The sequence below is a fragment of the Struthio camelus genome, chromosome 2 (genome assembly GCF_040807025.1).
Source record: "Struthio camelus isolate bStrCam1 chromosome 2, bStrCam1.hap1, whole genome shotgun sequence".
Taxonomy (NCBI): domain Eukaryota; kingdom Metazoa; phylum Chordata; class Aves; order Struthioniformes; family Struthionidae; genus Struthio; species Struthio camelus.
This window is the reverse complement of record NC_090943.1, coordinates 157,547,708-157,619,796: the sequence shown is the minus strand read 5'-3', so window position 1 is coordinate 157,619,796 and position 72,089 is coordinate 157,547,708. Positions and strand designations below refer to the sequence as shown.

The 72,089-nt window shown below is 41.0% G+C and overlaps 1 protein-coding gene across 1 annotated transcript; it reads right to left on the bottom strand.

The window, feature by feature from the left end:
* Positions 1-35,876: 35,876 nt before the first annotated feature.
* SLC30A8 (solute carrier family 30 member 8) lies at positions 35,877-55,829 on the bottom strand. Its single transcript, XM_068933844.1, has 8 exons — positions 55,647-55,829; positions 46,941-47,164; positions 43,490-43,636; positions 40,651-40,804; positions 39,891-40,080; positions 39,400-39,505; positions 37,053-37,187; positions 35,877-36,022 (listed from the first exon to the last, which is right to left on the bottom strand). The coding sequence occupies exons 1-8, from the start codon at positions 55,724-55,726 to the stop codon at positions 35,877-35,879; spliced, it is 1,182 nt and encodes a 393-aa protein (XP_068789945.1). The 5' UTR covers positions 55,727-55,829.
* Positions 55,830-72,089: the final 16,260 nt, after the last annotated feature.

The following is a 72,089-nucleotide window of genomic DNA, read 5'->3' as shown; positions in this document are numbered from 1 at the left end:
TTTTATAGTATGAATTAGATACCTGTGTAGATACCTATGTGCCTATGAAAGCTGGCCGTGGCAACAATGTGTGAAATATGCTAGATTCACTGTTACTCAGACAAGACAATTTGAAATTTGAAATTTTTGAAATTTATCTATCTGCCGAAGGTCTGACCTCTTCCCCTGCCTTGCCCCCAGCTGGTAGAAACAAACTATCTATCTTTTTAATGAGAGGCAGATGCAGAGTGAACAGTGTGGTGCATCTTCCCCTTTCCTCATCTCAGTGGAGTGTTAGGAAATCCGGGGTCTTATTTTTCTTTTAGTATGTTTTTACTGTAACATTTAGGAATTTGGAATTTCACCATTAGGAATTTCAGGCAAAGCCTCAGACAACAAGTGTAACTGTTAGAAGAGTGTACATGCCCTATTTTCATGTTAGCTTATTCACGAGTGCTATATTAAAGGTGTTATATCTGAAATCCATTTGGACTCTTGAGTTTAATTGCAGAGACAGAGACAAGCAGAAAAGAGTCCACAGTGTGGCTCAATCTAGTCTCTGTCAAGAAGGGGCTGTGCCGGAGATGTGCTAGTTTCATTTTATTAAAGTTCCCTAGTTATGAAATAACAGAAGTTAGAGATGAAAGAGGTCTTGCTTCTCATCTCTGTCCTTGGACAAATGCAGAGTGTTTATCATACATTTCCTGAGTCTTGTCCTCTCTAATTTTATGTATAGCTTGATTGGCAGCTAAGCGTTGCCACTTGTCACATTTTTGAGAGTTGTTAGGGGCAACGCAATTACATAGAGGAACTGCAGTTTTAGAAACCTGGGAGTAATGCTTGTTTTGGGCTCCAGTAGACTTTGTCCCCTAAAGGAGATAGAACAGGTTGGCAGCATGGAAGAACAGTTGCAAAGCTGGAAGAAGGTGGAGAAAGATCCAGATTTGTTCTTGTAAAACTTGTCAGTTCAAGAGATTGATATTTCCTTTCAAGACAGGCTTCACAAAGCTGTGAGTGGAGTTGTCTTTTTTATAGCATACCCATTTGCACTTGAGAAAGAAAGTGAACCCATGAACCAGAGAACGTAGTTAAAGACTTATACACACTCCAACACAACGGCATGGTTTAGCTTACACAGTCCATTGCTCTGCTTAAAGGGAAGACCTCAAAACTGTGTTAATCCATCTAAAAGAGTAGCCTTTGTACATCAAACTTTAAAAGCTAAATAGTGCAGTAGTTTATCTCAGTGAAAACACTTCCATGGACAGGAACAGCACATTCTTAAATCTTCAGACAATGTGATTTTTCTTGAAGTGCAGTCACATGATCACATGCCCCTTTACCGTGTATGATTTTCTAAGAAATAGAGGGCAAGCACAACGAAACACCGGTGACTCTGTGAGGAATTCTGATCCAGGGCTGTGCACAGGCATTTTAGAAAATGAGGCCCTGAATGCTCCTAGTGTTGTGATCCCCTTCTGGGACCTAAAATAGCTCCTGCATTTTGTAACCAAACCACACGCATCCTCTGTCCTCTCACAGACTCTTGTCTGACTCTAACATCCGCAAATTGCCTGACTGATTAGCTTACACGGTTAGTGCTCAAGGCTGTGTTCAGATTTACGTTCTGATATGTGCTGGGTTTCTCGTACACTCACCGTTCAGAAGACATCTCCTGGAGTGTGTGAGATGAGACAATGGATGTGGGTGACTTTTCCCTTGAGCATCAGAACCTCATTAGGGCCTGCCTAGACATGGGAAGAATATGTGGTTGCAGTAATAGAGACGCAGCCTCAGATACTAGTTCCTCTGGGTGCTCTAAGCACCTGCTCGGTTCTAGGGGTTAAAGTAGAACTGTCCTTGGCTTAGAGTTAAGCATGTGCTGATGATTGCTCTTCATGCATAGAGAGAGTGTTTAGCTCTCTGTAGCACTGAGACCTAAAGCAGCAAGCAATTTTAGCACATAAGTCCAAATTACTTCAAGGAAACCATCCATATGATTAAAGGTAGGTACATGCTGAAGCACTTTGCTGAATGAGGGCATTTTTGAACTGCTTTTTCATAACTCTCACACTTGAAAAATCATAGACATAACTGAGAAGGCCAAGAAATAAAAAGAAAAAAAGAAAAAACTGAAATACGTAGGGCCATTTGGAATTCTGGAGATAAAATATCTGCAGCACCTATTTTATGCAGGCTTGCCAATTCATGTGTGTATTAAATAGGGTTTTTTATTTTATTTTATGAATTGGCTGTGGACTATGTAATACAAGTGGGACATAAAAGAATAATGAAAAGAGCAAGACATGACTGACTAAGTCTTTTAAAAATTTTTTATGGCCTTTGCCACGAGAATGTATCCTCCGCCCCTTGCTTTCTAACTCTCATTGCCTTCACATAAAGATATAGTGTTAGAACAAAATCTGTTTTATGAAAGTCTTTGAATTCCATCCCTAAAACAACAAAAATATTAGAATCAGTCTCAAAATTAATATAATAATGTTAATTAAAAGCAACATGAACAGGCTATTCATTCTGATGGCTAAAATAGGAAGCTGAAAGGGTAAAAAATTAATCCTTTTCCATGATTCTTGTGCAAGTGTAATCTTGAACTTTATTAGCATTTTACTATATATTGGACGATCCTGTAAAGATGCAAAGGTAAGTGGTTGAAGCATGCTGGCTGTGGAATAGACAAAGAGCTAATGTTCTGAGATGTTTGCAACTTTGTGAGAGTTTTGCTAATTTGTCAATTACTTGACCTAATGTGGCATTTGTAAAGAAGACTATTTGGCAGAAAAAGCTCATCTTTGCCACAAAGCCATTTTAACTTTGCCACATACAGGAGGACATCAATGATTTGTATGATATAGTTAGAAAACTCTGTGATAAAAAATGAGGTATTGATTCAAGGAGATTTTAATTTAGATTAGTTAACTTAAAACAAGTAATAAATTGAAATGAACTCTCCAGAGCTCACGTGCAAAAAGGATGATCTTGCCACTTTATTGAAGTGTTAGGCAAGGAATAATTCTAGCTGTGGTCCGAACCCAAATCACTAATTTTAAGTAAGACCCATACAGATAATTTGGACAAGAGAATAATATGTGATATGACTGAGTTACTGATTTATAAATGAATTCTAGGGAAAGGAAGGAGAGAAGAAGAAGAAAAAGAAGAAATTGTTTTCATAAAACAAATCGAGAGGAAAGCCATAAGTAATTTCAATATCATGTTTCAAGATTAACAACTCCCTGTGTGTCAAATGGTGTGCTAACGTTTGACAGAATCTTGCAGACTGATATGAGTGTTTCTTTCCAAGAACCCTACTCTTTCCTCCTGTCTTTTTGAGTAGGATCTTTAATGAATTATTTCTATACTAAAGTCTTGCACAATATTGGACAGTTCTATTTACTAATATGATCTGCAGTGATTTAACCTATTTTTGCTTTACATATTGTTTTTCCATGCATGTTTACAGTAAGCATACTCGCCACCCACACTCAAACTGTTCATGTATATAAGCATGCATATACACACTTCATTATATGATTTCCTCTTGTCTAATTTTTCTCACCTCCAGTTCCTTGCCTGTTTCTTTAACACTCTTCTTTAAGATTTATTTTCTTCAATATACCCATTTCTCTGACTATTGTTGAATTCATGCTCTGCAACATGTTAAATTGAGAATACAAGTTCTCAAATAGATAACAGAATAGAACAAAAAGTGGTTATGTTTTGCTTCTACTTTTTCTATGATAACAGCTTGCTATTTAATCTCTGCCTTAGTTCTTTACTGGGATTTGGGGTTTTGTTGGCATTTTATAATAAAAGGTTTCCATCTTAGAGCGGAGGCTCTTTGTTCAAGACTTAGCTTGACAGGTATTCTGGGGATGCTTTCAGGCATATAAACTCAGTGATTTTCCTTTTTTTTCCAAGTGAGTATGAGGTGTCTGGAGAAGATAGCTTGCTTACAATGAGTAGGTTTTCCAGATTTATCACAAGATAAAGTGCCTATTGAATGACAGCATTCATACTCAACCTTCCAAAACAAGGGTATGCAAACATTTGTCTCTTTAAGTGCAGCAGAATATCTCACATACCAGGTACTCTTTGCGTATCTCATAACCTAGCCATCATCCACAGCAAAGCCTAGCATTCCTATTTAGATATGCAAAGTTAATATTAACATGTATATTTCCATTGTCCACGCTACTACTACGTAGGACTTTGAGAAATCTGTGAGTTAATATTTTTCATTTTGTTCATGTTCCTACTGTCTTCATTCCACGGTGACCCACATGTGTCCTTATCAACCCCAGTCACCTCAGCTCTGCCACTGTAGCATCTATTTAAGCCAACATAGTAAAAGAATAAGGACCCTGATCCTGTAAGTTTCTCTAAATGTCCTGAGTCTTGAATTTTTTCAAGGATTTCACCTACAATGTTGCGTAGTCAGAGGTAAGAGTAGTTCGTCTGGCATTCCTGGGGTAATCAGCCACTTCTGTTCACTTGGAAGACGCAGCTGATGGGAGTAAAACTTTGGAGAACAATTGCATGAGTGAGTTACAATAGATCGCAAACAAAGGAGATAGATAGATAGGATATCATGACTAAAAAAATAGTCTATTTGGGTCTACATCATTTAGGAGATGGATCAAAAGAAGTTTTAAAGAGATAGTACAGAGAGTCTTTTATAAGGCTGCAGGTCAGATTTGGATAAAAATGGAGATTTCTGTAATATTGTCAGACAGGTAAGTATTGAGTCTAAAGGATTATAACTTTTAACCTTGAAGAATGTATCTATTGGTACTTGTGCAGTCTACTTGAAGTTTTTACGATCTGACTGGATCTGCCTTAAGCAACCTCATAGCTGACCTTGCTCTGAGCAGGAGGCTGGACTAGAGACCTCCTGATGTCCCTTCCAGCCTGAGTTTTCCTATGATCTTATTCATATTCCCATTCCCTTGACAAATTTTAGGGCAGAATTGGTCTTGCATATGAAAGCTGAGACAATTTGTGATCAAAGAGTTTCCAAATCACCAGAGTGATGTAATGGGAGAGATGCACCATGCAGTCATTCTGTTTTAAGTTTAAGAGGACCATAAAAAGTAAATCTTTAGTTGAATTTCTTCACTGGTCGATACCTATGTAACTATATGCTACATAAATGATGTGCATATAGTAACCATACCATAGCAACGTAGTAAACATAAGAAGAGGAAAAGTTAATCTTGGTGACTACTGGCTAACACTAGTCCTCAGAGTTGTATCAGGCTTTTGAACAAATCATAAAGAAAAGAGTACTTAATACCTAGGAAAAAGTGCAACATAAGTTTATCAAGGGTGGATTGTATATAATTATTACTGTAATCTAATAGAGGTTGTTTTATATATCCATTATAAATGACTTTGTAAAAAAATGCAAAGCAGCAAATTTCAGCTACTTGGAACTTCACTGAGTCGTTGGATATGATACCATAAAAGAAATTCTTAGTAAAGATAGAAAGGCTGGAGATTAGTAGCAGTACGGTGCAGTGAGTGAGGGAAGATTTCAGTAAGCAGAAAATTTTGTAAGGGTGGGTAGCAGGCTGGAGAGGGATGCTCTAAGTATCCATTGAGGGCCTCTTTATTATAGTAGTTTTAGTAAAGATCTTGGCATGAAAAATGAGGAATCTGGCAGATGACGCAAAGTACTGAGGCATCATCAGTAGAAAGAAAGTTATGATGCACAGATGGGGATATCACACTGAAAGGACAGGAGAGCATTGAATATGGGAGTGACAGAAAGGGAATTAAACTCCAGAAAATAATTAGCAGTATTTTCCACCTGAGTACTGAAAATCTTCACTCGTCAGCTAAGAACTTCAATGAGAAGCAGTAGAGGAGGTACTCTCATTGTCTGGAGAACCTCATGTGTCAGAATCTGTATGCATTACCTCTTCTTTCAAACTAAATTTATGACCTTGTGCTGTGAAGAGATGGGCAGCACGATGAGTGCTCTCTGAAAGATTTGTGGATAGGCTTTGATGAGGTTTGGCTTTTGAAGGTTCATTACAAAGCTGATGAAGCCAACATCTTCTGAGCTATGCCAGACAACAGAACGAAAGGCAATGACCGTGAGTTGCAGGCACATGTTGGATGTGCGGAGGGTTGTGCCGCACTGCAGCAAGCTGGTTGCCCAGAGAAGACTGGGGCTGCTGGTGGTGGAGGGTGTTTGATTTGCCTCTACAAAGCCATGGCTGGCCTGCACTCCCATTGGGTGTCATGTTCCTCTGAGGAGGTTAGACTAGAGACCTCCAGAGGTCCCTTCCAACCAACTTTTCTACAATTCAATAGTATGACCAGAAGAGAGCACTTCTGAGGTCTCCTTTCCTCTGAGCTTAGGGAAAGCAACACAGGAGATAAAGTTGCAACACTGCAGCAACAATGCAGCAAAACTCAGTGTGGGACCTTGCAGGAGGAGAAAGTGATCTATTTTAAAACAAAACCAGTTTTATTCCTTCACGCTCACACTTTCATACCCACAAGCCCACAACATGTATATCCAGGCAGTCTCTCCAGCATGCAGGGACCAGGATAGTTGGATGCAGGTGATGTGTCCAGGATTCCTGGTGCAGGACAAGGACATCAGCTATGGAGTCCTCCTCTTGTCTCCCGGACTCTTCTTAGATTGGGAGCCATGTGCTGATTTTTGGATATTCCTTTCTGTCCTCTTTATACTCTGAAAAGGAGTAGTCTTTCCACCCTGTCCCACCTCCGTGAGCTGTCCGGGTTTACTCACTCTCCTTTACCTCTGATCTGGGTGCCCCAAGAAACTGCATGTAGCTGCATGCTAGGATCTTGATGAGCTGCTGATCTAGGTGCCTTCAACACATGGTCTTTCTCCTGCCACTCTTCCTCCGGTGCTTCCTTATGCAGAGATTTCCATTTATTCCCCATTTATACCAGTCTGAACATTCCTATTACATTTTCCTACACATTCTGCACAGATTTTTTATGCACTGGATATTTCCAGTGGTGGATAGATCTAAAAATGTATGAAGTTGCCCCTTGTCTTTTCACAGGAATAAATCAAATGGTTCTAGTAAATTTAAAATACTTTTTTTAAAAGAAAAGATGCATTTCCAGAAGCAGAGAGAAAGGGGAAATTAAGGAATTTTCTCTATGTCATAAAATAATTTCAGGTCTAGACTTGAAAATGATTGTGCTTGGCACCAGGAAAATAATTGTCTTTACTGTTTGATCCAAAGTCTATTAGGTGAAAGAAACAAGGATTTTAGGATGCTGGAAATGTAATTATCCATGGAAAACAGGAGCTTTGGAAAGAACAGCATTTGGAAAAATATGGACATTCATCTTCAGCAAGGTTTAAAATTGGAAATGGATATAGCTCTGGCCTTTCTATCACCCTTATGTGTCTGTTAGTAGTTTCTCCAATAAGTGAGAAGATTCTAACCGTGCTTATTGCCATTTTCCTGCTGGAAATATTCCAGTAGATTAAATTTACAATTTATGGTCTTTTTTCTGGAGAGAACCATGTGTCTCTGCGCAGTTTATGGATATATAGGTAAATTTTAAAAGTCCGGGACTGTTTGCTGGCAGCGCTGCCAATTGGTAAGCAAGAGCCTGCATCCATTAATCCCAAAACAGATTAGCCATGTGCAGACTGGTAATGGGAGTGTCTGCTTGCCCATGCTAACTTTTAACCCTTCTCTAGGAAATATATAGAAGGAAACTAATTGACATGAGGCAAAATCGTGCCTCAGATTGTTCTAAGACTGATTCTAAGGAAAAAAGGCCTTCTTTTACCTGGGGCAGGGGAAAGTTAATCTGTTTTGGTTTCTTTTCTTTCATTTTTTTGCTATCTTTTGTTCATTTTTCCTTTTTAAGGCTCTACTTTCAAATCACAAATTGGAGACAATACTGGACTTACTCATCCTTCTGTCTCCAAGTACCTAGATCAGTTCGCACATGTGCTTCTCAAATAAATCTTTGTATTGCAGTAGTTTTCCTCCAAGATTCACAGCATCAAGAAGCAATATGTGAAATGCTTGCAAATTGCAAGGTTACCATCAGTGAAGGGAGTAATAGGATGCACATATGTGGCAATTAGAACCGCACTAGAAAATGAGATTAGTTATAGAAAAGAAAATCTGTTCAGCCTCTTAACATGCAGGCAGTGTGTGCTGCCAAATATAAAATAACTAATGCAGTTGCCAAGTTACCAGGATCAGGTCATGATTCATGCAGCAGACAGCCAAATTAGTAAATACCTTTAAAAATAACTAATCTGAAGGAGGACTTTTTTTATCTAGACTTTAATAACAAAACAACAGATTTACTTGTTATTTATCCTGAATGATTTGCTAAAAACTGCAGCTTTCTATCAGAATCAAGCAGAATGAAATATTAAGGTGATATATATATACATATATATACACACACACAGTCAATGCATGAAAGCTTTCAGGAGATGAAAGATTGACATCCCAAAAAGAGACTCAGGTGTCTGGATAATTTTAGTGGAATTCAGCACCTTTCTATTGTTTCTTCTACAGGTGATAAGATTTTTTACATGGATCTGAATATCCAACATAGCCTATGTTGTGTCTGAAGACTGAGATTCATTTGTGCAAGTAGTACAAGAAAAAAATAATGAGCCTCTGTGATCATCCTAAAATAAAATATACATGTCATTGCTCAAGGATTTATGAAAAATATGCTAATTCAGTGGGTAGCGGGAAGTGGATCCCCAGCTGCAGGTAAAGATCTGCTCAGCAACTTCTTGTGTAAGTTTTGAATTAACTAGCTTCAACTCCTGCTGCACCAAGGGCAGGGATTAATGCCCTCTTAGCCTGGTTTCTTGCGCTGGTACGCTGCAGGATCGGTGATGGATACGGTGCCTACCCTGCAGGCAGTGCAATAGCAGGGCCTGTGACACACTTATATTCTGAGCTAGCTGACATAGTAGCTGTTCAAACTTTCTGAAAGCACCTTTTCATCTGACTGAAACCTGCATGGAAAGTGCCTGGTGAGAAGCTGCTGAGCATGGATGAGAATCATCACAGCTAACGGCAGCATTTAAAAGTTAGGCATTTAGCCTAGGCAACTTACCCATGTTTTTCCCATGGCTCGCGGATAGAGAGGGCACCTCGTGAGGATGATCTATCTCATGTGGCTTGGGCTCCTGTTTTAGGAGGGGAGGACTGAGACACAGCCCCTGGGTGCGGGAGTCCCACAGCCCTCAGGGCTGCTGAGTTTTGGGCAGTACTTGGGGAAGTCTGATCACTTGCCTGAACTGTAGCTATACTGGGCACCTGACGTACACCTCTTCTGCAGATACAATACAAGACCAGGTGGTCTGTTCACCTCTCCCCATTCTTATACTTTTGTTTACGTATTAACTGCTTCTGAGATGTCTATCTTTTTCTATTGATTATATATGGCACTGAAGTTAGACTGGAGGCTTTAGTTTTAAACAGACAAAAATCAAATTGTATCCTTCCTTCAACTGTTAATATTTCTACCTTGGGAAAAGCAAACATACAAAAAGTTCTCACTCCTTATTCTGCAAGTAAATCTATAACATCATTGGAACTCAGTATGCGTTTAAAGGTTCATTAGTGCCTGCATAACTGAAATGACACTGAGCCATTTTGGCAATTATGATAACACAACTGTGCATGAATAGAATATTTTTTACCGCACTATGGTATAAGCTACAACATGCTTGCAGAGTAAGCCTGCAAATTCTTGCTGTTTAGCCTTCCTTGTCTCTGTAATTCTTAATGAATTCAATCAAGGACTTTTCTATTTACTTGAACTGGCTTTGATTTGAACACTAGTTAAGATAGTATTATGCAAATTAATGGCAGATGTGCAGAATATGATTTTACAGTTGTTAATAATTTTGTCCAATCACAAGCAATTTTCTCTGTCTTCCTAGAAAGCGCTTCTACAAAAGACCTATTCCTTTTATTACCTTTCCTTTCCCAAATCTTTAGATAATTTTGTAAAGAGTAAGAGGATTTGCCTTTAGCTAGGGAAATAATTTCCTCTTGTCTACCCTTCAAAAACACCTGAAATGCTGTTCCTTCAACTTCCTTAAAAAAAAATTGCCCTGAGATGGAGGCCTCCTTCTCAAGATTTCATCTATAAAAGTAGAAACTCTTGCAAAATGATTGACCTCGAATGTTTCTGTAGTTACAACAGTGGTGTTGCAAAGTAAAAATGAATGTCATTTCCATTTAGAGGTAGAATGAAATGTCAGAAATTCAGGTCTAAATCTGGATCTAGTAATCAGAGAGACTTGATCACAAACTCCTTCATATGGTTAGTTTAAGCACATAGTCTTCATGGTTTTATATGCATAATATGCTCACACTAGCCTGTGAATGTTTTCGGTCAATGGCAATTAATGCTTAACTATTACTGTTACTGGATACCTTTGCTCTTTAGCTAGTTTTTAAATCAATTCCCATATGTCCGGGTAATGAAATGTCATTCTGCCAACTAAAGCTATTGGGATACTGCAATGCAGTGAAGGGAAAACATGCCTTGCTGGTATAAGGAAAATTTGTCTCGCTTTACCTTCTCTTCCCTCCAAGTTTTGAATAAACTGTGCAACACTTCCAGTACAATTGCAAGGCTGTAATGTAGATACAATATCTCTAAAGATGTTTTCATTCTGGCACTATAAGTATTAATACCTGTGGAGTACTTGGAAATCCTGGAAAAGGAAAAAAACATTGAGCATGAATGTGAACTTACTTTGCTTCTTTTGGACCTCTCCTTTGTGCAAAACCTGATGTATGTTTTTATCAAGTTATTTCTTTATACCCTACAGAAAAAGCCTCTACTGGGCAAACACTTTTTTTCCTGGCCTATTTTTTGTGAAGGTCCTAGGGAGTTTCATTTTGTTGTTTCTTTTTTTCCTTCTTTAACAAAAAGGAGCTTTCTAGTACAACAGAAACATTTGCGCAAAACATCTGCTTTCCCTCAAAGCTTGTTTTTTGTCAGGAAATAAAATCCCTACTCAAAAACCCTTTAATCCAGAAATTCAAAGTTCATCTGATTTATGCTGTCATTTATTTACTCAAAGCTTATATATGCAGGCTTAAGACACTACATAAACACTCAGTATTAATTTGTTCCATGGAACACCACCCTCATTCCTGTTTAGTCATGACACATGGGAAGCAGGCATCTTTACTTCTGCAGCTTCTGTCATTGTAAACCTCAGTTACTGCTTTCTGCCATATCTTCTTGTTATTTTCTTGCTGTCATCTGTAGTCAACAGTCCATCCATCACTGTCCCTTTGATGACTGCCAGAGTCCCGGCATCAGGACCACACTGTCAGCTTGACATCTTGCATGTGGAATAATAAGTCAAGGTTCACCTTTCCTCTGCAGTAGGGATTTCTAGCAGCTCAAGTGCTATGGGGAGAGGGTATTGCTTGAGCTCAGAAGCAAACAGATGAAAAAAGCTCTTATCTTTCCTGTTTTGCTTTTTTTTTTTTTGATCGTTCCTTTTTGATTTGTCCATCTGGTTATTCTGATTTCTAGCCTGTTCTTGCCTTACCAGTTTGACAGAATCTCTTCTGAAGGAATACGTTTTGAAAGAACTGAACATGATTTTATTTACCCCAATTGACCACAGTTAGCAGGAAGGCATTATGTCATCTGTATTAGGTCAAATTTCTCCGTATATAGCAGCAAAATGGTGCTGTGAATACTAACTGTGCCGAGTTTTCCTTAGTATCAAAACAGTTTTAAAACAATATACTTTAAACAGGAAAGCAGTATGCTTGTTTTCATCTTTTGCCATGTGTGCAAAAACACTCACACACACACCTCCTGTGTATATAAAACTATGCAGTTATACAACATGTGTTTATATTATATATTATATAACTGCAGAACACTTCATATATATAAAAATTCTGGGCAGAAGCTAGTGTCAAACAAAAGGAAATGAACTTATGAAGAATATATATCATCATCAAAGACAAAAATCTATTGTGTATGTTAAAAAAGAGGTATTACAGCTGCTTGGATTAGCTCTGCACCGTACCCGTTCAGGTGTGGGTGTGGTGCTCGCCTATGAAGCAGGTGAAGCTTAGCGGACTGGGAACTGGATCTGCAGCTATCACATGATCCGTTTGGAAACAATACAGCGCACCATTGCCTAGATCTGCTATGTGTTTTTCTTCTCTAAAGGGATAAGGTAGGGCAGATTCATGGCATGAGCAGATCTAATGCGGAGGGATATCCCAAAGCATGGGATCCCGCAAAGGATCTGGTTCAAGAACACCTTCCCTTGTTGCACATTTTTTGCATTTCTCACTGATGCGGTTCAGGGTTGCTAAACCCAAGAAGTGATCCTGTTGTAATGTTTGGGGAATGGTGTTACCAGAAAGCATTTGTATATTCCCCACTGCAGTGGTGGTTTTTCTGACTGTAGTTAGCATGATACATATGCAACACCTACGAGACAACTGATTATCTTTGTTCAGAAGAATCAGCTAACACGTGTGTAAAGGGAGGGAACAAACATCTAACCAGAGATTGTAACAGTGATATGTAGTTAAGGTTTTGCTTTCCACTTTCCATTCTCAAAAAACACTATATTTTTCACAAGAAATCAGGAGGCAGCCACCTTCCTCATAGTTGCAGTTAATGGTCAGCACCATGACTAATAAATCAGATAGTTACCCACACAGTTTATAGTATTCCAGGTAGAGCTGCAAAGAAAAAGGCAAAGTTTTCCAAGTAATATGAAGTGTTAAAGAAAACTAATGAGCAGCTTCTGTACGATCTTAAAGAAAGCATTTGACACAAGATAAAGATGAAAACGTCTCCAGGATTGAAGAGAAAGAATTTTGGAAAAGAGCTTCAATACAAAAGTTGAAAGACACTGTGTTATGCGAAGTGCTAATGAATATAATTTGATGTAACCATCAGAAAGCAATATTACATTTAATATCTCCGCTGCAGAAAGTGCACCAGAAAATAAAGGAAAAACCACACTTCATTACTGGAAAAATGAACAAGTATCATTTCCTGAACGCAATCAATTTCCTGAACTGCCAGTAAGTGGTCTGCCTGTTCCCATGGTGTGCATGAATGTCAAGAATCCATCAGTAAGTTCATGACTAACTCCAACATTACTTTGTCAGATAAATTCCAATTTCTGTAAATATATGTCATTCGAACATATGAAACTGACAAAAAAAATTAAAAGCAGCAATAAGTTTCAACGTGAATATCCAAAATCCTAGCTGTCAACTTTCAGAAAAGGTAAATGTCAAACTTTCCCAATCCTAATTATAAACCAGCGTATCTATTATTAGGTAAATCCTGTCGTGTTTTGTGAGGAGCGTTCCAAAAATAGTTTAGATGCTTTTTTTAAAGGCACGCACTCGTGAAAGGAAAGTGTTACACAGCTCTGGAGCATGGATCTACACAGATGAAAGACGTGGGAGCAGGGAGAGAAGTAATGAGATTAAGCCAACCCCCTCCATCACAGCAGAAGTAAAGATTTATGCAAGTCTGGCTTTGTGTGTAGGCAGAGCTATGTCAGTACCAAAAGAAGGAAACTGCAAGAGAACAGGAGAGGTGAAATGAGAAGAAAGAAAATGGGTATCTCCTGTGCAATTGCCTGGAGTTTCCTGATAGTCTTTAATGTAATTGTTGCATTAAATGCTTCATGGGCCAAGAGTAGGCTGCCAAGCTTGGATGAGAAATTGTTCTCAGAAGAACTGAAAAGAAAGAAGGGCACCATACTTTGTCAAAGAAAGCATGAAGATTTTATTATTGCATATTCGCAGGCATTCAAAGGTCATGCTAAAATGCCAAACAGTATGAGATTGGCTTGAAGCTCACAAGATTGAATGAAAGGTTAGATTTATTGTATTTACTACCTGATTCCTGGGCCTGGTAGTAAGGAGGCATTTGTGACATATTTTAAAACTTCCTGATGACCGCAAGGGTTGGGCCTTGTGGCTGCCCTTTTTTATTTAAAAAAAAGCTGTTGAGATTGGCACCAAGTCACTTATTTCCAGAGGTAAATTTCCAGAGCTATGGGCTGTTGCAAGAATCAATGAAATACTAACAGTTGTCAACACCACATATACTAAAAAGTGGCAGGAATCTGATTTCAGCTCTGCAGAAATAAATAATAAAATGTGCGATTTCAAAGGAAGCGGGACTGGGAGCAAGAAAGACTTCTGTCAGGTTCGTGTTCTCATTTCCTGATGGCTCTTTCCCACTACCTAGATGGCTTGTTTACCAACAAGTTTTTCTTCCCACATTCTTCTGTGGGAAGTGGGAAGAACTTTAGCAACCTGAAATTTTCTCTGTGTATACAAAAAATTTTCTTATGGAGGAAGATGTTTTGTTAACATAAATACTACCAAGCCATATAAATGTAGACCTAATTAGGTATCTAGCAATCCAGGAACAATGACGTTTCACAGCCTCTTGGGCAGGAAATTGCCTTGATATAGTAATACCTTTTTTCATTTCCATTATTTGTTAAATATGGGCCAAGGCCTGCTTTCAGTGATAGTGATCTGAGTCAGAAATAGTTTTGCTGAAGTGAAATGCAGTGATGCACTGGGGTCAATAAAGGAAGACAGCTCAACTCACTTCCTTTTCTATTAATCTCTTATTTTTACATTGCTATGTTGTATTCTTTTTGGAGGACTTGTCATTTACGATGCACCAGTAAACATGACCTGTAGCCCTCACACAGTCCTGCCTGTGCACTGTAGCCTCCGTTTTATCTGAATTGTCATTCTGCATTTTGGAGCCTGGGTGAAGCACTGAGGTGCACATGCCAGGCAGCCAGCCTGACAGCAGACTCTGCAAGCCTGATTTCCCCTCTGCCAGGCTGCCGCTGAAGGGTCAGTTAAAGGGCAGGGCAAAGACAAAAGGTTTATTAAAGTTTAAATGTCCCAGCTGCAATGAGGATATCTTTTATTTGTTCTGACATCTTCACTGTCAGCAAGAATGACAAAGAGTTCATCACTCACTTGCTTTCCCTAGGGCTGAGGGAAATGGAAATAAGCATGAGTTTAGCTGGGGGCATCTGATCAAGACGAGCCACAGGGCTGGCTGGTGTTAGGGTGAATGTTAATGAACAGGCAGGGGCTAAGGTTGCAAAGACACTCCACACCTCCATTCGTTAACGATGTCCCCGAGGAGCCTCCCCAAAGGAAACCTTGCAGCACGCTATGAGGGTCTCCAAGGGCAGACTTGTTTTGGATCATTGGAGGGAATGAGCTCTCCAAAAGGCAGCAAAGTCCCTAATTCTTGTTAAAATCTGTGGCTCTGAAGATCAAGGCCTGAATTCCCAGCACAAGGAGAACTTGCAAAAGACTGCCTGCCACTATGACAGGACAAAACAATGTTGTTTTTGTCATCTCCCTTCTGTACTTCCTAAAATTCTTTGTTTTCCCAGTGTCATCCAGTCCTTCACCAGAAGATTACCTGAGGTGCTCAATACATTCTTCAAGCTTTGTGAGGTACAAATATAGAGTTGAAAGTCATCAGGATGCCCTTTAGGCCGTGTTTCCTCCGAACTAAATTGAGCATTTGTATAAGAGAAATGAATCTTGCTTTCATTCAAGGTTTGGCGGCATGAGAGCAACTGTCCTGCATTACCCGCAGTCTTTTTCTCTTGCAGGGTTTGCAAGTCTGTAAGAATCGCAGCACTACTAGCCCCAAAAGTTTCTGACAGATCAAAACAAGGACATTAAAGGAATAGTACCAAGAGGTTCCTGTCTCTAGCAAGAGATGCTTCTCCCTCTCAACCACACAAAGGACTGGCCAAAACATGTGGCTTCTGCAACTGGCCATCCAAATGTGGACGTCAGAGACTGGGACTTATAAGGCAGAGGTCATAGTTATGGGTTGCTTTTGTCATTCCTCATGAAGTACCAAGAATGAAACAACAACCTGAAGTCAAGTGATATTTTGTCATCACCTTCAGGAAAATAAAGATTTCACCCACAGAGACGGAGACTTCTCTGCTAATGTGTCCAGAGAGGGCATGGGTAAACTTCCTGAGGAACCTAGCTTTCCAGTACGAAAGAACCTCATTTTATGAAGTTAAATTTAGTCTCCTGTTTGGTATTCCGCTCAAGCGACAAACAAAGCACTGATTGGTATCTGTTTAGTGTTGCTAGTTTAGAAATGAAATAATTTTTGTTAGAAGTAAGTAAATTTAGGCAAGGATTTTTATAGTGAGAACAGAGAACATACTTGTTATTTGGGATGTGTTACAAGTAGATTGGAGAAAGTCAGGATAATCTTGGTTCCTGACCCTTGATATTTGGTACTGTAAGAGTTAAGGACTGTAAGACCTTTTTATTATTATTCTATTCTAACAAATAGCTAATATTTTTAATTGCATTGCAGTTACTGTATTAGTATTGCAAATAACCTTTTATCTCTCTTAGTTAAGACACTGGTCATATTTGACTGTATCTTACTAAGATCAATAAATGCTTAAAGTGTTAAAGTCTGTCTAATTTTATGTGACAGCCTGCTGAGCTAGCAAAAGAAATGGAGGACAGATTGGGATATACAGTTATATGAGAGAGGCATTTATATACAATAGCTATGGTTTTGTGCCATATCTGCCAGTATTATAAAACTATTTTCACATCAGTGAGTCCTCTACCTGTCCATATAATGAAGAAAGGGTCATCTTGCAGTTCAAATGCAGAAGTTGGTTTCAATAGATCAGGATTCAGTTCCTATCCATTTTGACTGTAACCTTGGGCAAATTACTTATTTTCTATGCCTCTCACTTCTCCATAAGCTGAAATAGGGATAATAACTCCTTACAGCTGACAATGAATATGTCAACATTCACGTGGAACTCACATTGTTATTGAGCTCGGGGATCCTATGCCTGCCTCCAACCAAGATGAAGCTGATCAAATTGTCACCAATAGTTTATTCCAGAGTGAATTTCTTGCTCTTTTATTGTTTAGACATGGTCATAGATGGTGACTGAACTGAAACCGTTCCTAAAATGGTCAGCCTATACCCTGATAAATTTCAGAGATATAGGGACTAAACAATCAGCAAAACAGGGCTTAAGTAGGGGTACCTCAAGCATTTGCATGCAGTGCCTACAAGACAAAACTATGGGGAAACCTCTTGCTCCCATCCTTGGAAATCAGCATGGTTGGATGCCTCTCTGAAGTGCCTGTGCACAAATGCATGCAGCATAGGGAATAAAAAGGATGAATTAGATATCTGTGTGCAGCTGCAGGGCTATGATCTTACTGCCATTACGGAGACGTGGTGGGATAGCTGTCATGACTATAATGGTGCAATGGATAGATGCAAGCTCTTCAGAAAGGACAGGCCAGGAGGGTGAGGAGAGGGAGTCAACCTTCACTTGAGAGAGTAGCAGGAATGTATGGAGCTATGCCTAGGGGTGAATGATGGCCTGGCTGAGAGCTTTTGGGTAAGGATTAATGGGCAGACTAACATGAGTGACATTGTTATGGGTGTTTGCTACAGGCCAACAGATCACGAAGAAGTAGATAAGGCCTTCTACAGACAGCTGGAAGTAGCCTAATGTTTGCAGGCCCTGGTCCTCATGGGAGACTTTAACCAATCCGATGTCTGCTGGAGGGACAACACAGCAAGGCACAGGCAATCCAGGAAGTTCCCAGAGAGCATCGATGACAGCTTCTTGATACAGGTGATAGATAGAGGAGCCAACGAGGAGAGGTTCTCTGCTGGACCTTATACTTATAAACAATGAAGGGCTGGTTGCAGATATGAAGGTTAGGGACAACGCTGGCTGTGGTGACCATGAGATGGTGGAGTTTGGGATCCTGAAAGGAGGGAGCAAAGCAAAGAGTGCGATCACAGCTCTGGACTTCAGGAGAGGTGACTTTGACCTCTTCAGGGACCTGCTTGGAAGAATCCCATGGGGTCGGGGCCTAGAAGGAAGAAGGGTTCCAAGATAGCTGGTTGATATTCAAAGATCACCTCCTCCAAGCTCAAGAATGATCCATCCGAATGAGCAAGAAGTGAAACAGAGGGGGCAGAAGACCTGCATGGATGAACAAGGAACTCCTGGCAAAACTCAAACATAGGCAGGAAGTATACAGAAGGCGGAAGAAGAGACAGGTAACCTGGGAGGAATATAAGGATGTTGTCCAGGTGTGCAGGGATGGGACTAGGTGGCCAAGGCCCATCTGGAGTTTAACCCGGCTAGGGATGTCAAGAACAACAAGAAGGGCTTCTCTAAATACATCAATAACAAGAGGAAAGCTAAGGGAAATATGGGGCCACTGCAAATTGCAGCAGGGTTCCTGGCAACAAAAGATACAGAAAAGGCCAAAGTACTGAGCAACTTCTTTGCCTCAATCTTTCCTGCTAACACCAGACCCCAGGAATCCCAGGCCCTGGAGACCAGGGAGAAACTCTGGAGAAAGGAAGACTTTCCCTTCGTAAAGGAGGATTGGGATAGGCATCGTTTAAGCAAATTGGACATATACAGGTCGATTAACCTTGATGAGATGCACCTGCAGGTGCTGAGGAAGCTGGTGGACTTCATTGCTAGGCCATTCTCAGTCATCTTTGAAAGGTCACGGAGAACAGGAGAGGTGCCTGAGGCCTGGAAGAAAGCCAGTGTCACGCCAGTCTTCAAAAAAGGCAAGAAGGAGGAGCCAGGAAACTACAGGCCTGTCAGCCTCACCTTGGTTCCTGGGAAGGTGATGGAACAGCTCCTCCTGGATGCCATCTCTAAGCTTGTGGAGGACAAGAAGATGATCAGGAGTAGTCAGCACGGATTCGCCAAAGGGGAAATCATGCTTAACTGGCCTTCTCTGATGGAATGAATGCCTGGGTAGATGAGGGGAGAGCAGTGGATGTTGTCTCCCTGGACTTCCGCAAGGCTTTTGGCACTGTCTCCCATCACATCCTCCTAGGTAAGCTCAGGAAGTGTGGGCTAGATGAGTGGACAGTGAGGTGGCTTGAGAACTGGCTGGATGGCCGAGCTCAGAGGGTTGTGGTGAATGGCGCAGAGTCTAGTTGGAGGCCTGTAGCTGGTGGTGTCCCCCAGGGGTCAACACTGGGTCCAGTCTTGTTCAACTTATCCATCAATGACCTGGAGGAAGGGACAGAGTGCACCCTCAGCAAGTTTACTGATGACACTAAACTGTGAGGGAGTGGCTGATACCCCAGAAAGCGGTGCTGCCATTCAGGGGGCCCTGGGCAGGCTGGAGAGGTGGGCGGAGAGGAACCTCATGAAGTTCAACAAAGGCAAGTGCAGGGTCCTGCACCTAGGCAGGAATAACCACATGCACCAGGACAGGCTGGGGGCTAACCAGCCCTGCAGAGAAGGACCCGAGAGTCCTGGTGGACAACAAGTTAAGCCTGAGCCAGCAGTGTGCCCTTGTGGCCAAGAAGGCCAATCTTATCCTGGGGTGCATGAGGAAGAGTGTTGCCAGCAGGTGGAGGGAGGTGATCCTGCCCCTCTGCTCAGCCCTGGGGAGGCCTCACCTGGAGTCCTGTGTCCAGTTCTGGGCTCCCCAGTACAAGAGAGACACGGCGCTACTGGAGAGAGTCCAGGGCAGGGCTATGAAGGTGATGAAGAGACTGGAGCATCTCTCGTCTGAGGAAAGGCTGAGAGAGCTGGGCCTGTTCAGCCTGGAGAAGAGAAGACTGAGAGGCAATCTGACCACTGTGTATAAGTATCTGAATGGAGAGTATCAAGAGGATGGGGCCAGACTCTTCTCCGTGGTGCCTAACGACAGGACAAGAGGCAACGGGCACAAACTGACTGAACCACAGGCAGTTCCATCTGAACGTGAGGAAAAACTTCTTTCCTGTGAGGGTGACAGAGCACTGGCAGAGGTTGCCCCGAGAGCTGGTGGAGTCTCCTTCTCTGGAGATGTTCAAAAGCTGTCTAGACACAATCCTGGGTAATGTGCTCTAGGTGTCCCTGCATGAGCTAGATGACCTCCAGAGGTCCCTTCCAATCTCCACCAATCTGTGATTCTCTAAACATCTATTCTTTCACCTTCAACTGAGAGTTTCTTCTCCTCCCAAAAGCATGAAAATGAGATTCTACCTTGACTCAACTCATTTAAGAAGCAGAAAACCTCTTGGGTACCCAGTATTGCCACTTAACCAGTAGCAGAATGCGAGTTCATCAGTGCCGTTCATAAGTCCCAATAGTTGGAAAACAGCTCATACACTTTGCTCCTATCTACTTTCCGGACGTACATTTCCCATTTTGGGTAGAATCAGCAAGATTTCTGCATGGTGCAGGAGTCCTAAACCCTTGCTATATGATAGCTCCACTGTACAAGCCACAGCAAAGTCCTACATTTGCCATACGCCATTGACTATCAGTGATGGTTAGATGCTGTGATAAAGCAAACAATATTATGCTAAAGCATTCTGCATTTAAAGTCCTAGAAAGCACACAACACAGCAGTAAACATGCTGCTCTGATCCTGTGAACAAAGTAATTGCCATCTCCTCCTGATCACAAATGCCAAAACCACTCTGGTTACCCATTGGTTCAGCTCTCACACTACCTGAGGTGCTTGCAATTAAAATCACCACCCTCCGAACCGAAGTGAGGTTGCCAGAAAAAAACAAAACAAAGCAGAACAAAAAAATTAGAAGTCATACTGAATGCTCAGTCCATCCTTTAAACACAAACACACTGAAAATTCCCAAGAATCATGGGATCAGATCAGTGAACAGAGCAACACTGGAACTGCTGAATATAGCTGGCAAACTATAAAACAGGAAAATAGGAACCAGCCCTGTGTGTGTTATCTCAGATGAAACATCTTTTCTACTGAAGAAACAAACTAGGTTAAAGTAGAAACAAAGATAAAAAAAGATATATTGAGGAAGAAATATTCACCATTCTTTTAATTTCTGTCAAGCATACTTCATCCTGAAATAGGAATCATGATGGATAATTGTTTGTTATCTGCAACTTGAGTTTTTAAATTAGAACAAAAATCCTATTTTGTTGGATTCATAAAAGGAAGTAAAGTGCTTTGAGCTGTCCTGACTCACTGCTCTAGTCTACACTGCCTCAGGGCAAGTCCCGAAAAAGCCCTTAAAATTCAATAGAAAAATACTTCCACGAAGAGCTTTTTTCACATAGAAGGGGACAAAGGGCATGCTGAAACTGTTCAAATTTACAGAATGCAGCATAAAAGAAAAGGTCATGAAAACCAAATATTAACTAACATGCACAGCTGACAGTGATGAACGAGATGTTCAGTCAGCTAGTGTGACAGGACTCTCAGAGAGGCAATCCCTACATCCTTTTGATTTGTGAAGCTGGAACACAGAAAAATGACATTGTTACTTGCACATATTGGTGCATTGGTGAACTTATTAGTGGTATTAATGAGAAAAGTAAGAACAGCAACTTCAGAACAGGTACCCTTTGTAATTAGTCTTTGCCTTATAAAAGCAGACACAGCATTGATTTAAATAGTGCAAGCATGCATGCTGCATCAGGCCCCTTCTAGTCCCTTCAGTAAATTTTTGACTGGAAAACACTATGACTTCATCTGTGAATAGGATGTCTCAGTCAAGCTTGGAAGAGTAGAGATAATGAAGCTCTGAGTGCATGCTGAGTCCCTTGAGGGTGAAGGGCTGGTTCACATAAGAGGATTATAGCAACAGCTTCAGTGAAATGATGTGGGTTACTATTCATCTTTATATTAAACTTTATGCTAAGGCCCTCACTTCAGCTCTCAATGAGAAGTCATAAAGAAGAGTGGTGTTTTTTGGAATTCTCTACTCCAGTGACAAACATTTGTTTTAACCTGTCAAAATCTAAGTGCTAAGATTGGTATTTCCTGACATAAGACTAAAGAAAATTGTGTTAAGGGCCCCTAAAGTCCCTGCTGAAGTGACATTATTCTTTACCAACTGATTCCTTTAGTGAAGGATTGTGATTATGATTTTGGGCTCCACAGTATAAGAAAGACTTTGACAAACTGGACTGAGTCCCACTGAGGCCACCAAGATGATCAGGGAGCTGGAGGGCATGGCATACGAGGACCTGCTGAGCGAACTGGGTTTAGAAACAGCTCAGGTGATCTTACTGCTGTCTACAACCACCCGAGTGCAGGGTGCAGAGAAGACAGAGCCAATCTCTTCTCAGAGGTGTGAAGGGACAGGACAAGAGGCAACAGACATGATATGAAAAATACAAAATTCCTGTTCAATATAAGGAAAACTTCTTTTACCATGAGTGATGTCAAATAGTGGAATAATTTGCCTAGAGAGTTTGTGGGAACCTCTGTCCTTGAAGATAACTAAAAGTCAAACAGAAAATACACTGAGCAACCTGCTCTAATTGGACCTGCATTGAGCAGAAGGTTGGAATAAGCTCCAGAAGTCCTGTCCAGCCTAAATTATTATATGAACCTACTTCTTATTTTATTCTTTTTTGCCGTGCTCCCTATACAGATTCACCAGCATAAATTGTGTTTGTTACGTAAACTGTCAAGTTATCAGTGTAACGTTGTGTTAGAGAGAGAACTAAATTCCCTTGGTGTGTGAGTAAGATTAGAACAGTATGTGTATGTGATGGATTTGTGGCATGTAAACTCATTCAATTTTATGTTGATTAGGAAGGTAAGGTTAAATGTCAACAATATTAGCAGGAGTATAGGCCTGACTCTTCAAAAACTGATGAACTTTAAAATCTTCACAAAACTGTATGTGGTGCAGCAACATCCCTTTAAAATGGGCATGTCCTTCCTCCTTAGTTTGTGTTTCTTCCATTAAACAACTAAAATTGCTAAATACTACAGTAATCAGCTTCCCTAGCCACATTTATTTCTGTCAAAGCCAAATCTTCTGGATTCACTGACAAGAACAGTACTCCTAGGTCCATGTGTACTTTTTGGATGACTTGGGAGAGCAAGCCAAAACTGTCACTAGTGGCACGACTCAGTATTGAGGATTCCATTGTCACAGCCTCATAGACACACTGAATTATCACCTGGAGCACACTGTGCTATGCTATACAGTTTGGGCACAGTCAAAATAGAGGGTGGTGCAAGAGACTATATGGTAGCAGCAAGGAAGGTGAGTGGTAAACACGGCAAAGAACCTTGAAGACCTCTACCCGCAGACCTTCTCTCCTAGGTGTCTGTGGGAATTAGGCACATAAAGACTGCATTGAGCTCTTTGACCATTGGAATAAAAGCCTGTGATGTCATTTGCCACCGCGCATCCAGCCATGCCAGTCAGAGGAGTCACTGGAGATGACAAAATTACAGTGAAAGATTAGATCTATTGCAACTCTTTTTATCTCCTGCTCTTACGGTGCAAGGAATTGTTTATAACCTTGAATTGAACACTGGCAGCAGAAAGATTTCTGCCCAGCATGCTAGCTGCTTTGCCTCATTATCTGTGTCCTGTGATGGCAGAGACTCAATCTCTCATATTTGTTAGAAAGTTCAGTCTTCTGAAGAAAGAGGGGTAAAGTGTGAGCTATACTTCAGTGTGACTCACTATTATTTTGTGTCATGAAGCACTAGGTTTTGAAATACCACCTATTGTTCCTAGAAGATGAGGGCAGATTCAGACAGCTTCGTGTATCAGATTGAGCCTAAGTAAAGCAGCTTTGTTAAAAACACTAGTTTAGCAGACTACTACAGCTGTTCTACCAAGCGAGGTAATTGCTAAGCATCAAGGTGGCAAAACCCAGCATGAATTACACTGAAACAACAACCTTTCACATAGCACCGGTGGATGTAAGAGATTCCAGTTCCTTGAAATTCTATTACATGCCTGGGTGATGCTAAAAGCAGGGGAAAGCTCTGCCCAACTTCACAGGCATTGGCAACTGCAAGAAACACAAAGCAGATTTTCCAGCTCCCTACATTGTAAGGTAGCTGCTTGTCACTCCAAGCTTGAAGCTCCAGCATCATCAAAAGCAGAATCTACGGAAGCATCACTCTGAGCAGCCACAGTTGTAAAAGCCACCCCTTCTCATCAGTATGATCAGCTTTTGATATTCTCAAAGGAGATACTTTTAGTACTCCTGTTTTTTCCTTGTTATTAGTAAGAAACAGAGTTGGTTCTTACTATTGACAGGTCAAAGTTAAAAAAAAAAAAGTTGAAATCTCAACAACTATTTGAGATTTTTAACATATAAACAAAACAAAAAAAAATCATAACAGATTGGCCATGACATTTTCACTCTCTTTTGATCATTACATTCTAGTAGTAATATGAGAATTCAGAGACTCATCAGCAGTGCCTTTTAACAGCACAGCATGTTTTTAGTGCCCGTGTTTTTAAGTAGTATGACAGCATTCAGAGATAACAGCTTTTTTTGTTGTTTTTTAAGAAATATGAGCCACATCACATTATGCTTTCTTACTTTATCAGAGATTCTGTAAAGCCACACCAAATTAAAGGTAGAAATATTGCTCCTGAAATGCAGAGGACTTTTCTCCTAGTTGTTGGTTTCAATATGAAAAAAACAAAACTACAATTTAAGCTAAAGCTGCAGGCAAAAAACATCTCCCTCTTACTTAACCAATGGTGCCTCATAATTCTGTCATAATTCTGTTTATTTTCTAGTGAATTTATTCTATAGGTTCTTTCAGGAAAAAAAATTAAAATTAAGGCTTAAATTTCTAATGTAAAAATAAAAATCAGAAGGAAAACTCCACCTTTTTATGCTGTAAAGATAAAGATACAAAACAGAATGTCCCACTTTTGCAAATCCTTTTTAGAATAACCCACTGAATTCAAACTGTTTAACAGTTCAAACTGAGAATAAACATATACTAAATTACCCTTTTGGATGAAAACATGAAACATAGAGTTCTAGCGACAAGGTAAGGTTACTAAGACCCTTTTTACTTACCAGAGCTTTGGCTTCTATTCCTTCATGGACTCCTAATCAGCTTTGACTTTTCATTGACTTTCTCCACCTTTAATTTAAGACTGCATTGACTTTTCCTGTCACCTTAATCCACTTCCAGCATTAAATTGCTACACAGCTAGCTATAATGTTACTCAGTATTGATTATATTCTTTCTTCTCAATAATGTTTTGTTACATATATTGGGGGAAAAAATCAAAGAAACTTCCTAGTGCTTTGCTGCTCTATAGTAGTTAATAATTCCACTGATTTTTTTTAATATGTTTTCTTTAGTGTTTTATTACTCACTTACACCAAGTCAATGTTTTGGAGAAGGGAAAGCTGTAAATCAGATTCTGTGCTGTGGCCGTGCAGAGCATATTTGATCCCTGGGGTTCACTGTAAGCAGAAAATACATGAGTGAAAATCCTTAAGTCCTGGAGATGGCTTTCCAAGGAGCCAAAATCTCTTTCCACATCTAATGTCAAAGTCATTTCCAAGCAGGCTTCACTGTGAAAGGAGAGGGATGACAAGAAGCAATGAAAGCTATGTCACAGAATCACAGAATCACAGAATGGCGGAGGTTGGAAGGCACCTCTGGAGATCACCTAGCCCAGCCCCCTGCTCATGCAGGGATACCTAGAGCATGTTTCCCAGGATTGTGTCTAGACAGCTTTTGAACATCTCCAGAGAAGGAGACTCCACCAGCTCTCGGGACAACCTGGTCCAGCGATCAGTCGCCCTCACAGGAAAGAAGTTTTTCCTCACGTTCAGATCACAGAATCACAGAATCGTTTAGGTTGGAAGGGACCTCTGGAGATCATCTCGTCCAACCTCCCTGCTCAAGCAGGGTCACCTAGAGCATATTGCCCAGGATCACATCCAGACAGCTTTTGAAGATCTCCAGCGAAGGAGACTCCACCACCTCTCTGGGCAACCTGGTCCAATGCTCTGTCACCCTCACAGTCAAGAGGTTTTTTCTCAGGTTCAGATGGAACTTCCTGTGGTTCAGTTTCTGCCCATTGCCTCTTGTCCTGTTGCTGGGCACCACGGAGAAGAGGCTGGCCTCATCCTCTTGACACGCCCCCTTCAGATACTTGTACACGTTGATGAGATCCCCTCTCAATCTTCTCTTCTCCAGGCTGAACAGGCCCAGCTCTTGCAGTCTTTCTTCACAGGAGAGGTGCTCCAGCCCTCTAATCATCTTGGTAGCCCTCCGCTGGACTCTCTCCAGGAGTGCCATGTCTCTCTTGTACTGGGGAGCCCAGAAGTGGACACAGTCCTCCAGGTGAGGCCTCCCCAGGGCTGAGGAGAGGGGCAGGATCACCTCCCTCCACCTGCTGGCAACACCCTGCCTAATGCACCCCAGGAGACCATTGGCCTTCTTGGCCACAGGGCACACTGCTGGCTCATGTTTAACTTGTTGTCCAGCAGCACTCCCAGGTCCTTCTCTGCAGAGCTACTTTCCAGCAGGTCAGCCCCCAGCCTGTCCTGGTGCATGGGGTTATTCGTCCCCAGGTGCAGGACCTTGCACTTGCCTTTGTTGAACTTCATGAGGTTCCTCTCTGCCCAGCTCTCCAGCCTGTCCAGGTCCCTCTGAATGGCAGCACAGTCTTCTGGTGTGTTAGCCTCTCCTCCCAGTTTAGTATCATCAGCAAACTTGCTGAGGGTGCACTCTGTCCCTTCCTCCAGGTCATTGATGAATACATTGAACAAGACTGGACCCAGGACTGACCCCTGGGGGACACCACTAGCCACAGGCCTCCAACTTGACTCTGTGCCATTCACCACAACCCTCTGAGCTCGGCCATCCAGCCAGTTCTCAAGCCACCTCACTGTCCACTCATCTAGCCCACACTTCCTGAGCTTACCTAGGAGGATGTGATGGGAGACAGTGTCAAAAGCCTTGCGGAAGTCCAGGTAGACAACATCCACTGCTCTGCCCTCATCTACCCAGCCAGTCATTCCGTCATAGAAGGCTATCAGATTGGTCAAGCAGGATTTCCCTTTGGTGAATCCATGCTGACTACTCCTGATCACCTTCTTGTCCTCCACATGCTTAGTGATGACCTTCAGGAGGAGCTGTTCCATCACCTTTCCCGGGATGGAGGTGAGGCTGACAGGCCTGTAGTTTCCTGGCTCCTCCTTCTTGCCCTTTTTGCAGACTGGGGTGACATTGGCTTTCTTCCAGTCCTCAGGCACCTCTCCTGATCTCCAGGACCTTTCCAAGACGATGGAGAGTGGCCTAGCGATAACATCCGCCAGCTGCCTCAGCACTCGTGGGTGCATCCTATCGGGGCCCATGGATTTATGGATGTCGAGTTTGGACAAAAGATCTCTAACCTGATCCTCCTCCACCAAGGGAGAGTCTTCCTTTCTCCAGCCTTCCTCTCTTTTCTCCAAGGTCTGGAATTCCTCAGGACTGGCCTTAGCAGTGAAGACGGAAGCAAAGAAGGCATTCAATAACTCTTTCTTCTCTGTATCCTTTGTCACCAGGGCACCCGCCCCATTCAGCAGCGGGCCCACGTTTTCCCTAGTCTTCCTTTTGCTATTGATGTAGATGGACAGATGGAACTGCCTGTGGTTCAGTTTGTATCCCCCCAGTTTAGTATCATCAGCAAACTTGCTGAGGGTGCACTCTGTGCCTTCCTCCAGGTCACTGATGGATAAGTTGAACAAGACTGGACCCAGTGTTGATCCCTGGGGGACACCACCAGCTACAGGCCTCCAACTAGACTCTGTGCCATTCACCACAACCCTCTGAGCTCGGCCATCCAGCCAGTTCTCCATCCACCTCACCGACCACTCATCTAGCCCACACTTCCCGAGCTTACCTAGGAGGATGTGATGGGAGACAGTGCCAAAAGCCTTGCGGAAGTCCAGGGAGACAACATCCACTGCTCTCCCCTCATCTACCCAGGCATTCATTCCATCAGAGAAGGCCAGTTAAGCATGATTTCCCCTTTGGCGAATCCGTGCTGACTACTCCCGATCATCTTCTTGTCCTCCACAAGCTTAGAGATGGCATCCAGGAGGAGCTGTTCCATCACCTTCCCAGGAACCAAGGTGAGGCTGACAGGCCTGTAGTTTCCTGGCTCCTCCTTCTTGCCTTTTTTGAAGACTGGCGTGACACTGGCTTTCTTCCAGGCCTCAGGCACCTCTCCTGTTCTCCGTGACCTTTCAAAGATGATTGTGCATCAATGATGAATCAAAGATGAGTGGCCTAGCAATGAAGTCCACCAGCTTCCTCAGCACCTGCGGGTGCATCCCATCGGGACCACATCCCGTCGGGGTCTGCCTCTGTCTCAAGACTTCCTAACTGTACTACAGGGAAACAAAATCCCCCAGAGCATTTTGGGTTCAGGATCAAAACAATTAGCAAGCCCAACAGAAGAGGTTAACTGTCCAAGCCACCTCAGCTAGCCAAGCAGTGATGGAAGAACTGCTCAGGGAACCAATGACTCCAGTGAGAGCTGTACCATGTGCAAGGGTTTGCGAAGAGAGCAATTGGAAAGCCAGGGCTACATTCCTCTGTGCTCTTACCCTAAAATGGTGACAAAATTTCCTTTTGATACTGCTCTCCCTTGGAGATAATGTGGGTTTTTCATGCTGAGACGTCTAATAGGGCATCACCTCAATTACAGTAACCGAGGCCTGATTAAAAGGCATTTCTATGTTACGGAAGATTTGAAATTACAGAAGAAGTGAAAAGATGAAACAAACTGTAGTATTCTACAGGCAAATGCTGGATGGAATAGTACTTTGTTAGCTGAGGCTTAAAATACACCAAGGAAATTCAAAAGTTGCTTGAAAAATTAGGTGAGGAAGGATAAAATCTTTTCCTCAGCCTCAGGAATTAAGTTCGAATTTATTTTTCCACGACAGGGTGTCTCCTCTTACCATTTAGTGGATCATAAAATCAAAACTTCGTTTTTCTTGTTTCTGCTCAGAAAAGTGACTCATACTCACAGACCAGGCTTAGAATATGTGCATGGTTGGGTAGGTCTGCAATACCTTTTTTTAGTAGCGAGGGGAAAGAACATAGCTGATAAATTTAAAATGTTTTTTATATTGTTTGGATGAAGGCAGATACTGCGTTTATTCCTGTCTGTCTGCTTGGCTAACCATATTGTCACTACACAGGCTCTGTCCTTTGCTTGAACATTATATGAGAGATCTAATGCAGGGCTCATGGAAAGCAAATTTCTTCTCCTTTATGTAAGCCTTCCTTCTCTCCCAAGGCAATAAGATACATATTTGATTGTCTTCAAAATCAGTCTATTCAGGAGGCTGTTGCACTAAAAAATAAACTGTAGAGTTTAAAGATAGCTAAAGTGGCATGGTTCAGTGCACACTCCCAGTAGCAGCTTTAAAAGAAGCTTTTGGTTGGGTTTTGTTATTCTTGTGCATTTTGGTTTGGTGTCTTTTTTGTTAAGGATGATTCCTCTCTGATCAGGTGTGAACAACTGAGGTAAGGTTTTCCTTTCTTCTTTCCCATGATACTTAACATAGCTTTTTAATGCAATGCAATCCATACAGACAAGGGCTAAGCGGTGCGTTCCTGGGCCGGGAAGCTCAGAGACAGCGGGTTTGCCGCTGACTTCAAATATCACATTAGAAACATCACTTTGATTTTCCAGATCTTATTTCCTCTGCTATCCTTGATCTGCCTGCTCTGGTTAGATCACAGCATTCTGGGGGCTGAGAACATCCTTTTCGGTAAGAATTTAAGCTGTGCTTAGTACTCTATATGCCATCAGAATATGAATTAATAGCATTAAACTACTATTGAAAGACCCTATTGACTCACATCTTTTATACAATATTGAAGCCTATATGGCCCTTAAACCTCTCTGTTACAGTTAATACCAGCTTTCAGTCACATCCTTGCAATTGCAACTCAGCAGGATACTAAAGGATGACCAACTATTTTCTGCTAATGTGGAGTAGAAAATAGTGCAACTGATCAATTCTAAAAAAATAGTTGCAGTGAAGAAAGTACTATGGGAAAGTCCGGACTCCATTCTTTTTAAGAGAGCATTTTTTATGATCCTACATTCTGCATTTAATTCTATTAGTGTAGTTTAAAGGGCACAGGGAGCTGTTAAATTTAATTTCACATTCATGCTCTTCTTCTGTCGACACTCCTGTGGAATTGTTACTGCTGTTCATGCATACTGAGGAGGAATGCATTGCTTTGCAGGCAGAGCACAGCTCTTCAGCTCATCCCAGGCATTTCCCAGATGCTTAGCACTCGAATAGCACTGGAAACTATAGGATTTCCCATTTATCATTTTTTCTTGCTTCTTACAAAGGATCTGCTTTTGCAAAAACTACCCCTGTGGAAGAAAAGGGCTGGATGTTATGTCCTCATAAGCTCATCAGCAGTCTCTGCTGCTTCTTCAAAGCACATCACATCCTTCGAAGCACTCCTATCACTTTACCTATCAGCAAAGGAGAAAGCAGGACAGGAGCCAAAAGTTATAGGTTCCAGGTTGCATGCTGCTGCTGGGAAACACGTCAGCTCCAAGCATTTTGACACCAAAATTACTGCATAGTCCAGGAACCAGCTCAGAGTGCCTTGTTCCTCTTTGTAATGAGCAGGTTGTGCCATGTTTAATGAATTCCGGCTCTTTCTCATTTAGGTAGAAGCTACATGGACTGTTCTATTCAGCTTCAGTCTCTAGAAAGAGTATCAGTACAGAATACAGCCATGCAGCCAAAAAAAAAAAAAAAGTCAGCGCTCTATCAAAGCCAGAATGACTATTAGGCCTATGCAATTTAAGAGGAGACTTTATAGATGAGGAGCTTGTGGCTGTAGCATACGAGAGATAACACGGCATCTCTCCCAGCTGGACACTTTTCACTTGCATGTGGTGGCAGACATAGCTCAGGTGTTCTGTCGCCAAATCTCTAATATAGTTAAGTTCTCATTTTCTGTGGTGTTTGGCAAGGAGAGGTGGCACACCATGATAGAGTGTTCAGCAGTGAAGTTTGGGAGATGGAGCTAGAGAGCCCTGCCATTAAAGAAGCATGTAAACCATAGGATAAAACGTCTCGGATACCACCAAGGATGTTTCAGAATCAAACCCTTTTAGCTTCTATTCATTCGCTTCCTTTCATCTTTTTTTTCAAATCAAAGGGCAAATGGTGAGAGTTTAGAGAAAAACTGAAACATCTTTTTTTCCAGTTAACATAACACCTCGGATGGAAAATTCTGAATATTCATCAGTAACCATGTTAAAAAAAAAAACCCAAAAAACTGTTGTGTTTTCCATGCGTGCCAGCCACAGTCTTGCTGGGCTCCAAAGCTTTCACTGCCTGCAGTGCATGCTTGCTAGGCACTGCCTGTCTGACACAAAGTCCGAGTAGAGAGAAGAGAAATAGTATTCAATAACATTTTCTTCCTCAAAAAAGGTGATGATTCAGGAAGCAGTAAGGCAATTGAATTTCTTTCTTGCTTAAACTGTTTACTCAGGTGGGAAAGGATTTTATTTTTCTTAGCAGAAAGATTATCATCAGGCTTAAGAACGTGAAAGAGTAGCTGGAGCCAGCTCAGATAATTTTTTGGCTTTAAAAGTTAAAAAAAAATTAAATATAAACTAAATATATAGCTTGGCATGGGCCAATATGTTATGTCTGGAATGGCTATTGCTTTTTGTTTTTACTAAGCCCATGTTATTATTGTGCGTAATAGAGGATCAAATGAAGAAAGATTGTTCGTTATGTCATATTCTCAACTAACATGGAGCAAAAGACAGTTTTTTTCTGAGGGGCTTTTAGTCTAATGACATAGTGTAATGAAGAGCAGGAAGGGTCAAAAGCAGAGAAGTTATGTTATGAATATCGTGTTGGTGTTGAAATTTGAATAGGCAGCCAGGTGAGGCATTGGTAGAAAAGGACAAATGGAAAAAAAGAATAGAAAGAGATAGTAGCCCAAGGGGATGAGAAGGGAAGGAAGGAGGAAAGCACATGTGGTAAGGCTGAAGTGAAGGCACTGGGAGGGGTGTGTAGGAGCATACTAGCTTTTGTGAGAGAGGAAGTTCTTAGAGCCAAAACTGCTTGATATAACCTCTTGACATCAGTAAGAATGATATCCCAGACCTACACAATGCTTATTGCTTAGGCTACCATTTGCTGCCGGTGGAGCAGAGGTCATCTTGCTTGGCCTTCCCCTAGAGATGAGGAATTACTATTGTGATGCCTCACACTGCGGGAGCGGTATAATCCTGCATCTCATATCCAATTCTAATATGCACTAGACATTTCAGGCAGGAGGACACAGGGCTATGACTATGGATAGTCACAGTAGGGGACTGTTCCAGTGATGCTAATGACAAATTTATGCCTTAAATCTTCGCAATTCAAAAGGCTGTAAATACTTTTGCCTTTGCTTGCAGGTCACCCTGGAACAATAGTGGCACCTAGGCCCTTTGTCAGTGGTGAATGATGAAAGTCTAGATTTGCATTTGCCAGTTTCATGGTTTCTGACCCCAAAAGTCTTACACTTCTTATCCTCTATCTCTACTCAAAGTGTTAGATTTTGTTTGTAGTAAGTGAAAGACAGAGAGTGTTGTCTGAGGTACGGAGAACTACGTAATTTACAAGCTGTAAAATGACTACATTAAAATTTAGAAGGAGATGAATATACTTATGTACATAAAATTTCAGTGCTAGCCAATTAAACCAAGTCCACTGAACTCCAACAAAAATTGGTTAGCTAGATGTGGAAAACAGAGAACTTTCTTGATGGATACTTTTGTGTTTCACAGTAGTTTCAGGAATGGATTTAGAGATACCACTTTTTTAGCAGTTTTCTTATAGTCATTCTGCAGAGGACCAAAGCACTGTAAAGATAACAAAAGAAGAGGAGGCTAGAAATTGGCAGTGGATTTCCCAACCCTGGTCTCCCTATACTGAAAGCATTTTTGCAGAAGCCCTCACCGGCCGGTTAGAAAGTATTCTGAAAACAACCTTGTACTAAAATAATATTCTAGACGACCAAGCTAGAACAGGATGAAGAATAGATCTATATTTTAGAATTCATAAACATAGCGGGGAACACTAAATTGTCAGCCCCTCATAGCAATACTCATAACTACAAGTAAATATTTGCTCTAAATCAATTCTCATTCTTCCATACTTACGTAAAATTTCCTTAAGTTTTCATACTACTACTATAGCGTGCTAGAGTAAATTCAATAACAGTAAGTAGAGCCATTTGTATTGTCTCTAGCTTTTGTTGAAGATGTATGCTTAAATTCTTCTGCCTAAAGCACAAGACCTACTGCTGCCAAGAAACCCAAACTTCTCCTGTTTTTCAGTGTACCTACCATGACTTTTACTACTTACATACCTAGGTTACCATTCTGAGTCTCTGCTGATTCGTCAGGATTACTTTGGTCAAAAGTAGGTACTTCGTTTCCTTCTTAAACTTTATTTTCTGCAATTTTTCCCTACTGCCTTTTATTAAGGGACACCACTTTGGTTTAACTTCTTTCCTTGTGTCTCTACATTTTACTGCTTGTTTTCCTAAAAGACAATGAAAGACTTCCCTGTCCTTTCAGTTCATTTGGATTGTAGCCTCATCAGTCCTTTTCCCAGCTGCTGAATGTTCTTTTTCCCGGGCCCTCTCGCATGGCTTCCATCCGGCTTTTCCTCGGTACTGCTACCCAGTGTTGCCTTCTTGGTGGACCACATCGCTTTTATGTTTAAGTTTTTTCACAAGATCAACACTTGCTCTAAACTGGCGTTTATCTCCACCTCAGCCTAAATCTCAGAACCTAATCTACATGTGTCCTATATGGATTCTTCAACTAATTATATTTTCTGTTATCCTTGAGCATAAGACTGTTCCCCTAATATCCCATTATATCCATATGTGTGTCCTCTTCTCAAACAAAACACATTCAAAGATATTTTTTCGTTAAGGGCCACACAATTAAATTGCCCCCTTCAACTAATGAAAAGAATATTCAGGTTGCTTTACAAACACAGCTGTGTTGCCTTTGGTAGGAAGTAACTAGGCAAAATTATACCAGCAAAGAAACTGGCCAAAACGCAAGTTAATTTCTTCAATTAGGGTTTCTTACTGTGCTTTGATTTATCTGTCTCTTATCTTCTGTAGTTTCAGCTGTTAAGGCCAAGAGTTGTCTTTAGCACTGTACTGAATGCCACTGCTATGTTCTCCGTGCTTACAAGCCAGTAAATAATGAGATACTCATGAAATTCTTAGCTGGTACTGTGTTTGAAAATCTTATCTGATTTCTGTGAGATATTTATCTGACTAAGATCTTCTGGGATGCTTCCACAAAGCAGAATATTTTCTTGTTCCTCCTAGCAGGTAACAAATGGCAGCTTAATACATCAATCTATCACCACATGCTTAGGCATTATCCACAGTCAAAAGCCCCTAATAATAAATTCTAATCTCTTTAGGATGATCATGTAGAAAATTAATGTGAACCTACTGCAAGTAAAATCTGAATTCCCTAAAAAGCAAGGCCTCGTTATACCTTAATAACACAGTGCTCTTTCCAGCTGTCAGCCTAGAAACTCGATACCAGCCGGTATCGCATACTTTATTCTCTTCTAACAAACTTGTTAATAAAATGAGCCCCGCAGCTGAGGGAATGAGACCTGTGGAGTGGGAAAAGACTAAGTCTAGTTCTGCATGGAAGGTGAAGCTACACAGTTATGGGCAAGGGTAGAACTGGAGCTGTTTTATGGAGAAGCACTTGAGTATGCATTTTCAAACAGATCTCATGTTTTTGCTAAGGAGTTAAGAGTTTAGTTCAGTAGCTTGGAAAAACAGAGGTGCCTCAGCACCTCACCTGATTCTTTGTTTCTCTGGTTTAATGCCCAGTTCTGGTAGTAGCTGTTGCTAGATATATAGAAGAGGAAGATTTAAAACATCCTGTTGTCAGGAAATCTGGGAATTTGCTGTCCAAAGGAGAGGCACGTCCCCTCCCTGTTCAGCTAATGGCTGGGTGATACATTAAAAGTTTTTTTAATTATCTGATGTAACATCAGGGATGCAGCGTTACAGGGTTACACTCCACAGGCCATCCTATGAAGGACATTAGACGAGATGTTCATGATGGCACCTACTCATTCCCTGTCCTAGTCAGTCTTTCTTTTTTCAAGAGCACCCTGTCTTTTTCTTTGTCATGACCCAGTGGTACCTTGTGACAAGGAGTTCCAAAAGTCCATTACAAATGTCCCATCACAGCTTATCTTAAAGCAGGGCAATATGAGTTATGGGTTGTCTCAGTGGTGGAGAACTCTGTCCATGCCTTGAAGAAAATAGTTTGACTGAGGGCTAGCTGAAAAACAGAGGACTATCTGAAAAACAAAAAATATATGTATTTGCCAAATGTAAATGGAATGAATCCCCTTGAGATCTATGTTACCGAATGTGGTGCATATCTCATACTTCCCTTAATATGCAAGAGGAAGAGTATCTGCCGGAAGGCAGAGAAAGTGCACGTCACCATCTCTTTCTTTCCCAGATCTCTTCTTACTGTCTTCATCCCTCCTGCTCGCTTAAATTTTCTCCTTTATCCTGAGTAAGGGAGTTAAGTTTTGCTAATACCAGACTTACATTTCAGCCCCTCATTTTGTGGTAATTAGTCTGCTGGTAATTTGAAGGTTGATTAGTTTTTTGTTACCTGTGATTACAAACAGTCACTCTTAACCACTGCTTTAGTGCCGGTCTGTCATAGCTAGTCAAGACTAATTTAGATGCTTTCTCTTGCAATTGAAGGCAACCATTGATGGGCAGGTAATCTAGCTGATGAATGGACCTGATATTTGTTTTCCCCTGGTAGATGGTACCAACAAACAAAGGTGCACAGACTGCTCTCAGTGGTAGGCTTTTTAGTCAAGTTAATTACTCTTTGTTGTTAATCAATTACATGCAACTAGCACATATTCACTCCATTGACCTGAAAGAGTGATGATGAATATTTCACATAGCATGCTGCTTCCTTTAATCCCTGGGCTCCTGACAGAAGACACAGTCTGGTTTCTGATCCTCTTCTGATTCAATCTGAATGGTGATGGAGTGGAAGCTATAGTGCTCAAACAGGGCTTGGGTAATATCTTTCAAAATCTTCTGCTTGTCCGCTGTGTCCACTATAGATAGCAAGCAGAAAATAATCAAGTTGCATAACACACAATACTTCAAAGAAAGATAGGTAATTATTGAGAGAAATTATTTGCAAACAGCCTGGTAACTTCTAAAGAGAAGTGTATTTTGAAAAGTGTTCCTGTCCCTTTTATCCTCTTTTCAGGAACTTGCGTGTCTGCAAAGGTTTATTCATTCAAATGTGATGAAAATATTCAATTTTGGCAAGAGTTGAGCAAAATTTAATCACCAAAGAAATTCAGTTTGGCAGAAAATATTTTCTAGAGGAAAGCAGAAATATTTAATAGAGATTAGTTCATACATTCAGGGAGTAGCAACAGTGCCAACTGATTTGAATGACAGACAGACCAGCTCTGTTTGGAAAATGGGACTCCATGGAGGACTTTGCCTGTGAACTTGTTCTTGGCCAAACACAGGTGGAGTTTTTTTCTCACATAAACCATAACATGTATGACTTTCAAAAAGTAAACAGATAAACAAGAAAATTACCCTAGGTAGTGGATCATTTGTCAACAGGGATAAGGACTACATTTAAAAGATGTTTATTAAGATGAACTGTTCCTCTGGAGTTACTTCTGTGTTCCCAGCTATGTTTTAAAGACTGTTTTATAGCTGGCGAGGCATCAGGAATACAGATTTGCCATGTCAGTTATTATTGTAGTGATCAGCAGTTTTCACAAATGACAATTCCACTCTAAAATCTATTTGATATTGCTTGTGTGAGAAAAATCCAGTCTGGATCTAATTCTTCTAATTTATTTAAAATATCCTGCAATTTATCTTCTTGTTACATAGCTTCTGCTGTTTTCCAATTATGTAACTAAGTACAGGCCCCTGTTGTCCTAGTAAGATTTCAGGGAGGAGGATCTAAAAGCCTTTTTAAAATTATTTTTCAAACAAAATAATAACATTTATTTTAACAAGCAACAGTCAGTAGTATCCCAATCAGAAGAGACAGAAGAAACTTTACCTTGCAGCAGCTGAATACTTACTGCCTGCTTACAGAAATTTACTGACCTGCAGCAACATGAGCAGATAGAATAGTTTGATTCATTGTCAGAGACCAAAGATGAAGGTTGTGAATAGACTCCACTTTTTCAACTGCTAAAATTCTTGCTTTCACTGAATCATAAATAAGTCCTTTTGTTGTTCCTTAAAAGGAGAGATTGAACAAAAAAAAACCCCACAATTTGAAGATATAAGAATTATGATCGTTGGAGAAAAAGCATCATTAACCTTTATTCATTTGCATGTATTTTTTTTCTTATTAAAATATTCTAAACTATGGACAGCAGTTCTATTTTAGAGTTCACTATGATATTTAATTCTATCCCTGGTTTTACAGTGCTCCATGGAAGAATGGGATGCAACTATGTCTCAGGGAGATATTTTGAGGGTCCAGTTTACATATGGAAGTGAATTGTTTAGCCAAATCATTTCATGGTTTTGCATCAACATCTTTTATGAGTGCAGATACTATGACATCACAAGAGCATCTCTGAGGGATTCTGTCCTCAATACATGTACAGGGTAGAAAAGCATCTGTTTAAAAGAGAGAGAAAGGCAAAAATGAAGATTAAAATAGCTTGAAAATCTTAGACGAGATGAGATTAGATCTCAGGCTTAATTAATTAGTAGATCAGTGATTGTTTTCCTAGGTGAGACTTCTTACAAAAGATGATGGTGGTGATGACCTTCAACCAGAGTGGGGACACTTATGATAGGGCTGGTTGCAATATGAAATTTAGAGTTGAACCTAGATCCAAATTTGACCAAGGGATTTAACTACAGATCTGCCCTAGACTGAAAACGTGGAAGTTTGGAAGTGAATCTCCATGTCTACTTGAACAGCTATGCCCATCATGCTTCACTTATATCAGTAAACCGAAAAATATTTCTAATGTCACCAGTTACCAAGCGCAATAACAATGAACCCAATATTGATTAATTGGTCCTTTCATACTATAGGTGCTCTTTATTTATACTATTTGCGTTAATGATCTCAGTATTGTGTGCTTTGCCCTATCAGTTTATTACAAGAATGATATGCATATGGTCTTTAGAGAAATTCCTGAACAGTCAGTGCCCGTATGACACGTCACAGATATAAGCTCCTACACTGCTCCAATATCTCACTTCTCTTTAGAAAATTAGGGCCAGAAATATACTACATGGGAGTTAGGAAATTAGCTTCAGACACCTCCCCAGAAAGACAGCATAAAAGGGGCTTGTCACAGCGGGGAACAGAGCTTTGCCAATTTTCACGTGTGATCACTGCTTAGAGAAATTGGGAATCACTGCTCCAGGAAAGAGATCCCTACATCTCAGTGAGTGCCAGGCTTTGCTGGTAGTTTGGTCTTTTGAGGAACCAAGAGATCCTCTGATTTTTCAGAAGTCAAGATGCAGCTAGTTGCTACATTCTGTCTAGGTACTTTTCTACACAAATATATATTTTATCTCATGATACGTGAAAACAAAACAGTCCTAGAATAAAGCTTTACTGTAAAACAATACTGGAAATTTTCTTCCCTGAAAGAGAAATATGTGCAAAGTGAAAGAGAGAAGTAAACAGCCATGGAGACAGTTATGCTCTGTGACTTGCACTGATTCAAAATCTACATCGTTACAGCTACTTTTGCCTTTAAGGCCTATGTCTTCACAGCTGAAACAAAAGTTGAATTGTACTATTCAGCCTAAGGAGGGCAAAACCACATATCTATGACTGCTCAAATCGGTCAGCCTTGCAAATCAGATGTTCAAAGCTGACAGTATGAAATATTACTAAATCCAGTTGTACTTGCTGCCTTAATGCTATTGTGCTTAGAATTGCTTATTACCTTGCACCTGGACGTGACTAGAAAGCTCCATCTGCTTGCTTTTCTGGACTAGTATAACTAAAAGTCTTTTAAACATTTGCTGTTGTACTCAGCCTATTTCACAGATACAGCTCAAATCATAATCTTTTTCTTTTCTTTGGTCTTTTTAGCCAAGACTTGTATTTCACATGATTACAGGAATTACACAATGAACAAAGCAAGTAGACGTCTCATGTGCCAAAGAAGTGATAAGAAGTAGTGTTATGCATATTACAAACAAAAGCAAGTTAGTAGGAAGGCATTGGAGTTTCATTAGCAAAAAGTCGGATTTCATGAAAACTGGAATATGTATATAAGGCTTCCAATGAAATGATAGAAAATAGTTTTGATTAAAGGTGTAATTTGGATTAAAGCATGAGCAGAATTGTGAGAATATCGGAAACTGATATAGAAGTGTGCTATTATACTTTTGTCAGTGAATATAAATGTTATGGAGAGAGAGAGAGAGAACAAAATATGATTGTATTGATTCTGGAATCAGGTCCTACCTTCCATTAGCACAGTTAAAATATCCCTTAAAATGGTGATGGTGGTTGCCAAAACAAAGACGGAAAACACAAACGTGCAGATTGGATCAGCTATTTTGTACTCTGGCTAAAAAATATAAACATATCACTTTGTTAATTTCATTCTTGTTGGTTGCAGTCATCTATAATTAGTTAATCTCAAAGAAAAAATTCATCTAGTACAGAATCAGTAATGGCCTTCTCTGCCAGTTAGAGAAACTTAGCAGGAATCAAGGCACTTCAGATGAGGAAGGGGAGAGACATAAAATATCCTACTTATAGTTTAAGCATCAAGATGCAAGTATTAAACTCTCAGTAGTCATTTCAGTTCCCAGGAATGAACATAATTGACTAAATTATAACGTATATCATTAAGACAGACAAAATATTTACATGGTATCTAGTGTCACAATGCTATAAAAATAACTGTTATCCTTAATTGCAAGGAAGGCAAGTGAACTAATAAAACTAACCTTAAAGAAAATGATAAGTGCGCTAATTAGCACACTAATACTCTGGAATAAATCTCCAACAGCGTGCACAAAAGCTGCCCTCAGACTGGCATTACTCAGAGATGACTTTTCTCGAGGACGTGATGCATGTTCGTTAGCTGGTGACCCGTGACTGTGCCCGTGTCCAGTCTGGAGCAGAATCAGACTTAGCCTGCAAGAGATGCAAGTGATGCTGGAAATATCGGGGAGGTTATTGCATCACCAAAAGCAGTGGTGTCACACACATCATCATCTTTCTTGCTTCTGAATGCAGAGTATTAAAATCAGGCACATCAGGTAAAAATATAGACTGGCTAAGCAGACAATTCCTAGGTGTTTCTGTATTTCACATACAAATAAGAAATTCTGTGAGCAGGAGAATTAATGAGGCCTCATTTTTGTGACGTTCTTGGATTTTCTGATGTCTAATAAAAGTGAGATGAAAATTAATCTTTTCCTAGGGATTGTGCACTCATAATGACCCTTTCCAGAGTGGCAGCTACCAGAAAGGAGGACAGTAACTGCAAGCTTTGGTGGGGAGTAGGCCCACCTATACGATATTCTCAGGAAACTTTTAAAGGCTTAATATTTTTGAGGCCAATTTCTCTCCATCATTTGCTATTGAAATATACAAGCAGGTCAAGTTTCAAAAGTTATCCGAGAGAGTTTACAGAGACTGACAGACAGACTACAAGACTGTGAGTGTGTAAATCGCAGCTCCTCAGAAAGCAAGGCAACTTACAGGATGTTGGCCAGCACGGCGCAAGCAGAGGTAATGAGCATCACTGTAGCATCAATATCGTAATCTGGGTGTAGCAGCCTCATGCCAGCCAAATATGTCAACACACCAGTCACCATCCAAATGATTATCACAGACATCAAAGCTCCCAGAATTTCTAGGCATTAAAAAAATCTGATTTTAACAGGAGTCATAACAGAAATGCAAGGGATTTTAAGGGACTGATACAAATGCTTCCAGGTTTGTGAGTTTTGCGAGCCAGGAGAATTATTTTTGCGTTGTCAGCCTTGATATTCACAAAAAATGGGCTACAACCTTGTCTAGTACCAGGTAAATCCAGTGGCTGCCCAGGGAGATCCTACGCATGTTTTAGAGTAACCGCAATCTACCTGCTCCTACTCTTGTCCCTTTCACAGTTTTGAGTTCCTGGAGCATTTGGAGAAAAGGGAGAGATGAAAAGATGATTTGGGGAGTTTTAGGAGGAGAAAAAGGAGCAGCAATGGGAAGGAGAAACTTGGAGAAGGCTGGGATGAAGGGCAATTTCTTTACACCTTACACACTTGCTCTGCCAGCGTGGTGTGAAGTCCACCAGGAACTAGGCCTTCTCCCCCAGTGAGATTACCTTCATCACCAGGACAGGGGTTGGAGGGAGGGAGAGAGACGCTGCTCGTTCGGACATGCTGGAAGACACAATCCGCCTCCATAATCTCCACTACTTCTGCACACTTCTCCACACTTTACACTTCAGAAGGTGGCTAACAATCCCTAACAAGGCCATGCCAGTAAAACCTCCCCCTCCTCTCTCCTGGGACTCATCCTGCCAGTGCCACAAAATCATTTTTTACCACTAGCGGTGACGAGAACAAAAGAAGGGTTTTTTTTTTTTTTTTTGTCCCAAGGGCAGCAAAATTCAATTTTGTCTCTATTGGCTCTGAGCTGGGCTCAAATATATCCACTGTCCCCAAGGCCACCTTTTATTGCACTGCCAAAGGTGAGATCTGGAGATGTTCATACGAAATTGCAGAATGTTTTTAATAGGATGTATGACTAGTAATTGCCATGTGACTTGAATGGGTAAACGTGGCACTTTATGAGCAGAACTGAGACAATATCAATGAAAACGAAAGTTTTCAGAAAGAAAGAAAATGAGCTAACAGTTTTTGTGAACATCTATGTGTATTTATGTGCATGTGTGTGCGTGCGTGTGTGTGTGTACTTCATCACTGGATCAGTTAGAGGTCATCTTTAACCAGCCTCGGTGAAAATACAGATTTTTCAGTATTGCGTCTTAGCAAAAGTTTAGCTAAGCTGATAGACCAGTTCAACAGTAATAAATATTGTACTTAAAATGTTCACAGTCAAGTTTCTTCAGAGTACTAGCTCTAATAGAGCACAGCATGCTATAGTATTCGATTACCTGGGAAATTTCCAATCATAATAGAGACAAAAAACTAAAGTTAAACAGAACTGTCCTACCTGGAAGTAGTTCTGGCTTATACTATAAGTCTCATTCAATACTGTGTTTCAAATCATGTTGTTAAAAGTAGCTACATAGCCAAAGGATTGTGTTGAATATCATCTTGACTTCTACACAGTCTGCTTCCTCAGCTAAATCTGAGGTCTGTCAGGCCAAATCTTTGCATGACAAACAGTATGTATTCATCCGAGAAAAGCAAGGAAAAAGTGTCTTTCACTGTCGTGGAGGGCTGCAGCTGCAAGACATTGGTAGTCAGCTCACAGTGATTCTGTTGCCCACCTGGCTACTCTCAGCTACTCTCTTTGGGCACCCACCTGCATTTTAAACTGGAGATATAGCTGGAGAAATAAGCGAGAAATAGGATAACTATCATGGAATGAAATTAAATAACCACTGACATTTGATTTTTTGATGCAGTGCTGTCTTCGCCAGCAGGATAAAAAGACAATAAATTATGGGTTTAAAAGTTCTGCACTTCAATAAGAAAAGAGAAGAGAAGAGAAGAGAAGAGAAGAGAAGAGAAGAGAAGAGAAGAGAAGAGAAGAGAAGAGAAGAGAAGAGAAGAGAAGAGAAGAGAAGAGAAGAGAAAAAACTAACATGGCTGAGAGTCTAAGGGGAAGATGAGGTGACATGAGATGGCTGAATCAGTCTGACATCTCATAGCCACCAAGAGAGGTTTCTCCTTCTCTTTTCAGACCAAGGGGGCATAGGCACAAATAGTTTCTATGGATCAACTGATGGTAATTTGCTAGGTCTGAGTTATTCAGCCATGTGTTGAAACATTATACCATTCATGCTTCAATGACACTAAACGTCTCTCTCATCCAGTAGCCTGTTTCCAGCAGTGCCGATAGAATATTCTTATGAAGCAGTATAAAGGCAGAATGAGTACGGCATGCGTCTTCCCTGGTACGTCCTGCAGCTACTAGCAACCTTGGTTTGCAGATGTCCTGGGCAAGAAGCTGCTTCTGGACTATTATATTTAATAGCCTTGAAGCATTTTTCTGAGGACTGTGAGTCCTCAGTTCAAGTGCATAGGGGTCTACAGTCATTTTAGAGTCCTGTGCACGCTCAGATCGCTGAGGAAAGTTGCTTTTATAACAGCCAAAGCTACAACCAGCTCAAAACTATATTAAATAATGAATTGAAAACCATGTTTGTGGATAAGTGAGGCCCATGCTCTTTTCCTTTTTGAAGCTTGCTTGTTTACTATGTCTGTGATGTGTCCTGGGAACTTTGAGAACATTAGTACACTCCTTTTCCATTTCTGCACACCAGTGTTGGACATTAGCCTATTTTCCAGTGCCTGGCTATGACGGATTGCCTTTCCCATTTCACATGTCCATACGATAACACATTTTCTACCTGCTCTGTGCCATCCAAAAGTTAACTGCTTTGTAGGAGCTTTAGATGCTAGCCAGAGTGAGAAGAGGCTGATCAGGAAGCTTGTCAAGTCAACTAGGATGTGTGCTGCATCGGTGATCACAGCCAGACTTCCAGCAATCTGTCCACCTATGTAAAATAAATGTACTTATAATGACTCCTATCAGAAGATTGACTCGACTAGATCAAACTCAAGACCTGATTTGCTGTAAATTGAAGGAAACATCTAATTTTCAGTGACCATATAGCTTACTCAAAACTTTTCATAAAACGTTTCATTTTGTATCTATCATCTCATTCATGTAGTGAAATGTAAGAATTAACAGAAAGAAACACGATACATGTCGTTATCCAAGATACATACCTGAGAGAATGTCCTAAGGATGATAAGAGCTGTGACTCATTAGTGTTGTTACATTACTATTAGAGTGGGAAAGGAAAATTTTAATACCAGATTTCTGGATGGAAACCAATGTTAGGGATCACATTTCCAGCATCCTTCCACTATCCCTTCACAGATTGTTGGTATTCGTATGTATGCATGAAAACTCAGAGCCTTAGCTTATGGGGTTCAGCATTTGTAACATGAAAATATATATGTTCTTGATTTTTGGATGGTTGGATGCCAGACTATTTATTTGGTACAGCCAAAATTAAAATAATATTAAAAGGAAAGATTCCAACAGAAGATTTCTGATATACAATCAGTCATTCTGGTAAGGCAGTGGAGAAAAATGTTCTGTTTGCAGGACTAAATCTATCATTTTGCATCTGTAATGCATGATTTAATTTTGCTATTGGCACTGGAAAAATGTGGCTGAATGTCATTTAATTTTGGGGGGATTTGATTTCATGAGAATTCTGAAAGGAAAAAAAATATTTTAGCTATCTGAAATGACATTGCTTTTAACTAGTAATTCAAATATCATTTATTTGCCAAATTCTTCTAGTCACGTCTCAGGCCCGAAGGCAAATCCAAAGAAATTAAAGATTGCTCTAAACTACCTCAGCTGCCACTGGCTGCAAGGGGAGACAAGGACCACAGGCAGAAAGCTGTCCTGCCGATTTGTTATAGCAGGGGAATCTTTTCATCGCAATGTAAAGTATGAGATTGTGTGAAATGATAGAGTTAAAACATTCCGTTTCTGTGTTCTTTAATATATTCCAATATATTTCTGTCTTTCTCCAATCATCTAATTAATCTCTGCTCACCTTTTTCTCTTGACCGCAACACATGTGAGAATCAATGAATCATGGAAAACACCATAAAAATTAAAATGCCTCATTCAAACCTTTTGGCCAGATATCACTGCCAAGGGGAAATATAGATACATCTCCTATTTCTTTATAGAAATAAAGTCTTCATGCCAGCAGGATGAACTGTCTTAGTTTATTTCCTCCCATACACAGTTTTTAGATTACAATTCCTAATATTGTATAATTTGCAACTACAGTAGCATGCATGTTGCACATACAAGGCACTTTTTTTTTCCCTATTACATCCCTATATATTCCATTTACTGCTCCTTGAAAGGGAGTAGTCAGGACTGCAGAATTTTGTGACATCTCATTCTTTGTGGTAAAATGAAAAATTCAACAGAATGGGGATTACTTAAAACATGAGCAGAACCCACAGCATTTACAGGAAGGTCACCACACAGGTCCTAGAGTTTCACTGTTCGCAGGGTAGCTGTTTCCCAAGTAGGAACCTATTTTACACAGCAGAGGGCTTGTCTAACATTGCACAGGTGATAAGCAAGACACCAGCTATCTTTCAGCAAACAAATATGCAGAGCGCAAGCCGCCTGCAAAGCCTATTGCTTTTTAGATACCTTATTTCTATGTTCCTTGAGTCAATATTACAAAAGCTTGCTTCTAGCCTGCTGTCTTTGAAAGGTGTCGGCAAATGATTATTTTATGTATTGCTGGTATTATTGATGCCTTAGGTGAGTATCTGAGGTCTCAGTGTGCTTATCCTAGCAGCCTGGTCAAGCCTTTGTATTTCTTTTTGACATGATGACACATGCTGGATGTGTCTCTTATTCTAGTGCTTTTATATCTGGGATGCATACGCAGTGCAATCAGTTTGACTGATATCTCCAAATTTATGGAGTTTATCATGGATCTGCATTAGAAGACCAGCAGATAAAAGTCTTTCAGTGACACTGGTGTATCAGACTCAGCCAACAGCACCCCTTTTGGGAGAGCAACGAGGGCCAGCACACATGGTTTGAGCAAAAATTACATCAGAGATCCAGGGATTCAAAGAAACACAGCTTTTCAACCTCTCTGAGCATCACCGCAGCCTCTTTTCTTCTATTTAGCATAATAATGCCTGCAGAAGCTATTTGCCCTTAAGAGCAGGAAGGAGAACATGTTCTTTGCTTTCAAGAGTAAAGCCTGTGTAATAGTTACATGCGTTATTGCTTTGTATCAGCACTCCCAACAAGTGGCCTTTATGACTTATTATTACTCACAATGGCTGTTTATAGCTTTGTATGCCACAAAGCAGCAGAAATTGTCAGTCACTCAGTGGTCAATCATCAGGCACATGCTGTCTAGCCTAATGATTAAAAAAATGAAATGTATGCTTCATAATTACAAAAAATCTCCACAGACTGCTGTCTGTAACTGCAGTTAATAACTGGTTTGTCAAAGTTTAATGGTCTGAAGCAAAATGGTCTTCAAGCCTGTTACTTAAGCTGTCACTGCAAAAAAGCTGTTTGATTCATTAAGCAAAATGAAACATTTAGTTAACATGTCATCTATCCTTCCAATTATCGTCTAGTATTGCCGCCTTCACCAAACTTAAGCCCACTGATTATATGGTTTTGTTAATAATGCATTACTTCTGGCATTGGAAATTACTGCACGGAGATTAGCGGCATGCACCAGTTTTCACGGGCGAGACGCACGTGACCTACAAACAGCTGGGCTTGATGCAGATGAAGCGCGTGGGAGGGAAGAGTTGAAGAGAGGTATTCCTGCTCAGCTTGGTGGCCTGGAGGGAAGACAGAAATGCAGTGACTCTTTCAGTGCCTGCACTTCTCACCTGTGCGTAAGATAGAGCCTCTCTATTTCATTTTCATGGGGCTCCAGGGGCACTGAGTATAGGAAAACATGAGTTTCAGAGGCCTTCCCGGCTGATTTTTATTACATCCCAGGGACACATGTGGCAAAACCCCGTGAGTTCCTCATTCCTTACATTACCTCAGGATGGGGAAGGGGGAATTAAAGTGCCGAGAACTACTAGGTGTGTATAAATATCACAGAAGTCAAGCTCAGATCAGATCAGTGGGACAAAGCAAAACACAGTGTTCTAAGAAAGAGCCCCCAAAAATACCCTGAATGTGGTAGGATAGGTGTGAGTGCAAAAGAGCGTGACTACAGCCGTGCTCGAGAACAAAACGCACAATCCCTGGTCATGAAACACTGGGTCTGTTCAAGCATAAATACTCCCCTGTAATCTCAGCGATCATGAAGAAAATGCAAATTACTGATGCTGCACAGAGCTTCTGCCTGGCTTGATGCTGTTCCCTTTTTCTGTTCTCACAGGCCTGTGAGTTGCTGTGACAGTGATACGCTGGATTAGCTTCAGTATCTTCTGTTTCCTGCTGCTGCCTCTCTTCATTTAAATTCTTCTGATGCCGGTTCATCCTATGGGATTGAAAGGAACAGAAAGTTAAAAAAGAAAAAAAAAATACGTGGTTATTTGGGCGTCTAACCCTGCAGCTCCTGTAACTTGATAATTAATGCTTTTGTAGGATAAAAGCAGCACTGGGAACAGCAGAACATTTCATTGAAGAGTTTTGCTCACACAGGCAGGACTCTGCAGCCAGAGGCCCCAAGGACTGAGCTGCACATGAAATGATCACTCTGGCTGTAATTGCCGATTCTTTGGTCTGTCCTATGTCATATAGCAATTAACAAAGCACAGGGTAACTTTCTTAGGGTGGTTTGTACACGTAATGAAAAAGGAGTCAAAAAAGAAAAGAATCTGACTGCGCAGCGTATGATTTTCAGAAAGTCATACCTCTGGCGAATACACACTATATTCAGCATTACAGGAGGACGATTCCATAGGAATTTGGAGTTTTTTATTCCCTCCAGCTCTGTCAGGAAGACTATTTAAAAAAAATCATATTCTCAAATATAATTGACCAAAGAGATTTCTCTCCTCTCTTTGTGTGCAGAACTATTTTATCTCAAATTTCCAATTTCATGCAAAGCTATCTATCTTCCAGCCATTTTCCATAGAAAATGCTAGCTCAAAAGTTTCAATGGGTTTGATTTAGAAAATCAAGGAAATCAATTCCCCATGGTATGCTGATCCCTTTATGCCACTGATTTCATAAAAAGGACTGAAGTTCAGCAGAGCTGGCTCTTTGAGCACCCCCCCATCACAAGGTGATTTCCCAGACGAATCTGATCTGCCACAAAACCTCAGTGCTGTCCTTCTCGGAGCTCCCGCATAGAGAATAGGGGACAACGCAATGAGCACATTGCATTTTAGCTGCCTGAGCAGCTGATGACCGTTACGTCTAGATTCTCTCACTGGGCATCCCAGAGACTCCTCCAGTTTATTCCAGGGGGCCAAAGGTGGCTTCATAAGCAATGTTGGTCCTCCTTATCTCTGAGCAAAGAGCTCACATGGAAAGAAATCCAAAACCCTGGCCCAGGAGGCTTGAATGAAAACTATTCTGTCACTCCAGCTACAACATTTGTTGCTGCAGCTGCTGCTGATGCAATAACCCCGGCAGTAAAACACACCCTCCCCTGCATCAAGACTTGTGGGAGTGCACTGTGGTAGGGAGAGGCAAATTTTGCCCAAATGCACATATGTAATGTTCATACAATCACATGTTATAGCTCTCTGTGGTCTGCGTGTGCTGGGTCGTAATCCACAAGTCTATCTGGGAATGTAACGAACACCGCTGCTGTTTCAAAGTCTGAAATTAGCCTGGAGGCATGCTGTGCGTTGGGTTTAGCTGCACCCAGTAATAACAGCCTCTTTCTGCAGTCAGTGTATTGAGGACTTTTCTTTGGGACGGGGAGGAGCCATTTCTGCAGATGTGTTAAGGAGACCTGCGCTCTGGGGAAATTTTAGTGACTTTCTGAGTCGTTTCTGCACTGCTTATGAAAAAGTAGGGTAAGAAAGATCTCACCGGAAAGCAACCATGCCAGTGGCTGCCAGTCTGCATCGTTTGTGTCAAAGACAAAAATTGCATGGAAATCATCAGCCTTTCCGGCTACCCTTTGTGGGTAGTCTGAGTGAGCTGCAGCTGCCCGTGCACAGAGGGTGAGGGGAGGAAGGAGAGCCTCATGCTGCTCGCAGACTGGGCTTTGCTCTGCAACCCTGGCCCTGCTGATGGGCAGGAGGCAAAGGTACCCCAAAGCTGTGGATGCCTGGTCCCCTTTTGTGGTCCGCTTTTAATTCGTTAGCACTGAGGAGGAGCTGGCGCAAGGAGAAAAGCTGGCCACCCCATTACCAGAATTTTCTTCGTTTCCTTGGCAGCCAAGCCCTGGAACGGTACATAATCCATGTAGATTTGGTTTTGTAAATATTTTTGAGATGTTCCAAGGATTCAACACGTTCCCCTGAGTCAGCTTGTTTTCCTAGCAGCTTAGCATGTGGTCTCTGTTTACTTAACTGAGACGACTGATTCCCTGTGCATGCTTCTGTGGAGCTTGTGTGAAAGAGCAACTGATCGGATTTAATGCCCAGTGCCTGGAGATATGGAATTTCCTTAGGCTTTTTGTCAGTGTTTTGCTTTATTTTCCCCATGAAAACAAACACATTGGTGCTGAGGTGCCTGAGGAGTGGGCTGCCCACCTGGCAGCCTGGGTCCCTGTTAGCCAGTCCCTCTCCAGGATTCCTCCAGTTAAGCTATTTTTATATTTATCGGGCTCCTCATGTGCCCTGTGTCACTTACATACAACATTTTGCTGATGCATTAGACTCAGAAGGTACCACAAATTGATTCCTTCCAGATGGCTGAATTAAATGTTGTCGTTTTCTCACTGTCCCCTGGAGATTAGGGCATGCAAGTTTTTCTTTCTTGTGATCCCTCTCTGGAGTTAAGTTCCAGTGCTCTTCTATACTTTGCATGTAAAATTAATTTCCCTTTAACTCAGTTTTCATTAGCTTTCATTGAATGTTAAAATCATCTAAAAGACATGAGTCATGATCAGCTCAACAGCCTGTTAGGGCAGGGATGCCAAAATTACCCCTGTAGATTTCTGAGCCACCCATATCCTTTTCTTGCTTTTAACAAAATGGGTCACTTTCTGATTCCCCTCTGCCTTTTTTTAATCTCCGAGGCTATCTGTCAGCTAACTAAACCTCTGAACATCACTGAGGGGGAGGAAAGCACTTTTCCACAGATCTCATTGAGCAGATGCAGATGCAAACACAGACATCACAAAGCGGCAAATGTCACATTTTTCTAACGAGTGCCTCAGTAGAAGTGGCCCGGTCATCAGAGGTGATGAGTATTCACTGCTCCCTTTGAACTCCACAGGGTAAGAAAAAGTAGCATCTGGCCCATTGAGTTAGGAAGACTCCTGCTAGCTCCTCTGCGTAACCACTTTTTTTCTTGTAAGAGCAGCCTGCCGCTAATTAAAAGAATCTGAGAGACAGCTTTATAAATGTGTGGAATCAAAAGCTTAAGGTGCAGAGATCAGCTCTGTCAAACCATAAACCCCTCCTGTGTGTGTGTCAGAGCAAGACGTAGCCTTTGAGCCTCAGATCTCTGCACCAGCACATTGCAAACAGAGTAGCAGATTAAAAAATAATCTTTCCTCCATTTCAGATTCTCTTTCGTTTGCAAAAAAGATAGTCAGGTGGAACGTCACAGAAAGGCACCGAGCGAGTCATGCCTGGAAGGAGGGAAGCAGAAAATGTGAATATAGGACGCAGGTTTCCACACAAATCATTAACAGGAGTTTTGGTTACAGCTTCCTTTTGTTTGTTTTCATTTGATCTGTGGAGTGTCTTGATCTGCGAGCTGATGGGAATAATCACCTTCCTCCTAAACCATTATGAGACCCCCAGTAAAAGAGAGCAAAATGTAGAATCACTCCACTTCCCACAGGAGAGCTCCTCCTTCACAAAGGATAACAGTAACTTTTTGGTGCCTGAAAGAATAATGAAAATGCCTTCAGAGAAAATTTTTCACAGCTGCAGTCACCTCCTTTATACAGACACCACTGATTTCAGCTGACATTATTCTGATCTTAAATATATCCAAATCCTTTAGGACCCTGTTTGCAGTTCAGCTGTCCAAATCCTCCTTTTTCTTTCACGGTATTGTGGGCACAAAGAAAAAGTGAATATATATATATATAGTTATTTTATTTAGTATCATTTTGTGGATCTGGCCTTGTATATGTTGTAATCATAAATCCATTGTAAATAAATTTCCTTCTGCGTAACAGTGTAAGAGTACTTGTATTGAGTCAGACCAAAGATCCAAGTAGCTAAGTGTCCCAGCTCTGGTGTGAGCCCCAGGGGATACATAAGGAAAAAGTATAAGAAAGGAACATGTACAGAATGGTATTTCCCCCTATGCATTCTCCCAGATGCACAAATCTGTGGGTTAGGAACTTACTGAACCGGAGTTTATGTCTAGTAGCCCTTTATGGGTCTTTCTTCCATGGACCTGGCTAACTTGGAAGTTGTAAGTTCCACAGCTTAAATTTGATTTGTGTAAAAGTAATGCATTCTTTGTTACTCTTAAGCTGACTGTCTGATATTTTAACTAGTTCTTGTGCTGTTAGAAATAATGAACGACCATGCCCTGTTTACCTTCATAAGATCATCCATGATTTTATGTTTCACTATTATATCTCCTCAACCATCAATTTCCTGAGCTAGAGCCCTAGTTATTTATTTTCTCTGCGTATAGAACCTGCTTCTTAACTCTTACCGTGTTTGTTCTAATTTTCTTTCTGAGACGAGGCGGACATAACTGTACTTTGGAGATGGCGTATGGCCAATACTAGGCAAAGTCCTTTCTACAGGGTCCTAATGTCACCTAACACAAGGGCAAAAATAATCGATCAACACGCTGAACTTGGGGGATGACAAGGCGGATGTGATGTGCTGAGCCTCAGAGTCTCTGAAGATATGGAGCACTCCTGGGCCAGCTAGCAAGCAAGCAAGAAGGAGACATAACCAGAAAGCCCACAACTAAATCCATTCGTCAGTCACAAGAACTACCTAAAGTTTTCCTGAGCATTGACATCTGTGAGGCAGAAGTGGTAGAAACCTTCCATTTGATGAGGACTCTCTGATCCCGTGAGAGTTTTCATATATGCAGCAGGAAGACACAAAAGGAAGAAAATATTCCCTGCACTCTTGTTAGAGAAAATTAATCTGCATCGGAAGAAATCATCTCTCAGATTCTCTTTGAATTTTTTCCTCTTTGGCATGAGTCTGGTGACAGGGATAAATTTCAAGCCTGAGGCTTCAGTCATGGGCAGAAATAACTACAAGTCACATTAATACCCTGGGCTAACAACTTTTAGACAACTTTTTTATGCGAAGACATTTCTCTTTCAACAGTGTCCCTTCTTTATCTCTTGATTTTTGTTTCAGAGTCTTGCTGTTACGCAGCTAGGCTGGATTTTGTAAGATTCAGTTCTTCTGTAAGTCACAGTGCGTCTGCAGTAATTTAGGATAGATATCAGCATGGCTTAGCAGATGGTTAGAAAACTTCATGTCTATAATGTACATTCAACAGTAGAAGTAGAAGAAGGGGTAGATTTGCCATTGTACCTCTAAACTTTAGACTTTTGGGGTGATTAAAGCTTTGGGTCTGCCTGTCTCCCTATACTCTGGTCTTTGTATTTGAGTTACAGTAAAATAAAAACAAAAATCTTGGTTCAAGAAGCCCAAATTTTCACTATGATGGTATTCAAAATCCCACTGTAATGCCATATAAAGCACATAATCAGAAGTGCAGAAATCAGTGATGGATCAAGCCAAAATGTAGGTCAGTGCGTATTTAGTACAATCTTATGCAAATCCACTGATTTATGCAGTGGGATATTAAATACTTCTGGTCAATTTTGTACTGATCTACTATCAGCAAGAAATGAAATCATATGGCCCATCTTCATACGTGTAAACTTCAGGAATTTGATCAAAGATGTTTTCTAGGCTTTGGTAAGTGATTAGCTGAATGACTGCATAGGCAACCAACATAATGAATGATTAATTTTCTGAAGAGTTTATCTCACCTCCCCCACCGTTGACTGTCAAAAGAACGTAGGAAACTATCTTAGACGCCAAAATTTAGACATAATTTAAATATAGGTGATAGGAATCCTTTTTGATATGACTTAAAGACAACATTGTTTGAATAAGACAAAGGGTTCTGAGCGCTCATCTTCAGACCTTGTTACTGCTATGGTTCATACAAATAAAGTGGTGCAAGTTCAGCAAAAGGACCAAAAAGATGGGGCTGGAGCACCTGCCCTGAGGGAACAGGGCTTGTTCACCCTAGAGAACGGGCAGCTTCAGGGGGACCTAATAACAACCTAGCAGTACCTATGTGGAGGTTATGGAGAAGATGGAGCCTTAATGATGTGCACAGAGAGAGGATGAGAACAACAGTCATAAGCTGAAACAAGTACAGTTCAGGCTGAAAATAAGGAGGAAAATAAATGAGTATTGGAAGAGGTTGCCTGGAGAGACTGCGCAGTCTCCATCCTCAGAGGTTTTCAAGACTTGACTGAATAAAACTCTGAGTAACCTTGTCCAATCTCACAGCTGCAGAGCCTTGCTGAGGTCCCTTCTAAGCTGAATTATCCAATGAGCCTATGATTGACCTGATTTTCAGGGAGCACAGTTCTTTAACTGAGATAGGACCCTTTTTAAGCATTTCAAGTTTGACACTGGAAACCTCAGTGCATCCAAGCCCACTAGTGACTACAGACAGCCTAGGCACGACAATAATGTTCTCCCTTACAGCCTTGTGTGCAAGGAACTTCCTGCTCACATGATTAAGATAAAAACAATTTTATTCCCTGTGTATTGTAAGAACGGCACTTATTAAAAAGAAAGAGGTTGAGGAATGGCAAAGAAATAGGCAATCTGTGTGCAAAATAAATTCTGTTGAAAGCATTAGGGCTGTTCATTAAGCCTACACACAGGGATTGGGAAAACATGGTAATTTATACCAAAGGCTAAGATTAGATTATTGCGACTGATCGGTTTATGACACCTGAAGCTATGCACGCAGCCGGTCTAAGCAAGTCAGACGTTGTGTTCCCAGCCCTCACTTGCTCCCTAGTTTCTCATGGGGCAGGCTGTCTTCATCCCCCAGGCTGGCTGACCCCGGGCCACTGGCAGCACCCACCGAGCCCGAGGCAGGGCTACACAGGGGGAGCGGAATGAGGGTTTCTTGTGAACTGCTAATGCTTAACAGCAGAACGGAGACATTGTTTCTGCAAGGTTTCTGGTTACTGCTGAGACAGAGTAATTTGATCTTGCATTTAATAAAACTTCACCTGGCAAAAAAACAAGAGGAGGTGCAGCACAAATGGCACATGCCTGTAGTGTCTTCCTCCTCCTGGGGAGCTCTGTTACCACTGGCATAATTCAGCCCTCTCAAGGACATCTGTTATGGAGTCCTCCTGATACTGGCCTTCAAGCTTTGGGGCTGTTAACGCATATCTGCCACAACAGGTCCGTATGTACCCACCCCAACTAACATTAATCCTAAACCAGAAAATAGATTCCTCCAGAAGGTGAGTCAGATGTCAGATGGGGGATCAGCTACCTGTGACGGGTGGGAATTACAGGCTTCGGTCCTGCCCCTGAAGCTGCACCCCAACTATGTTCTCACTGGGGATATTCCCTCTTTCCAAGGTTCCTGGGAAGCAGAGGGGTTCCTCGAAAGGCAGCCTAATGTTTATCCTCAGTAGTTTCTGTTTCAGGGCACCCTACCGCACTTTGTGCAAAGACCTTGTCCGGAGATGTTCGTCAGGCCAGAGATGGCAAAGGGCCGAAGCGTCTCACCCGCTGAAGCTGACTATCAGCTTCATTGCAGACTATCTAAAAAGCACTGAAATTCTTCAGTAAGAAAAATGAATTGCAGAATCATATAGTATCTTTTTAAAATATAAATATTACCACAAAAGCCATTTTAGACAGTGTCATGTATATTTATGGAGCCATGCAGTAATATTAAAATCATAACCTAGACACTCAAATGAGTAAAATATGATGGCACTGACCCCAGTATAAGAACACGGAGAGATGGATTTCCATTAGAGCTGACAGTGTTTATGCCAAGTTTCTGTCCCACGCATTTTAAGAGAGCCAAGCAATAAATAACCTGAAAACCAGTGAGATAATGGAAATGTCAAGGGGTGCTAAGCTGTATTTGAGCAGCTATTTTCTTTAAAAAATACTTGCTGGTCTGAGACAAGAGGAAGAATGAAAAGAAGTCTGACTGTAAAACTATTTCCTGATAGAAATTTACACGTTTTGAACTCAAACTACAATATATTGCCATTTAATTGCCACCTTTAATACCGCTAAGAATATGTGCCTTCAGGTTCTCACATGGTGTGATCCGCTGTGGCCTGCCCAGCCGCTGTTTTGAGAGGGTCTTGCCTCGCTCAAGCAAGCTCTTACTCACTGGATCTCTGGCACACAAAAGGTACATCAACTTCAAGCCTGAGAGACTATCCACATGAAGAAAGTTTTGCAGGATCAAGTCCTTAACACCATCACATTTCTTTCATATGAAATAGATTATTTAGACATTCAGCCATGAAAGAGCCTTGAATCAAACATGGTGTCAATAGCAGTATTATAATTCAGGCTAAAATTGTGGTATAATCCATGAGGTTTTGCATCCTACAATAAATCTACTAAGCTTATAAAATACATAGCAGGAGACGCTTCAACAGTAGATTGGTTCAATCCATCACAGATGCACATACATCGGGATGCTGTCTAGTAAATGCATCAAACATTTAATAAGAAAGTTTGGAAAGGGGGAAATCAAACAATACATTTTAAAAGTAGAGAAAGATGTTCCCTGTACACACTGTGAGACTAGTGGTCTCATAGTGCTCTCAAAGGCAAAGCAAGGGAAGCGAAGTAAACACAGAGCTGTGTTACCTGTCTAGGGCTAAGGAGTACTTCTTGGCGTCCCTCTCACTCACAAGGCAAGCTCTTTCAAGACCCTTTTTGGCAGCCATGAGGAAAGTCGGTGGGTTTTCACTTGTTTTTTTTCCCCCCCCTTAAAAGCTCCTTCCTCCTTTGGAAATGGATATGGGCAAAAACGTCCCCACGGCTTATGGAGAAATCTCTGCCAAATGTTTCTAAAAGAAAAGGTTTCAATAATCTGCTCAATAAACCTGCTCCAAGAGAAAGCCGCTTTCCTGTTGCTAGTGGCGTCACTAACTTACCAAACAGTAATTTGCTGAGCGTGCAGGATTGGAGGTTTTGGGCTTTCTTTTTTTTTTTTCTGTTGTTGATGCTCTGATATGATCTTTCCTCACGTGATGAGTGAGTGGTTTCACTCTTGCTGACTCAGGGTCAAGCACAGCTGTGCGTGCACCGGCTTACACACACATGCATGCGTGGACACACTGAAATGCAGAAGGAAGGTGATTAAAACAGCTTGAAGCAGTCTAACCATCGTTTGCCTTTCTGCTTCCTCAGCCTGGAAGGAAAGTACACCTCCCTCAGCCCAGCACAGCCCAAGCCTCTTCAATCTGAGTTATCGCTCTAAAGATTTATTTCTATTCTGGACACGCTTGTTCCAAAAGGTTCAAAACAGAAGGGAATGCTTATTATTGCTATTTGTGACACAGGTTATCGAAATCTTCATTTCACTAGGAAGTACTGCAGGTTGTTATTTCTACTTTATTCAGTTTGTTAGTTTTATCAACAGATATCTGCAGATGCAATCCTCGGAGGGAAGGAGAACACCTACAGCCTCGCCTTACTCACAGGCCGGCCACTTACATGCTGTCTGCAGGTAAAAGGAAATTTTTGCGCCAGTGATATCCTCCTGTATTCTCTGAAGAAATAGATTTAGATCCCTACATATGCACTGCCTTCACAGACACAGATTAGAAATAGGCAATGAGTGAATTCTGGGTCCTGAAGTTAAATTCTGCAGGTTTTTTTATCATCTGTAACCTAATATGTATATGACAAGCTGGGATCTCCCCTTCTTTCCCCCAGCTCACAGAACACTCTGAAATTCACCTTTTGGGGGGGTGTTTTGTATAGCATATGAATGTGAAAACGTGTTTTTATGCTATCAGGGATCCACGTGTTGCCTCCCCCACATCAGATGTGCCAACGCTTCCCCAGCACCTGTGGGCAAAGGAGATGATGGTAGCTCAATCACGTTTCTTAACAGCTACTGGCAAATGGTAGGAATATATAATTTTTCCACAGAGTTTAGCCCCTACCCTTCTAATATCCTTTTCTTCAATAATCTTTTCCCAGGTGCTTATACCTACCTAGACACCCTTGTAAGCCCCTTTGGTGGAAGAGATGATTTTCTTACTCATTCGTACACTTCTTAGATAGTTGTGGACATGAATGAGTTTCTCTTGCTCTATTTCACCATTCTTACGCACCCTGGATACAGAGCCCATCAGTGTTTTCCCTCTTTGCTGCTCTTCCTGTAAAAGCATGGTTGCTCACACCCTGTCTCACAGGTAGCCTGTGCTTTCACTTATAGATACAGTCCAAAGTCTGACAGCTGATCCCCATGGCGGCTCTGGATGCACTATGGGATGGAGATAATGCTTGCCTACAGAGGGTCACCCCAGACCTGCACCTCTCTGTCCCTATTCTTGTCTCTCTCCTGGGGAGGAGCTTGAGCTCAAAGTGTCCCTCTGGGCTGAGGATGAGTCAAGCCCAAGCTGGGCTGTAGCTCTCTCAGTTCATGCTGTATGTGATCTCATCTGGCTTCCTGAATAAGAGATCTCCATTTCCTTCCTGTGTGCAAGGTGCGAGTATGCTCTGGCTCTGGCACTCCGGTCAAGGTAGCCACTTACTGGTGGCCCAGCACTTAATGTGGATGGCTGGTTTTGGGAAGACGCTCAGGCCCCTGAATGAACGTGAGGGACATTGCCTTGGGCATTTGCAGCAATCTGGTAAAACAAAAGCACCACATTACTTACCACTCCAGCAATATCATTAAATAGCAATTTTATTCTACAGCTGAGAGGGAGTAACACTGACAAGGAAGGAAACCTTTCCAGGTGTGGACAGTAGAAGCCAACACAATCTTATAAGTCATATCAAACAAGGGCTTCTGCTGGTTCCCTGTCACACAAATATCAGCATTATTGCAGTGTCTCAGTGTGGTTTTCAACTTATCTTTCCCTATAGAAATTACCAAACACCAACATACTGTCACAGATCAGGGATGTCTGGAAAATAAAGCTGGACTGGGATCTGATTTACAATGAATCTCAGTCTTTCTGAGGTGCTAAGCCAAAGTATCAGGTCTAAGCACCCTCAATGTAAGGAAAATTTAAAATCCACTTCAGAAGATTACAGGTAAAGCCCGTTTCTGTTTCAAATCAATGGAAGCGTGTAACTTGTTAGTGAGATAGATGAGTTTCCATCATTTTGCAAAAGGGTCTTGAGCCTCAGGTGCAAACCAGCAAAACAAAGCCATAGATCATTCCCAGCATTTAATCTAGGCCTTTGCTTTGCGTTTATCGTTGTCAGTGGCAATGGTTGTGCTTCTCAGGAGACAGGCTGTAAGGCAGACTGGAAAGAAATCTCCTCAGAGCTTTTCACAAAGACTTGGATTTTTCACTTTATACAGAATCTGAAACTCATTAAGAGACAGACAGAAGCTGTCTGTAGAATTCCTGCTTCAGAGAAATTTTTCAGATCATTTCAATAAATTCATCTTCTGTTTTCAATAATAATGCAGTTTATTTCTGAGCCTACACTAAAAAAGTTCACATATCCAATCATATCGGTCTAATGACCCTAGCCAAGGACATTTCTCCAAATTTGCATCCAGTGCAGACATGTGAGGCATCACATTGCCTTCTGCCAATGAAAGTCCCTTATCATTATTATCCAGAATCTCCATCAGTAAAAAAAGCATATCCTTGATTCCATTTCCGCTCTAATCAACTGCACTTTAAAAATGAAAAAATAAAAACTCTCATCCAGTCATTATGGGAGTAGATACTGACAGCTTCAGTACATCCATTCAGTACATCCACTAATTGAATATGCCTCTGAAGTCGGTCAGTTCCACAGACATGAGACATCTTAGAGATCCTCTGTAAAGTTTTTCTTCACCTTTCTCTGGCATCAACTCAAGTAGTTCTGCATTGTCTGCAGCATAGGGATCTATGTATTTGTGATTTCTGGGACTTGATTATTATAATTTTTGCATGTATACCTAGAATATACTTTTTTACCCATATGGAGCTCCAGTGCCAGAACCTCTCCAGCCATCTGTCATTTTGAGATCTGAGGCTGGAGGTAAGACAAATTGATAGAAAAATCACTTTCTTTTTTTGTGATACTAGCAATGCCTTTTATAAGTGACCATCAAAAGGAAAATATCTACCCTGATTTAGAGTCAAATTAAAAATCATTGAAAGGGTATTAAATCATTGAAGGGATGTTAATGTTCAATATTGTAAAATATTGAGTTTTTAAGCAATAACATTTTTCTCTTGGGTATGAAGCCAATATTCCAGAAGAATGGAGACTTTTGATAGTCATGAACTATGTCTCTGCTGATGGGTAGATGTCCTCTGCAACGTCTTAGGTGGATATATTTGAAATTACATAAAGTCAATGGGGAGAAAAAGACTTTTTACCTTTCAGGCCCTGGTCAAAGAGATTAGAGTTTGCATAGGTAGCTGTGATCTAACAGGGCATAGCATGGTACGATTTTGTGGTGCCTACAGTTACCACCAACACTAAAAGTATATGCTGCTACCAAAATAAATGGGAATTCTTCTACTGTGGCTGAAACTTGAGGTTCAGGAGTGTCAGACATCTGCTTCCTGTGCCTGGAGGCAGTGACATTCAGCAGTCCCAGCCTGTGGGAGGATGGATTTGGTGGTGCCTCATGCACTTACACTTTGTCCCTGAGGGTTCAAAGCTCAGAGTTTGTCTGAGGTGCCTTGTAAAGCCGATGGAGTGAGGTGACGCCTTCACAAAGTGCCTGGGAGCTGGAAGGCATCTCCAGAGATGTTGGAAACAGGTGCCGGTGGTGACACCCTGTGGAGTCCATAAGGAGATGTGGGATGAATCTAGGCCAAAGTGTATGAGTCCTGGAGGATCACCACTAATACGAGCCGTGCACAGCTATAGACGTCTTATGGCCCCAGCCAGGCCTCTTAAAGCTCTTCTCCCTCCCAGATGTAGGATGAATACGAATCTAATTGCTATGGTCATGGAAAGGATAACGCTCAGCACTTTTTATCATTTTTTTATTTATTTAAACTTTTAATTTTATCTTATTTACTTGGGATCAATATTCCAGAAGCCCTCAGGACAGATTCTCAGTGTCTCAGTACTCACAGTTGTATCCACATTTTCTGAATAACCCAGCTCTCATTAGGCTCCTGGGACAGACCAGACCTTCAGAAGTAAGTGATGCCAAGAAATGTTATTCTGATACAGCTCCTTTGCTTTTCTGGCTAGCTACTTTGATGTCTTAGTGTGCCGAAAGTCCTGTTCAGGAGTAGCACTGAGTCCACCCTTAGAAAAGGTTTTGTATTCCAGGCTGTAGCTTAGAAGGAGAAGACAGTACAGTAGAAAAACAAATTCTGACTTCTCAAATGTTATTGTCAAAGAGTGTCTCAGCTTTTGTTATAAAAATATATTATTACCTTCCTCTGAACGCTTAGTGTTTTTCTCTCTGTCTTTTCCATCGCTGTTGCAAAGGGCTTCTGCTTATTTTTGTTTTTATGATGACCGAAGGTGGTTGGGGAATTAAGCCTGTAATTGCATTGCTAACAAGTATTTCTTAGATACGTTTATTTTTCCTTGGAGAAAGAGACTGTTAGGAAGAGAGTACACATATTTTGGCAGCAAAAGAGACAGCTATGACATTTGTTTCCTAAGTTACTACCTGGATATCCATTTAATTGTTTTCTCCTACGAATAAAATGTAGGAGCTTTACTGCCTTAGTTCCTTTATTACACTTGCAGCATACATTCTGTTGTCATGCTCCTCCTAAGCATATCTGGGCCACAAAGATGCATTTTCCAATATATTTTGAAAGCCAGTCTGGTAAAGATGCAAAGGGTTCTGCATTATTTCTCTCCAGTGCAAAACTAATTGGCTATTCTCAGCTATTGCATATATACATACATATATTTTCCATTTTATCATTCTTAGAATTGCAGTTTGAATTAGGAAAAGGACAGAGCAGTCTGGTAAAAGCATTTGCAGGGACATCATACTTGAAGGTTGCCCGGTAACCAGGATTTCTTAAGCCTGTCACATTGCTGCTAATGTTTAAACAGTACCCATACCCTGCCTCTCTGTACCATGCAGGCACTGGCCATTTGCTCAAATACTTTTCCTTTCATGTAGAACTTCTAAACTTTTTTTCTGCAATAATATGTAACATGAAGAGCCAGAAACTGCTCATCTTACTTGTCCCGGTGTAAACTGAAGGCTACTATCAGCAGTGAAATCAGGCTTTACAGGGATTTAACTGTATAGATGACATGTGGCCTGGTTGGGATTGACAGCCAGACTGGCTATAAACCAAGTCAACAAAAGCTTGCCTCATTTGCCTCAAGGAGCTTGCAGGCAGCTGTGTTCACAAACTGAAAGAAAATTTCCAAAGCAGTCCTGCAAGCTTTGAACGCAGTTCTGGCAGTTTGGAGAGCAAGTGGAGTACCTAGAGGTGGTGCTCCTCCCGTCCCTGAAGGAGGATAAAGGGCTAAGAGTGGTGCTTGAGCGTGGAGCAGGAAACCACCGCTGGTAATTCTAATGTTCAAAAATAGCGGGACTTTGAAAAAGTGAGTTGCTTTTGTTTACTCCCTTTCCAATTTCTGAGTTTGTGCAATCTGCTCAGACAATAGCCCCAACCAAAAAATGAGGGATCCCCAGTCACATAAGCATGTCTGCATCATTTCACTGGGACGCGATGGATAATGCTTGTTGATGAAATGCAGTCCGTGTAACTCTGTCTCTGCAAAGCGTTATCTGGATAAGATTTTCTCTGTGACCATGGATTTTCTCTCCCCTTCCTACTGAAGGAAAACTGAAGATACCAACGTGAGTCACATGAGTCCGCACCTGGGACTTCACAAATTGCCACGGTAGTATCTACTGCTATTGCACTGCATTCTGTCATGGAGTGTTGTACCTGTGTCGGCATCTTATCAGATATGATCCAAAAGTGTTACAATGCTTATGTTTCAAGGTAGACAACACCATGGGATCTTGGATCCCATGTCTCAGATGTGCAGCTCATCCGTGCTCCCCTCTGGTGCCACGTTGGCTTAGACAGCAGTGCTTACCCGGCTTCCCTGCCACGTGGTCAGGATGAAAGAGTTTAGACCTGTAGCCTGAAGCTGTCGTCCTGTGAAAATAGTGAAAATGCTTATAGTTTAGACACGCAAAAAAACCTAAAAAAGCTATAATTTTAATGGCATTTTCCACACATGCATACATCAAGGCTGCCTACCACAAGCTTCTTTCCTTCCTGGGTTCTCTTGATACGCTTTCTATGGTGCATATGCGGCACCTGGAAATTAAATGAAGAGTTAAATAGTGGCTCTCTTGTGTACGGAGAACAGTAAAAATTATACAGTGAGTTTTTATAACTTTTTTAATATAATAAAGTTAAAGAGACTGAATGCTGGTTTTATGATATGAGATTTCCAGATTGCTCCCAAGTCAGCAACAAGCTATTCATAATCCTTTATTACAGTGTTGTCATGAAGACTGTAATCAAGTCCCAGAGCTACCTAATGATACGAAGGATAACGTGAAGCTGGTAAATACTGATAAGTTTGCATTTAATACAGCATTTAAAGAGTCTGGCTCTTGATTTTTCTAATATTAAAAGCCTATTGATAAATTTGGATACAGGACCCTCTCTTTAAAGTATCTGGGTTCTGCAGATATCCTTCACAGGCCAACATGCAGGCTGATTTAGTAAAATATGAGTTAGTGTTCCTACTATACAAAACTTCCTTCACCTTCCCTCCTCCCTCCCCCACTGCCCAGAGTTTTCAAACAGTGATTAAAAAACTCATCTAAGCAAAATTTGGTGGGAAGGTATCTAAGTAAGAACATGACTGCCATTGCAAAGATTGGTCACACTCTTCCAGATCAAAGCTTTGTCTTGCATATAAACACTAGTACCTTGGAGCTTCAACCGGGCCTTAATTCCTGCATTGCATTTGGGCTAGCCTCATACCAAGGGATGAATCAGAGGGTTTGATTTAATGCCCTGTTAGATGTGTTCCTGATGTTTTGAGGGCCAAAATAGGCCTCCTGTTGGGGTTTGCACACGTCAATGAGTGAAGTACTTGCTCTAGGTCAAGCTCTAGTTCAAGCTAGCTAGCTAAGGCTACACAGATAACGTATCTCTGCCATGAAGCTTGTGTTTAGAAAACTTAAATCTTGTTCACTCGCTAGCATCAAAGTTAGAACAGCTCTTTTCTCTTTCCTAGCCCTGTGACTGAGCTGTCTGTTCCTGTACACCTTACAGATACTCTTCTAGCCTCTTCTTAAAAACCTCCAGTGATGGATATTCCTCATGCAGTTTATTTCTGTACCGAATGTAGAATTAATTCCTTCCCTCTCTAAATCTACCTTTTATGTGTTAGAAGCTGCAATCATGCCTTTATATTCTTTTTCTATTAGTAAATAGCTCCAATACCTTCAGTTTTTCCTGGGAAGCTGTGGCTGCGGACCCTTGACCATTCGCATTGCTCTCTTCCCGGACACTCAGCAGTGGCTCTGCATCACTCTGCATCAGTTGCAGTGCTTGGCTGCCCGGCTACACCTGAGGCCACATCAAAGTTGAAAGCAGAAGAAAGACTGGTGCTATGTGTCTTATGGACAAAACCTGCTTATCTATCTCATGGTGATGCACCTCAGGAAGCAATATGATGATACTGACTCAGGTTCACGTTACGGTTCACTAGCACCCCCCCAAACCAAATCTTTTCCTCCTGTTCTGAAGCTCAGCAGGCACTGGCTATCCTGTATATGTGCAGATGCTTATCACTACCTGTGTATAAAACCTTCCACTTGATCTGATTGAATTGCATCTTCTTTTTTCGTTGTAATCGTTTATCCAATTTGTTAAAAGTACTCTGGATTCTAGTCCTGTTTTCCAGTCCTCCAGATAACCCATCCCAAATTAGGGTCTCCTGAAAAATTAATAAACGTACTCTATATACACTATCCATAGCAATATCCATTGCAATAATGATATCAATAATTTACAGTGAGGTTTATTTGTTTCAAAAGAATCATACCTTAAATTGTCATTGAAAAATCCATTATGCATTTTTAGGTCTTGTGAATTAGGGGAAAAGAGGGGGAAAAAGCTTCTCTGCACATTTATGAACATTTGCTGTTGAAAGAAGTGAAAGCAAAAAAGGGCTCAAATGAAAAATTGCTATGAAAAGCACATCTATTTTGGTTGTAAGGTTTTTTTTTTACTCCAGAAAAAAATATTTTGGAAAAAAATTTCAATAGGTTCTATTCCATTTCACGTCATCTGCCACTGAAATTGCTGTAATCATTGTTGCTGTGGCAGGTCTTGATCAGCCTACAGTATACAATGGTTTAACACATAATTTAATCTTTATCAAAATCAAAGATAAGAAGAAGAAAGGAAGGCATCAATCAACTGGAGCAAGTTCAGCTGAGGACCCCTGAGATGTCTGGGGCAGGAGCATTGCCCTGTGAGGAGGGGCTGAGGTACCTGGAGTGGTTCAGCTTGGAGAAGGGGCAGCCTCAAGGGGGCTAGCCGTAGCCCCCCAGGGCCTATGAGAAAGTTACTAAAACGAGAGCCAGGCTCCACCATGGTGCCTCGTGGGAGGATGAGAGACAGCAGGCATAAACTGGAACAGCTGAGGTCCAAGCTAGGTATAGCAGAAACCTTCTCCCCATAAGGACAGATCCATAGGGGTTCAGGTTGCCCACAGAGATTCTGCAGGCTCCATTCCAACAAGGTTTCAAGCTGCAACTGGATAAAGTCCTTCTCTGATCTCAGAGCTGACCCTATTTGAGCAGGGGGTTGGATCCAAGACCTCCTGAGGTCTCTTCCAACCTGAATTTTCTCAGGAGCTTATGATTCTTACACTGACTAGGACAGGCCGGGGGTGTGATTGCAACCATTTTGAATGTGCTCATCTTGTTAGCTCTGGGCGACACGTTATTTATGTACATTATTGAGTGTTTCTAAAAGTGTAAATCAGTTGAACAGGACCTACGTCATCCAGTGAGGAGATATTGGTTGAAACACAGAAGTAAGCAGCCTGCTTTAAGAGAGACTAGTAAGCAATACAGTCTAAGTAAAATCTGCAATTAAAATAACTGTTGTGCTCGAACATGACATTTATTCAGGAAGAGTCATGCGTAGATAGGAGTAGTCATAGCATGTCATTTTCTTAACATCAAATCTGCTGTAGTTTTATACTACAGATTTACAGTTTTATAACTTTCAAGTGCGGTGAAAGATGATTTATCTGATCTATATGATACAGTTAGAATGCTCTGTGATAAAAATGAGCTATTGATCTCAGGAGATTCTAATTTAGATTGGTTCACTTAAAAAGAGTAATAAACTGAAACAGTCTGAGAAGCTTATGTTTCGAATGACTTATCAAGGAGTTAAAAAATTTAGTAACCTGAGCCAGCAATAACTTTTAACAGTAGCCAGGGCCCCTTATTTCACTGAGCCAAACTTTTTAACACTATTCACAAAAGTGTGCAGACAGCAGCTATTTCTGTCACACCGGTGTCCAGAGAGACGTTAATGTGTATTGTGAAAATAAATATAAAATAAATAACATTCTGAACAGGTCAGAACATAATCTTAGCAATGATTCTGAGTAATGACTGTTTGAACATGAAGACTGGAAGTAAAGAATCAGGAAGACAACCCTATTTTCCCACAGGTTTTCCAGCACTGAAACTTGAGGCTTTGCCAAAGATTTAGGGAGATTTTTAGGAAAAAAATGATTAATGTTTTATTGCTAAAAATCTGACGAAATGGGTAGTTTGGCAGCTCCGTTCCTCATGAATGCAGTTAATTTTTAACTCCCTATGCTGCATAGGTCTCTGTTTTTAACAAAGTTTATAAAACAAGCATGAATTGAATGTATAAGAACACTACAAATCTGAATGCACAACTTACTGTGAAACTGCACTAAATTATCAGTAATTCAAAACAGGCTGTGTCCTGCAGGATTTGGTGTACTCTTCAATATCCCCATTAGTGACCTGGATGACAGAACGGAATGAATGATCTAAAATGAGAAAATAACGAGTAGAGGGGGACTGAAAGCACTTCAGAAGGTTAGAATTTGAAACAATAAATTGGAGAAATGATTTGAAGTCAGGAAGATGAAATGCAGCATAGACAACTACAAAAAGTGCTATACTTAGGAAAAGAAACAAATAAAAAATGGAAAACGAACTAACTGGGAAGCAGCACAGCAGAAAAGACGGTTATGGGGAATCATAGTCCAAATGCAATGGAATTGATGGCATGCTCATGGCTGGCAGAAAGATTGCTCTTATTCTGGAACACCAATATTTAGAGATATGAACAATAGTTCTCCTCTCATCAGCACTTCTGAAGCTTGAGAAGGAACATCACATCCTGTTTTAGATGGATCCACAAAGATGCAGACCCTTTGCTTATATTAAAAGCGGCACATAGAATGTATTTCTTGCAGGATATGATTGAAATAAAATGCGTTTGACTTAGCTTAGCGGACTGGTGGGAAGGGGGAAGAAAGGTAATATCACAGCGGTTGTACAAAGAGGAGAAGGACAAGAAGCAGATTGGCATAATTTGCAGCAAAGGAGAAAGCTGAGCAGAAAAACTGTCTGGTTAGAAGAACAGCTAATCAGAGGAACAAATAACCTAAGGCACAGAGCCTCTGTCACTAAGGGTTTTGAGAGCTATTTAAAATAGACATGAATTTCTCCTTCAAAACGCTTTTTTCTTTTTCTTTTCTTTTTTTTTTTTTTTTGCTCTATTTGCTATAAAGGGAGCATGACTTACTAGCTCTTAGGTAGACTCCTGAAAGCAGGTGAGGAGATCCCCAAGCAAGATGGCAGAGGAAGCTCCAGGAGGTTTCATTCAAAGCATAGTAGCAGCACAACAAACCCCAGAGATATGGAAGACCTATGTTTAATTAGTCACGAAAACATTTGCTTCACTGCTCCCTGCCAGGAGCCTGTCTATTTACCAGATTATACCTATGATTATACCTATACCAAAAGATCTTTTGTTAAAGACATCCCACTTTCAGTTAAAATAATAAAATATGCCCCAGGAGTGCTGCACTGCTGGTACATTTGTTGCACAGACATTTACTGAGTGCTTGTTAAAAATAAACTAATTTGGGGGATCTTTGACTAGAATAATGCTCAGAGGGGGAAACAAATTCCTCCAACAGGAATTTGCCTATGTACAGTTTGGTCACTGTCGACATGGTGATGGGAGTCTCTGTTGAGAGTCTCTGTTGAGAAGGTCCATGGAACAGCACCTTCAGCTGGATCAAGTGAGAGTCCCTGAACTGCTGGTCTGCTTAGTTCTTATATCCACTGCGGCCATGGTCCTAAATGATTTCTCCAGCACACATAGGATCCATTTCTACTGATTATCCTAAATGATGTACAAAATATGTCCTAACTACCTTGACTATGTACAAAAGACTGTCCTATGCGGCCATTTCTGCATCTGCAAGAACAGTTGCGACTGACTGTTTGCAAATATCGTCTGTGTACGGTTTGGTCAATTCTGCAGCAGGAGCTGCCAGAGGGAGTTCTGGGATGTCCTGATTCTCCACCGAGGGGATTAATCAACACATTTAACATATAAATAGTGTCTGTCCCTCAGTCATTGGTCCAGGCGCTGCAGGAGCTGCCTGGGGGAATCTCCAGGTCTGTCTGAAACGCCACTTGGGGAACTCCTGCAAGAGTTACTAAAGAACTTCATTGTGAAGGGAGCTGGGAGTTCAGGCAGTCGCTTTGTCTCAAATCAGTCCCTTGTCTCACCTATAGGGACACTAGCTGGGGAGCTCTGGGAGCACCCAGGGAATTAATGAATAAGTGCACTGGCTGTGCACCCAAGGACAGCAATGACACCAGTGACACCACAGTTGCAAATGTAGGGTAAACTTGAATTTCAGCCTCGGATCTCACTAAAAACTTCAATTCCATAGCTCTTGCCCCACACTACTGCACACATACACACGGAGCAAAGGGTACATGCTAAACTCGAGACTGGAGCCCTGCATTAGCTGAGCAGCTTCAGTAACAGAGTTATGGCTTTATTATTTTCCACGGTTTTTTTTTTTACTCTGGTTTTTTTTCTTTTACTCTATCCCAGAAGAAACCATCCTCTCTGCTTTCACTATATGTCATCGTAGAACTGAAGCTCTTTGTTAAAAGCTTAGCTTAGCTGGACGAATTTAGAAGCACATAAGCCTGGTGAGATAGCATATTAATAATGGTCTGCCTGCTTCAGACAGTAATAGAGATGTTATAGTTTAAATGGCTGTTTCATGATTGGTAGATAAGACTCTTCATCTCATATATGTAAACTAAACTTCCTGACCCAAGCACAATGATGGCTCTCTCCAATAAATACAAAGCCCTGCTTGTATTTAATCCTTGTATGCATTTCCTGGATTGGGAGAACTATTTTACTACACCTCTGAAGGTTCTTTCCCCAAGATTTTTTCTACGTATTTAGTGTAGAGAACATAAGAATGGTACAAAATTCAGTCCAAAGTGATGTAGCTCCCACTTTGCAACTCCACTAGCCCTCATAAGACCTTTGATACTTCTCCTAACATCAACTGTGAAGTTAAGTTAAGTAACTTTATTTGCATATACATGAAATAGTTGCACATTGTGACTGGTAGTTTCAAAATAATTGGTCACACCTAATTTTTGAGGTTTTGAATGGAGGAAGGAAAGATGACAGATATCCATGGTGGAAGATAGAGGCAAATGTGGCTATTATAAGAGCAAATACAGAAGTTCCAGGGATTCTCAGCATTGGAGGTACTCATAGGTTTTTGGGGTCATGATCACTTTCCTCTTCCATACTTGCCCCATAGAGTTCTAGGCACAGAGTGGAAAGCTCCAAGCATAGGGAAGAGGTCCACACAGAGGAAAATTTAAAGACTCAAAGATCAAGCAATGCTCTGCTTTGGACATAAAATAAACCATAGCTAATTTCTTCATTATTTTTCCCTGATTAGAGACTAAACTAAATAGTCTATGACTTTCCTGAAATTAATTTTACATTTGCAAATAAGGGTGCAACTCTCCTTCACTGCAGTGTGAACAGATTAAGAGTTTGAGAACAGATATTGCAACACCTGGAACATTAGCCACAGTTCATTTGAAGAGAAGAAAAATGCCTAAAGGAAGATATTTCAGATACATCCGCTTCGAAGAGGGGTGGGTATAAGGTTAATAACATTTCAAAATGAAATGTTGGGCCAGGGACAGTTTATGAAGATGAAGTTCTGAGGATTTCAGTTTCTCTCTATATAAAACCAGAATATAATAGCACTGGTCTTCTCTGGAAAACATTTTTATATAAAATGAACTTGATACTATTGTGGAAGAAATACCAGCTGGGACTCACAAAGTTGCCATACTCGAGTGGATAATCTGTCAATAAAAATATTCATTGACTGCTGAGAAATTTGGTTTTAAAATAAATGAAAAAATAATATATTTTTGCATTATTTTCAGGAAAAAAAATCCCTTTTATCAAACAACTTCACTCTTTATGTGCCTAGGGGAGTTATATACCTTTCAGCATCGCAACATCTGAATTAAGGATTATGTTTCAAGTCATAACCGCAAAGATCCTCACAAATGCTAGTCTGCTGCCCACTCAGGACTTCACAGATACAACCAGAAGAGAGCTCCAAAGCCCACTGAAAAGGACTGAAATGAAGTCACCCCAGCTACTTCAGCGGCCCCCAGATCAGACCACAAGGGTACAGACTGCTTGAGCTGGAGCAGATTCCTCTTTTGCTATACGATTATCTCAACCTTACAATGAATGCTTGAGCAGGGGGGTTGAACTAGATGGTCTCCAGAGATCCCTTCCCACCTCAACCGTTCTGTGATTCTGTGATTCTGTAATCTATAGTGCTTTAGGCCTCACATGATGCTATGAGTAAGAAATGCCATACGTAGTATTTGTTTAATGCTAAAGTTGCAGTGCACAGCTGATAGATGTTTATAGTTCCAGTGAGGATGGGCAGAGTGACTGGCTAATGCCCTGCACAAAAGCACTTGAAGGTAATGATGTGCCTCCAGCCATGCAAGCATCTGCCTTTCAACGCAGCAGAGGCAGTCACAGCACAAGGACTCCAGACTAAATAGATACAGAGGCTGAATTGTTAGACCTTTTTAGCTATATTCATTAGCAGTCTCTTTTGTGGATTTTCAAAGTAGTTTGGATTCCAGGTTTAGGAATCCAGCATCTTTTGTGCACATGTCGCTAGATGTTTATGAAAATAAATGCAAAAATGCTAGTGTCGATATACATACCTAGCAGAACACATAGCAGAGAAAAGCCATTTTGTTTTCCCCAGCTGTCAGATGGTCTGAGGGGAAATAAGTCTTTCATGGATAGCAACCAGATTTCCAGTTTTAATTTCCTAGTTTGGCCACTTCATGCATGGAGGATATGTGCAGGAGGCCTGTGCACTCGTGGCTGAGTGTCGAAACAGGCCTGAATGCTTGCAAATGGTTCTTAACGGGAAGGTACCCAAATTCTGTACAGAGAATATTTGAACTTCATTATGATGGGTTAGATAGCCTGTCCCATTCCGCTGCAGCTTCCACCTGCTTGCATTTGTGAGCTATATCAAAACTACCGTTACTTCTACATTTTGTCAAATAGCATTTCATCTGTGCCTTGCTTTCTCATTATAGACCAAATTTTAGTCTTTCAAAGTTCTGCTTGCTTGAAATCAGTGCAGTTGCACAGGCACAAGGGGAGAAACTGGCCTTATTTATACTCACTCTATTGCTGACTATTTAGAACTAGTAAAGGAGCTCAAAAAAGATTAGGTACTATATCAGCTATTAGCATTATTTCATATTTCATACACCTTTTTCTTCTACTCTCAAAAGAACTTGTTGCTAAAAAAAGGCTTGTCAAAGTTTAGTGACTTTTATAACTCATGCTCAAGCTGTCTGCACTAGCTCACTGGACTATGGATTTCCAATATCTCGTCTTGCAGTTTTTACAGTTACACATATCTGCTATCAGCACCTGAAGTAGCAAGACGTCCCTTTTATTCTGTCCTAATTGCTGCTAATGACCTCTTGATGCAGGCAGTTGCCTTCTGTCTCTTATTATCTTGGCATTGTTTAAGCATGGGTCTTTTGCACAGTACCGTGAGAAATATTTCTTGGTTACAGCTAGTTTCTGATGCCATTTTCTTTATTCTACTTCAGTATAAACCTGTTGAATATCTCATGAGACGGCAAGTATCAAAATCAAACCCGAGGATCAAGCTTGCAAAGGTATGGAAGCATCTGAAAATGTGAATAGCTGACATGATATTAAAAAATACTCAGGCATCTAAGCCCAAATGAAATCAGTGAGAATGATCTGTGAAATACATAGCAGATAAAAATAGAAAGTGCCAGAACACAAACAGGATATATGCTTACTGTAGGCTTTCAATTCTAATACTTACATGCTCAAATAACAAAAATGGGATTTACTGTCCCAAGGGATACCACAATGACAATTTTTTAAAATAGGAGATTTCAGAAGAATGATAGCAATTAGATTTGTGCAGGAAACAATTTTCCCATCCTGCAAAAATTGAGATTTCAGGCGTTTTTCATAGTCTGTAGAATGACAATAGGAAAATTGAAATGTTTTTTCCTGGATGACCAGAGAGGTCCACTCGCTCCTGCAGAACGAGGCAAATGTAGTGTCCTTGTGTTCATAATCGGTAAGGCTGTCAAGAGTGAATGTGCCATAAGCATATTTCATGTGCAAAACCTCTGCTGCTGATCTATGCGCCATGCTTACAACATGTTCACTTGTTGACAGTCTTATTCGATATTTATAAGGCTATTAGAAATGAGGCAAGTGTAAAATGGGACCCAATTTAATGACCACACATAGCTCCTGTCATGCTGAGCAGCTCCACTGACTTTACAGAATTCTCCATCTGATCAGCTAAGGCAAGAATGGGGCTTGCAATGTCTAAAGCCACTTCTGTTGAGGTCACTGACTTGCTAATTAGGAGAAGCATGCTATTTTTCACAGAAGTGAGTTCCTCAGTGTCAGCTCGAGAGACATTTCCAGAGCTTCTCGCTACTCGCCTGCAGTC

Excerpts from the sequence above, each read along its gene's own strand:
- SLC30A8 (XM_068933844.1), bottom strand. The coding sequence starts at position 55,726 with ATGGCTGCCAAAAAGGGTCTTGAAAGAGCTTGCCTTGTGAGTGAGAGG. Across the intron at positions 47,165-55,646 it reads TACTCCTTAGCCCTAGACAG|GATGAACCGGCATCAGAAGA; the intron begins GTAACACAGCTC and ends TCAATCCCATAG. Across the intron at positions 37,188-39,399 it reads TTTAACTGTGCTAATGGAAG|GAACAACAAAAGGACTTATT; the intron begins GTAGGACCTGAT and ends TCTCCTTTTAAG.